This window comes from Lycium barbarum, chromosome 2, assembly GCF_019175385.1.
Source record: "Lycium barbarum isolate Lr01 chromosome 2, ASM1917538v2, whole genome shotgun sequence".
Classification (NCBI taxonomy): domain Eukaryota; kingdom Viridiplantae; phylum Streptophyta; class Magnoliopsida; order Solanales; family Solanaceae; genus Lycium; species Lycium barbarum.
In genome coordinates, this window is record NC_083338.1 from 121,276,520 (window position 1) to 121,348,608 (window position 72,089).

Genomic DNA, 72,089 nt, shown 5'->3' on the forward strand with positions numbered 1-72,089 from the left:
AATGTGCCATTTTGTTCTATTATTATGTGATTATTATCCCACCCTTAAAGTGGGATAAAAATAATACCACAATTGTGGTATAACTTATACTGAAAATGTTAATCTTGAAATCGAAAATCCAATCAAACATGAATAAATTAATCTTGAATTTAATTTCGGATCGTAATCCCTTATCTCTCAAACCAAATGACTCCTAGGTTATATAGATTGGCAATGTAAATTTTTTAGTGATAACATCAAATAACACAGTGGAGTCTTACTAAATTTGAATTCGTGTCGGGGACTCCCAAATTGGGGGGCAAAACTGCTCCCTAACAAAGGCGAATCCGTCCTAAGGAGACTCGAATCCGAGAAATTTGATTAAGGATGAAGGAGTACTTGTCACTCCACCGGAACCTTTGTTGTTGAATTTTTAAAAGCTAAATCAAAGTATTATTGTAATTGTAACACTATCACGCGGGCCCTTTTCCCGTTTATTTTCCAAATTTCCTATGGTGGGACTTGGTCTTTGGTCCTCAGTCCTCACTATATGCCATTTCTAAGCCGCGTTTGCTTTTACTACTTTGATTCTTCTTCCCAGCCCCATATCATAATACATCCTTAAAGCTCACAACATTATTCAAATCATTCACAAACTCCTTCTTTCCTTTCTCTAAAACACCATGAAAGCATCACCATTTCTATGGCCCAAAAAACTCACCTTTTCTTTTCTTTAGTTTTTTTCATGTCCCTCTGTTTTCCACTCATTTCTTGTCTTTCAACCATTGCCATTTCAAAAACATCTAACCAAACACTGGTTTGTGCATTGATTTCCAACTCATCATCTCCTCGAGAATCATCTCTCAATTGTACTAGCTTTCCTCAGGGAATTCAAATCCCTTTAAATCCTTCCATTTCCTTCACTGGTATTGTTGGTGGAAATGGTTTCCTTTGTGGTTTGAGTTCATCTGAGACTTCAATTATGGTGTGTTGGAGATTCTCAAACAATGGTACAAACTTGACTTACAAAAGGATTTATGTTGGTCCATTGCTGACAAATCTTGATTCCGGGAATTCCCACATTTGTGGAATTGTTAACGGAACCAGTAATCTTCAATGTTGGCAGTGGCATGAACTTAATTCATCAAACAATAGCAACATCACTTCAAATCTTGCTGTTGGACAAGATTTTGTTTGTGGTTTGAAGCCATTTGGTCAAATACAATGTCTAGGTAGCTTCATAAATGTCACTGATGCTAATGCTATTCCCTCAGGGAATTATAGAGAAATTGCAGCTGGTTCTCAACATGTTTGTGCCATTTCCAACAATGGTAGCTTGTCTTGTTGGGGAAATATAGTAGGAGAAAAACCTGTTGGCCTATTCAAGTCACTTGCTTTAGGTGATAACAGGAGTTGTGCTTTGAGGAATAATGGGGCAGTTGTTTGTTGGGGAGAAAATGGTTTTAGTCTCCCTTCATCTTTGAGTGAGACGTTTTTTGAAAGATTGGTGGCGAAACAGGATGTTTTCTGTGGCATTTTGACATCAAATTTTTCCTTGTTCTGTTGGGGCAATGGTATTTTCAATTCAAATCCAGCAGTGTTTGATGGTGTAGAAGTAGTTCCGGGACCATGTATACGTAACACTTCATGTCCTTGTTCACCTTTACCTAACTATGCTAGGTTTTGTGATCAAGGACTAATGATATGTTCACCTTGTTCCCCAATTGTTAACGGGTCGGGTCCTTCACCACCTCCGTTATCCCCACAGCCAATGCTACCACCCACGCCATCTCAGTCGACTGGAAGAAGTGATCTATGGAATAGGAGAAATGTGGCCTTTCTAGTGGTAGGTTGTGTTGGGTCCTTAATGACTTTGAGTGTCCTTATTATCTTGTTTCTCAAGTATTGCAAGATTAGAGGATGCAGAGTACATGACTCTGGCCGCCTTGATGAGTCTGGGGTGGGGACACCGCCCCAGCAAGGCAGCCAGACATCTCAAGTTCAAGATCAATTGGGTCCTCATCAGACACCAGTCTTGGAAAAAAGACTAAGTCAATTGTTTAGTATGGGAACTGGGGGTCACTTAGAAGAATTTTCCTTGCAAGTGTTGCTTCAAGCGACGAATAATTTCTCGGATGAGCACAAAGTTGGGACTGGAAGTTTCGGTTCTGTTTATTGTGCTACGTTAGAAGACGGACGCGAAGTAGCCATAAAAAGGGCAGAAGCATCAGCATCATCTTCCTATGCTGGTGGCACAAAGTATAGACAAGAGGACAAGGATAGTGCATTCCTCAATGAGTTAGAGTTCTTATCTCGCCTCAATCACAAAAACCTTGTTAGGCTATTAGGCTATTGTGAAGATAGCAATGAACGTGTCTTGATTTTTGAGTACATGAATAATGGCACTCTCCATGACCATCTCCACAGGCTTGAAACCTCACCACTAACGTCATGGACTGCTCGAATCAAGGTGGCATTGGATGCGGCCCGTGGGGTTGAGTACCTCCATGAGTACGCTGTGCCAGCTGTCATCCACCGAGACATCAAGTCGTCCAACGTATTGCTGGACACCAATTTGAACGCCAAGGTGTCCGACTTCGGACTATCCCTAATGGGCCCACAAGACGATGAAACACACCTTTCTTTGCGTGCAGCGGGTACGGTCGGTTACATGGACCCCGAGTACTACAGACTGCAACAATTGACGACGAAAAGTGATGTGTACAGTTTCGGAGTAATGATGCTAGAGTTGTTGTCAGGGTACAAGGCAATTCACAAGAACGAGAATGGTGTACCAAGAAATGTGGTTGATTTTGTTGTGCCATACATAGTACAAGATGAGATTCATAGGGTGTTGGATCGTAGAGTACCTCCACCAACACCATTTGAGATTGAGGCAGTGTCATATGTAGGTTATCTTGCAGCTGATTGTACTGCATTAGAAGGTAGAGATAGACCAAAAATGACAGAAATTGTAAATAGCCTAGAAAGAGCCTTGCAAGCATGTTTGGCCACTCCAAATTTTTCTAGGTCCAACACTGATTCATCAACATAGTCATCATTGCTTGGCTTGTGTATAATATTGTAATTACAAAATTTTCCCTCATTTTTTCTTGTTTTCCTATTTGTATTTAACCATTTTCAGATACGTAGGAGACCATTTCTTTTCTAAATTTATTGTTGTTTACTCTATTTAGTTTTAATTTGTGCCACTTTTCGCTTATCGTGAATCAATCTCTCCAATTCTTTAAACTAAACTGCATTAAATTAATTTATGTTTTAACCTGAAATTTTGATATTGAGAATTACACTTAAAACATGTGTTGTAATTTCCTCAATCAAAATGGTAAAACAGTACATTTTAGATACAAGTCAAAGTTTACATTACTTTGAATCCAGGGAAGTACAGAAAAATCAAACATTTCAACATAGAGGGAGTACAAATAATGCCTGCAAAAATTAGTGTATGGAATTAAATTAATAACTACCACAAGTGACTTAAGAAATGTGGATGACAGAGCTGGTTAATTCAAAATTTCCTTCCATTTGAATTTTTCTATTCATTTTTTTATAATTTCAAAGACGGAGTTGTCAATTAATAGCTAAAGTCAAAGAGGGAAACATTGAAAGACAAATAAAATAGAGTTTACCAACTATAGTTTGGTCTCTTTTTTGGTTTTGTGGAGTGATTAGGTCCCATAGTAGAGAAAATGTGCATAGAATTCAACAATCTTCCAATTGACCTATCTTTTCTACTTTTGTCTGCTTGAACCAGCCTTAAAGAATCTTGAAATAGCCTATTCAATTATTTTCTATTTTACTTGTCATTGAAGGTCTAAGCACTAGTGTGTACTTGAGAAATTTTCTAATACAATTTTCTAGAGCTTAAAAGAGCATGTAATTTGGTTCCAAATAATTGAAAAGTATTAGTGAAGAAAAGGTCAACTTGCTATGACAAACGCAGATAGTAAGGTCACCACCTTCTCTTGCTCTTTGCTTTTAGTTTAATGTTTTTTTTTTTTTTTTTTGGTTGAAAAGAATGGCCTTCGCCAAGTCAAGCCGCTATAATAGCAAATTCAATTATTTGATAACTCTTAAAGCAAAGAGTTTTTTCATCTTGTTGTTTCGATGGTTGTTACATATTGTATTATATCATTTTGTTTAAATATAATATTTGTTTTGATTGTTACTTAAGTATTATCATACTTCATCGTTGTATAACGATAAAAAGTCTCAACGATTTGATGTGATCGTGTCGTTATATTAAATTTTCTTCTCATTTTGACTTTGCTTATTAATAATCTTGTTCTCATTTACTCTTACCTTTTTTTATATATAATCTCTACCCTATGTACTACTTTTCTATATAATATTATAAGTTTATTTTTCTTAACGACGAAAAACGATACAATCTATTCAAACATTGTTTCATCAAAACAATATATAATAATGCCTTACAATTCAATACGATACATTAAACAGCAGGAACGGAGCTAATTAAGAACTCAGAGATTTATCCGATTCAAGTAATTTTTTGCTCCAACTGTGCATATGTGTTGAAAGAATCTATTAAACAAATATAAATAATAATTTTCAAACTCATAAAATCACAGGACTGTGATAAAATTAAAACTCAAATTTATAATGTTCAAATAAGGTAGGCAATGATATAATATGTTATCGTTTACAGCGAAATATTTTACTATTTGTATAAGGACGACTGTTTTGTTATAATTAATACCCCACATCCTTTTGCTGTAAAACCCTATACTTTCGACTCTTTTTTGGACAGCTTTTTTGTGAGACAAAAATAGTCACACAACTAGGCACGTAATACAATTTTTCTTTTATTTAGCTAAATGTTTAAAGTTATAAGGCTGATATTACTAAATTAGACTAACCCAGAGAGGTCCAAGTATTTGACAAAAAATAATGTTAAAGAAAGTACCATTTAATCAAAATGAGATACACGCCATATAATCAAAAATGAGATACACGCATACACTGTAAGGACCAAAATTCAACAAATGGATAAAAGAAAAGGAAAAAGTACACAATCTTTAAGACACAGATACATATTCTAATTCTATTAACTATTTAGAAGAGCGAGTTTCCTCACTTTTTCGTCCTCAGGTTTCGTCGTTCGTTTGTGGGCTTCAAAAACAATTATGAGCCCACATATTTTAAACAATTATTAATATTTAAAAAGAAATTATGGCCCACATATTTTAAATAACTACTAATATTAAAAAAAAAATTATAAGTCCCATATTAAACACCAACCAGTAATTAAAAAAAAAAAAAAGTGGAACCCACCACATCCAAACTCACAGGAAAAAAAATGAATCTCATATTAATAAAATCAAGCAATATTAAAAAAAAAAATCTAACTATTTAGAAGAGTGAGTTTCCTCACTTCTTCGTCGTTAGGTTTCGTCGTTCGTTTGTGGGCCCAAAACAAAATTGTGAGCCCACATATTTTAAACAACTACTAATATTTAAAAACAACTACTAATATTTTAAAAAAAAAATTATGGCCCACATATTTTAAACAACTACTAATATTTAAAAAATAATAATTGTGGCCCACATATTTTAAACAACTACTAATATTTAAAAAAAAATTATGAGTCCCATATTAAACACCAACCAGTAATAAAAAAAGAGAAGAAAAAAAAGTGGAACCCACCACATCCAAACTCACAGGAAAAAAAAATGGATCCCATATTAACAAAATCAAGCAATATTAAAAAAAAAAAAAAAAAGTGAATCCCATATTAAAAAAAAAATGTTAAAAAAAAGTGCTTAGAAAATCACACAATTAAATCAATAATGATGGATTCATTGCCACATGCGTATCAACCCATTAGAAGGAGCAAATGAAATTATTGTACAGCAACATACTTAAAAATATAAAAATACTTAGAAAATCAAACAATTAAATCAATAATGATGGATTTATTGCCACATGCGTATCAACCCATTAGTGGGAGAAAATGAAATTATTGTACAACAACATACTTAAAATACTTATATATATATCCGTTTTGCAATTTTTGAGAGGGAGCAAATGAAATTATTGTACAGCAACATACTTAAAATACAAAAATGCTTAGAAAATCAAACAATTAAATCAATAATGATGGATTTATTGCCACATGCGTATCAATTCATTAGTGGAGCAAATGAAATTATTGTACAAAAACATACTTAAAATACTTATATATGTATCCGTTTTCCAATTTTTGAAAAAAAAAATTATAGGCCCATATAGCCTGATGGAATCATTGCCACATGCGTATCAACCCATTAGAGGAAGCAAATGAAATTATTGTACAACAACATACTTAAAATACAAAAGTGCTTAGAAAATCAAACAATTAAATCAATAATGATGGATTTATTGCCATGTGTATCAACCCATCAGTGGAAGCAAATGAAATTATTGTACAGCAACATACTTAAAATACTTTTAAAAAAAATGTGGTCCCTATATTAAACACCAACCAATATTAAAAAATTCAAAAAAAACACCAACCAATTAAGCATTTAAAAAAAAGTGTGATCCCCATATTAAACACCAACCAATATTAAAAAATAAAAAAGTAAATAAAGTGGAACCCATCATCTCCAAACTCACGGGAAAAAAATAAAGGTGGACCTCGTATTAACAAAATCAAGCAATATATAAAAAAAATGAATCCCGTATTAAAAAAACAAACAATGTAAAAAAAAAAGTGCAGACTTTGTATTCATAGCAAACACTAACATAATAAAGTTTTAGATACGGAGCACGAACTATAATGCTATATTAATCGTGTTTTGAACATAGTATATATATATATATATATATATATATATGGTGCAAACTAATAATATCCAAAAGGGTGGGCCCCATACTAAACAACACCAAGCAATATAAAAAAAAAACTATATAAAGCATGGGTTTAGACCCATGCTTTGTCGTTCGTTGTCCCTTAAAAAAGGAGAGGGGGGGGGGGGGGGGGGGAGTTGGGCCCCATACTAAATAACACCGAGCAATAAAAAAAAAATGAAACTCACCATCTCCAAACTCATGGGAAAAAAAAAAAGTGAACCTCATATTATCAAAATCAAGCGATATAAAAAAAAAAGTGAACCTCATATTATCAAAATCAAGCGATATAAAAAAAAAAGTGAACCCCATATTAAAAAAATAGTATTAAAAAAAAGTGCAGACTTTATATTCGTAGCAAACACTAATATAATAAAATTTTAGATACGGAGCACAAATTACAATGTTATAGTAATCGTGTTTTGAACATAGTATATGTATATATATTATATGCATAAAAATATTACAAACTAATAATGTCAAAAAAAAAAGTGCACCCCATAAAGGGTGGACCCCATACTAAACGACATCAAGCAATATATATATAAAAAAAAAAAAAAAGTGAATCCCACTATCTCCAAACTCAAAGTAAAAAAAAAAGTGGACCCCATATTAATAAAAATAATGTCAAAAAAAAGTGCAGACTTTGTATTCATAGTAAACACTAATATAATAAAGTTTTAGATACGGAGTACAAACTATAATGTTATATTAATTGTGTTTTGAACATAGTATATATATATATATATATGCATAAGAATAGTGCAAATTAATAATGTCAAAAAAAAAAAGTGCACCCCCTATTAAAACATCAAACAATATCCATGTAATTTCCAATGTATCTCATTAAGTCAATAGTGATGAATTTATTACCACGTGCGTGTCAATCCATGAAATTGCTTTTCTTCAAAAGGTTAAGTAGTCAAACCATACAATTTTCTTTCTTTTTTTATATTAGCATGAGATCTAATCTAGATATTAAACTGTTGTATTTGCTATTACGCCATGTTATTTGTTATGTTTACTAAAATAAATGTACTTTATATTTTAAAATAAGATAGAATTTAATTACTTTTTTATTTTTATTCTTACTCTAATGAATGTGAAAAGAAATTAATGACGTAAAAAAAAATATCAAATGCAGATCAAATAATGAATAAGGTAAATTAGTCAAATTATAATTCTAATCGATGTTTTCTTAAAAAACCATGCAAAAGACAACATGACAAGTAAAATGAGCTAAACCGAGAACATTTACTAAAATTTAAAAAATAGTATTTCTTCGTTTAAATAAAAAATCAATTTCTACTTTGTTTCGTTTTAAACATGTAGAATTAATTTAATAATTTGAATCAGAATTGTGCAAATCAAAATTTAATAAAAAAATAATAAATATTTTACACCTTTAAATTAATCAAATTAAAATTGAAAGTATCAACTGATGCTTAAATATTGCTATTATTTTATCTCAAAGAGAAGAAAATAGTTTCCTTTTAAACAAGTCTTATCTTTTAAAAAATATTAATAAATTTGCTGATTTTGTATTCATAGCGAACATTAATATAATAAAATTTTAGATACGGAGCACAAACTACAATGTTATATTAATCGTGTTTTGAACATAATATATATATATATATATATATATATATATATATATTATCACTATTAAAAAACAACTACATACACATAAATGCACTATAATCTAAATTGTTAGCCCCGTCTAGTAGTTTTTAAAGAAATTAACAGCTCTAACCCTTAATTCATTTGAAAAATGGACTCTGTGCCCATGTGTACAAAATCAATGTGATTTTAGTGTTCACATTGATTGTATGACAGGAGAACACAATAAGCTTATACACAGAATCTATAGTTAAAACAATGAAGTTTTGTACCAACCTCCAATTATACAAAAGTCAAAAACCAACAAAGCTAAACCATGAATATACAATTAGATGCTGCCGCCAAAAGAATTACTTATTCTCGTGTATACAAGAATATTTCAGCATATATTAATATAAGTGAGATGGCAATAAACAATACATTCATGATAAATTCAAAATGCATCCCTATGATTTAGACTCTTTTCTTCACCTTAGATAATCCTCAGTCTTTACATGCAGATATCTTGTGTTCCTCTATGCTGCCACTGTTCCCAACTTTCCTTGCTTTTGATCTAGAAGCTGTGTCAATGCACCATCGATCTGAGCGAATACCTCCTGCTTGGAACCACTTCCTTTCACCTAAAAAAAAATGAGGAAATGAGATCTCTTACCCTCTTACAATTTGAATAGAAGAAAATGGTCTTGTGTGTAGAAAATAAAATGATGATCTCTTGTAAAAGGGTCATAAAACTAAAAAAAGTTTGTAAAGGGCTAAAAAAATCATTTCTCCCAAATGAGGAAATCAAAATAACTCAGAAGATAATGAAAGCAGATTGGCCTTTTAAGGTTATAAGATGACAACTCATGCACGCACCTGGTAATGTCTCGATCAAGTAAGGAATGAGAAAAGTGAGGGGAAGGACTATTCAGTATTCACTGATTTGCTTCTTCCCTTAATATTCAAATTGTTTGGTACAAATTGAGAGAGATTAGCTTCTTTCATCCAATATGAGAAGGATTCGAGAAGTTACTATCGAGGGGTACCCTAAAACTTCACAGTCGCCTTCTTCTTGTTATTTTTAATCTGTGAGGCCACAAGGTGGGGAAGAATGTCAGGGTAAAAGGTTCTGGATTGAAGCTTACTCCAACTTAGCACCTCCATACATTGCAAAATTCGAACCCGTAAGGTGTGTCTACCACACATCTCGTGTTATCTACTTTTATTGTTGAACCCTATGTTGCTCGGACTCGGGCGTAGGTATCCAATCCGGGTGTGGATCTAGAGGTCGGATTCTTCATCACACAAAATTTAGGATTCGGGGTATGGATCCCAGTGCGGATACGGGTGCTGATATACGACCAATTAAAGTATATTACGGCACATAAAGTATATATTTCGATTAGTTAAAGTAATTGAACTAGAACTAATAAAACTTCATTCTTTATAAAGACTAATATTTTATTCTCATCTTGAGTAAGAGATAAGCATTCTCATACTTTATATGACTATAACTATAACAATAACTATATATATATATATATATATATATATATATATATATATATATATGACATAAACCCAAAAATCAAACTAAATCAATCTATACTTTTCGGTCACAGAGTGGTCAAATTACCCAGGTAAGTTGACCAAATCCGGTATTGATCTCACATCCATGTCGTGTCGACACGGGTGTGGCAGGGATTTTGAAGAGTGCGCGCAACATAAGTTGAACCAAGCCCTGAGGGCATCCTACAAATTCAAAGTACCTAGAACAAGTTGTTCCAGCTACAGAAATAGGATTCATCTTTCTTTTTCTTTTGGTGGGCGACAGTGGGAGGAGTTTGGCTGTTTAAATCTTGCAAGGTATTGCTCTCGCTCCTCTTAGTCCTCTTATTGAGTGTAATGATGCCAATCAGGGTGCATATATTTGTTATACAGTATCATGCAGTTCCGTTCCCTTACCAATGATGTGACAAGAAGTGCATTACTGGAACTGGAGTGGAACTTAAGACCATAAACTCTAAATACATTCAGTTCATTAATATGTACTAGCAGCTTTGGAATTAGGACAACAAAAAACTCGAAGTGCTCCATTGTTGACATGTTAACTAACTCCTCTTACCATAGAGCTGATTATGATGTTGCAAGGTGTCAGTCAATGAACTATTCAAGGCTACATTCCAGACTTCACATATTAATAAGAAACTTGAATAGATTCTTCATTAAGCAAGGAGATACTTGAACAGATAAAGAATTGCAATGAGAAAGTAGAGGAACAAACAAGAACATCTAGGATAAAGGAAGGGCGGTGAAGAAGTGGTAGTTAAGACACTGTCATGCGGAAGAGGCAATGCTTTATCAAAGAAACTGAAAGAGCTTCTCATTTATCAATCAAATAGTCAGCAGAACAAAAAATCTACTGCAGAAGACAGCAGATTATGATCACAACAATATTAGTTACAAGCTTAGATGAATTTCTGTGCCTAACTACCAATTACTTGTCCAATATAAAACTGCAGCCTTTGGTTCTATTTTCCAATAACAACAACAAACCCACTGTAATCCCACAAGTGGGGTTTGGGGAGGATAGGATGTACGCGGACCTTACCCCTACCTTTGTGGGGTAGAGAGGCTATTTCCAATAGACCCTCAGCTCAAAAGAAAAGATTGGTTCTATATTCTAATCTAAGTCAATTAATGAACAGAAAGTACAGCTAGACAAGATTTTCACTATACTTGAATCGACATTGATTACTTTTTACCATTTCTTAGAGCAAATATTATACATGTATAATTGAGAATCCATATCTTATTCATGGACCATAATACCCTGTTTCTTTTTGGTGAAGTAACATCTAACCATAATTCTCAACAAAACTCAAGCAATAATTTGTTTGTTGCTTTCCTTAGCTATGTAAATTTCAGCAGTATCTAATATCCAGCAATTTTATTCTGCAGTTCAAGATGAAGCCACTTTTCCAGAAGAGGTGCAGCAAAAGGAGTACCTTGACTGTGATATCTTTATACATTGAGAGAACTGCTTCCACATTTTTATGGTGAGTTTGCAAACGCAATTTTACCTGAAAAGTTAAATATAAGAACAATTAGAGAAAACCAAGCTTATTACAACATACACTTTTGGCTTTACAGAAACATAAACTGAATCTAGAATAAGAAGAGGACATAACAAAATGGTTTAGTTAAAAGAAAAATTGCAGAGCAGCAGCAAAATTTTCAGGTCTAAACGGTCCTTTTAGGTGAAAGACTTGCCTATAGGATGTCTAATTATTTTTACTCCTTTTTTTTTTTTTTTTGGTTGTTGTGTGTGTGTGTGTGTAGGGGGGGGGGGGGGTAGCTCCATCCTACCATACCCCACTTGTGGGATTACACAGTGTATGTTGTTGTTTTGGGTCGGAGGGGGGAAGTAAACAAAGGTAGGGGTAAGTCTGCTACCAGACCCCACTTGTGGGATAACACTGTGTATGATGTTGTTGGGGCGGGGGGGGGGGGGGGGGGGGGGGGGGCGGTTGAGGAAAAGAGAAGGAGCTGAGAAGGGGGATAACTTTATTTAAAAGGTAAACTAATGAGTCAAAAGGGAGGCAACTATCAATTTAGAGTCAGATGAGTTCACATTAAAGAATTTGATGCAAAAGCTTCACATCAAACCCACTGCAAATAAGTACCAGGAAAGTTAAACAAAGAATCGTAATGTTTTCCGATAAGTAACCAAGCACCGCAATGTTGATTAATTCATGGACTATATACATGCCTTTTCTTCTGTGTCGTCAAAGCGCTCAGTAAGTCTAGCAGCAATTTCTTCCGTCTCTGGGGGAGAATACTTCAAATGGTAAATTTTCCCTGTTACTGGATCTAGCCTACGGCCAACCACTCTCTCAACAAGAATCTCTTCAGGTACCTATATGCACAATAAAACTTGTGACAGAATGAAGGTTATTTTATAGTGAAACTTACTTGGGTCAAAGTCTACTGCAGGAGATACAACGGAAAAGTCAAGGAATCTCAAATATTTTAAAGTATCACTCTAAGTTATGTAATGGCATAATTTTCCGTAGAGTCTAAAAAAAGGAACTTCACTAAAAAGAGAATGAAAGAACATGAGGCATATAGCAACAGCAGAACCTCACTTCCAGAAGAATAAAGAGGTCTGGTTGGAAGCCAAATTCTTTGAGTGCTATAGATTGAGAAGAGCTCCGAGGGTATCCATCTAAAAGCCAACCTTTCTCTTGAGAATCTGGACCATTTAACCGCTCTTTGACCATCTGCACCAGAAGGAGCAACTTATTTACCAATCAATAAGATAGTGTGAACTAATGCAGTTTCAAACCTATATAGCATACTAACTGAAGCAGGCAATGCATGAAGTAAACCTACCGTCACAACAATTTCATCTGGTACTAGTTGCCCTTTATCCATGTGTTCCTTTGCCTGCTTCCCATTTTCAGATCCTGCAGCAATTTCTGCCCTCAGTAAATCTCCAGCGGCTATATGCACCAAACCATACTGCACACACGACCAAAACTGGATTGACACAATTTCTCTTCGCAGACGAATACATACTGAGGGACACAGAGGGTATAGGATGCAACTAAAAGCAAAAACAGCACCACCGTACAATTATATCCCAATTGAGGAAAGCAACAACCAGCACATCGATCAAACAAAAGCTAAAATAGTCAAGACCCTTAAAGCATTTTATTTCAATGTGCTTCGATTCCATAGCAAATCGGACAGGAGAAGCTTATTCCATTCCCACTTTTGGTTGAGGAGGCCTTTTCAACCTACTGGTTAAGCCCTCAATGCAGATAAGACAACATCTCAAATTTTACAGAAATGTTGATAAGAATCACTATAGACAAAAATAAAGATGTCTTTTTTATAACCAAGAAATCCCCGAGGATTTGTTGGCAGACAGTTCAAAACTCGGTGAATAATGTGCCTACCATTTTACCCTTCTCTACTAAAATACCAAACATTTGTTAGTGGCAGGATTCAAACTCGTGACCTGCGCGTAATCCATACATCACACACCGTGCTCTTACCACTAACAAAGTCCTGAGGGTTAAGACGTAAATAAAGATTCTTAAGATAACTGAATAAGCATAGGAAAAGTTCTATTAGAGTATTAGTTTACAACACCAAGAATCTCCTTAAAAATGTAGTATGAGGCAGACAGCAAAGTCTTCCAAGCCCACTCTCGATCTGAGTAAGCCATTTCTGTGTTCCTATGTAGTTTAAAATATCTAGAGAACTCCAAAAATTCCAGGAGAAATCAAGAGCTGGAAATTTTGAGCAAGACTCTAGTACAAGAGGTTTTTGCAAGCAATTGCCAACGCATAGCTGAAGCAGGATTGGTCAAGTCCAAGAACATGGTTGTCCAGTAACATGATGCATGCAAATGATCACGCTGGTGATAATAATTAACAGGTGGTTCATGCTTGTGCATCAGCTTGATAATGATAATTGTGCACTTGTTAAGGGCACTCAGCTTCATCTAGCTGCCGGTTTTGCGAACATCAGAGAAGATACATTGACCAAATGAATAAAAGAGAAACAGAATATTAGTCTGAAAAATAAGGAGACCAGGCCACAGGCAACATGTATTCTCATTTTAATGTGATCATCATCTCTGAAATGAGCATCAACATTCTCGTCCCCAATTCATCTAACCAACCAGATTTACAGAAGATCCTAATTGCAGCACCACACATGCAAGTGCGGATAATAAGTTAAAACCATATTAATGGCACCTTACTGAGTGCCCCCGAATTGCTGGGGTGCATAGGTAGGTTTGCTTGCATGCATGGTCCCCCCCCCCCCCCCCCCCCCCCCCCCGCCGGTAATGCACAACGTTGGGATGTCCATCCCTAACAGATCGAGTCTGAGTGGGTATTGATCGGATGATGTGATGTACACACGATTAAATTCCAGTTTCTAGAAGAGAAATTCCTATAAAAGAATGTTAAGATTACAATATTTCATGGCTTTCGTGAGCAAAATATGATAATACTAAAGGTCTACAAGCATAGGTTATGTTTTAAATAAGTTTTCATATGATCTCTACATGTTTATGATTTGAAAATGGACATTGTATATGAGATGTTTTAGTTTCCTAAATTATGACATTTGATACAAGTGCATGCTTCCTCAAAAGGCCGTTTGTTCCAATGTCTAGAGGCGGTCTATGAGACTCGATGATTTTTATGCTCACTCCATTTACCTTTGATTTTCAAAAGGATCAAACATCGCACCAAAGACCACTGAGTTGAACACTACTATCATACTTTTGGTGCTGATCAATGGCAGCTTATTTTGTCATTTTCTTTCTTCAATCATTTGTTGGGCTACGTTCTATTTCAACTTTTTTTATAATGTACTCCATGAAATCCCCCATGGTTAGATATCCAACTTATGGAATAGAATTTGAACGTCTCTCGTTGAGGCTTATTTTGGCTATGTGATGCTTTCACGCTTATTTTTGGTGTTATTGCAGTTTTATACATATGTCGCATGATTATATGGAAACACGTGGTGTTCCATTTTGCATGTATCCCCAACTTTGTGCACAGTTAATAGATTTAACAGTGTTAAGGGTTTGCTCGGCGAGCGCTAGGCTTGTAAGGTTCTAGTCATATGCCCTCCAGTTTTGGATAGGGTAAGATATGGACCTTGGACCTAACTCAACCCCAAAAGCTAGCTCACCAGGGAAGCATTACCCAAGTACATAAGGAGACCACCCGTTCATTTTCCAATCAATGTAGGACTCTAACGCACTCTAACACCCCCGCCCCCCACATGCCTAGACCGCCACTGGAGTGTGGACAACATAACATGAGGGCCCAACCATGATTCCATGTAAGATATGGATCATGGGCCTAATTCAACCCGAAAAGCTAACTCATGAGGGGAGGATTGCCCAAGTCCATATAAGGAGACCACCAGTCCATTCCCCAACCAATGTAGGACTTTAACCCACTCTAACAAGTAGGGGCCCTTCCTTTAATTGCAAGTTGAAGTTCGTTTCACAAGTATTTGGAAATAATTTGGACATTATTTCAAGATGAAATAGTGGTCTGCAGGTGTATTTCAACTTGAATTTCATTTTCCCAACTTCCAATAACAAATCTTCAACTTTCACTAATTTTCTTTTTCGCCAAAAAGCTATTAGAACTATTCAAGAACAGTCTCAACTTCAGCAAGTTTCTTTCAAGTCCAACTTTAGATAATTCATTTTTCAGCTTCAGCTCAAATTATGTCCAAATACATACTAAAAATCCTAGACCAACTCATTGGGAAAAGAGAAAATCAGAACTTTTACACAGAGAATATAACTACTAATTCCTCCGTTTCAAGTTGTTTGTCTTACTTTCTTTTTTACTCCATTTCGAAAAGAATGCGTCTTTCCTTTTTATGACAACTTTTTAAATCTGAGGGAGTAGTACCTTTTTAGTAATGAGCTCGCATTGTGTTCCTTTCCCAGAAGCAGGAGCACCAGATATCATTATTCTCAGAGGCTCTATCTTTCTAGCACATCCCAAAACCTAAATTCACAACAAAAAACAACAACAACAACGACAAAAAAAAAAAAAAAAAAACCATCAATCATAACTCAAAACCCAAAATTAGCTCAAATAATTAAAAGGGTGTTTGTATTGAAGTTCAAAATACCAAGAAAGGGGCAGCATTTGGGTGGGAGAGTTTCTTGCAATGAGTTCCTGAAAGGGTATGATGTGAATAAAGAGAAGAAGAAGAAGATTTAGAAAATGATAAGTGGGAAGTGAAGGGAAGGGGAGATGAAGAGGATTGCTTTTGGGGGTTTGAGGAGATAGTAGCTGTGAAGTTTAGAGAGGAGCAACAAGCCATGGATGCTCTCTCTCTGCTATCCCCTTTCTATCTCCTCTTCTTGTGCCTGCCTGCCTAATGGCTTTTCACATTCTTGGATTAAAAGTGATTTTTATGTGTTTTTTTTTGCAATTTTGAGGGAATTTTTTTAGATATCTGTGGCTATAAGTTACAGGCACTTAGGGGTGGTTTGGTAGCGGTTAGGAACTTATTTATGAATGAGTCCTTATTTATGAATTAGTTTTTCTAATATAATATGTACTTATCTTTGTTTTATATCAATGAAATCACTTAACTTAAAGTAGTTTATCTTTAAAATTATTTACCTCCCTCAAATTTGATGTCGTTTAATTTTACCTCATTTTTTGTTATGCTTACTTCTCTTGTTTTATTTTTTTATAATAAACTTTTTAATCTAATTATTATTAATAATAGAAAATATGATTTGACTAGTTTGTCCTTTATGATATCTTCTTTTGGATGGTTGACATCAGTTGTGGCCACAACCTTTTAACAGTATATATATTTCTCAACCATTCCACTTCTTTTAGGTATACTTCTTCAAATATCCAACTAATAGACATTAATCGATATGAAAATCCAAGCTAATGTCGATTTTTATCATTATCATCAATTGGTTCTTCGATTTATAAACCAATGAATTTATACATTCAATGAACCATCTTGTCTTTTCAAAAAGTTGTCTTTCAACAGACACATTTTATCATGAAAACTCACAACTTTCAAGTGTCATCCGTTCACAAAATTAATGAACATGACCTAAATGAAATACATATGTTCAACCTCATCAAATTAGTAGTTCGATCAAGTAGTCCTTACCAAGACGGAACGAGTTATGTGAATATTTCACTAACTACCATATCAATACCACCAAGGGCATACCATGTCAATACCACCAATGACATATATCATGGGGTTCACATAATAGAATAGTGTCAATAAGTCAACATTTTCTGATTCTATCGAGATTTTCTGATTTGTGAACCAAAAATCAATATCATTTGCTATTGGTGGCATATCCTACGAAAACACAATGAACAATTTCGATCCTATTTTTACCTTATTAGGTTTAGGAACTTGCACTTTAGTCAAACACACCCCACACTTTGAAGTAATTCGATTTTTCATATGGAATAAATTGTGTTTTATGGGAAACAAGAACTTATTAACAAGGCATTCATTATGATCAATGACTAATTGAACATCTTATTTATCAAACAATAAACAACGGGTAGCCTTTCACCAACATCCATATCAATACAAATAGTTGTAATTTTAATAGGCACGTCTTTTCATGAAAGTCACGGCATTTCTAGTGACCCCCTTTCATGAAAGAACATAACACTTTTGAACAAGTATATAACCAATTATCAATTTGGTACTAGTTAATCTCAACGACCATCATATCAAAAATCCATGAAAGACTTTGTTGGTTTGGCGTAATATACAAGAATGCCATCAATTTTCATATCTCTTGTTATTTCAAATTAAACTAAGTCTAACATTGACTTTATCATAATCCAGGAAGCCCCTACATTTCAAATATCTAAGTACACTGTTCTTGGACAACTCAAAATTAAAGGGCATATGAAGAATTTCTCTCCATGACATCAAATCAAAATGCACATTAATGATCCCAAGTCAGCATGCACGTAAAAAAATGTCCTCAAACGTTTTGATGTTAGAATCTTATTAGTCAAACTTCATGCTAAGCAATCATTCTTTACTAGTGCCAAATATTTTTGCACAAAGCATCACAAAACACCCAACTTTTATTTCCATCAAGCCACTTCAGTTACCCTGCAATGATACGACACAAAATAATTTTCTTATTACAAAACGTGGCTTAGGGTTTTAGCAATTCCTTTAAAGTGTCTTTATCTCGTGATTGATTTCATTTGCTAGATGATATGCAAGAATAACGTGACAAAGTTCTCCAGTATCAAATGTCAAAACAACATCTTGTTAAATTGGAACAATGAAATCAGTTATTAAAGGCATCAAATAATTTTTTTTATGGTTCTGGTAATTAGGATTCAACCTTTCTACAACAACATACCCAGTATAATTCAACCTTTCTATTTTATCAAATAGATTCAAGAAAATTCTTGTATTAACAGGATAAAAGTAAGGCAGAAACTTGTTAGAAAGTCACCAAGTTTTGCTAAAAATTCCGTGATATATTTTTCATTCTACATGGTAAAAATATCCTTCACGCGAGACACATTTGGAATGGAAAAGAATACTACCCACTATCAGTATACTTAATTGTAACGACCCGATTGGTTGTTATAGTACTGTTGACCATTTTACTCCTGTTGACCCTTTCCCAAGGTCATCGGGTGGGTTTGGTTTGACTCTTGATATTTTGAGCCTTTAAGAAAGGTAGGTTTGACTCATAGTTGACTTTTGATAAAACAGATTTTTTTCAGAATTCCGATGTTTCCAAAAGGTCTGAATGACCGTTTATGACTTGCTAGTATGTTTGGTTCGATTCCCAATGCACTTAGGAGCGTTTTGGGACTTGGGTTGGAAACTTGGCTTAGAGCCATTGGGGGTTGACTTGGTCAAATAGACCCCGTTGGAAATTTTGAGGCCGCGAATAAATTCATAGTACGTTTTTATATGTGTATGCATGTTTGTTTTGTATCTGTGGGGCCTCGGGTGATAGTCAGATTTCGGGTTGAGGATTGTCAAAAACCAAAAAAAATCTAGTGTCTGGTGTTATACCCTATTTTAACCGAAGTCAAAATAGTTTACAACATTCTGATAATTCCGGGGTTAATTAAAGTTAGGGAGTCGCCACCTAATTATTTATGGTGAATTAGGACACCTAAAGTTCATTAAAGTTATTTTCTAAAGTTAACTCCGTTTAAGGTCTACAAAACATAAGATTCTAGGTAAGGGTTCAATTAGTCTAAAAGGAAGGTATTAGGCATCCTTTAAGACCCATTAATAATGGTTAACCGACCGAACTTATGTTAATTAATTAAAAAGGTCTTGTAAAGTATTGAGCGTTAACTTCTAAAGTACTAGCTGATTTCGCCATTTGAAGTAGAAAGAAAATAACATTGTATTTTGAATATATTTGAAAATAGTGTGGAGTTTTAATATAGTTCCCATCAGGACTCAAAATTCAGGAAGGATTCCAAAGCGATCGGTGCATTTGAAAACTGATTTGTATTCGGATATGGGGATAGATTCTTTTCCAATTAGTTTAAAAAAGATGGATTACCTAAAAACAGAATTAGCTAAACCATATGTCTTAGATCGAACTTAAAAAAAATGTTGACCTCTAGTGGATGATTTGAAAAAGAAAATAAGTTTAAAAACATCTTAAGGAATTAACTGTTGGTTTTCCTTAAATTAACTACCCATTACTAAAACTAAACCCCACTAATTTCGCTAAGGTTCACCTAAATTAACAAACAAAGTATTAGCCATACAGTACAAATTAAATGCACAAAAAAAAGATAGAGGAGTAAAATGATTTAAATGGGCTCAGCCCATTTTAGGACTGCTGCTGTCCGGTGCTGTTGGGCTTTGGCCCGGTAATTTCATATAGACTGCTGCGGATGGGCTGACTCGAGAAGAGAGTTTCGTTGGGCCTTAGCCCAACACCGAATGCGGAAGAAAACGAGTCCCTCGGACTCGTACGTGATGGTCATGCATAAAAACGAAAGAAAAAGATTAGTATATAATCAATAAATAAGACCAAACGTATATAATATAAATTCAAAACAGACCAGTGGATTATGCATATATTATGTATATTTAAGTATATCTCGTGTATACACATTCATAAGGATGTTTAGAAGGTTACTATGGGAAAGCTTTTGGACTCTATATAAGTATTTAGAAATAACAATCAATTATCACTTAGGGACACCACAAATGAAAAAGAGTTCAAGGCGATTTGTTGTTTTACTAAAAGAAACAGAGAAAGATAAGCAGTGAAGGCTACCTAATTACTCCTTTTAAGGATTAACATACTAAAAAATGAAGAGTAAGGCAGAGGCAAATAGATCTCGAAAAATGCTTAGTTCCCTATACTGGTTCCTAAAACAAAGTGCAGAATAGTGAAGGAGAAAGGAGGAAACAATTTGATGAGTTAAAAGAAACACATTCAGAGGGCAGAATCAGTTATGGATTAGCTGAGCATTTTTAATTACTAGGTAAGTCACCACTAGCTTACTTTCAGAGGAACATGTCACTCTTTAGCACACAGACCACACACCAATTTCAATGAAGGATTTTACAACAGATTGAGAGGTAGAATATCGTATTTACTTTAAAGGAGGTTTTCGATTCTTAACACGGCTAAAGTTATTTTTTGGTACCCAAAACATGTCCATAATAGTCCTTAAGAATCATTTTTGTGAGAATAAGTTAACTAGCCAGGGAAAGCTAACCCTCCAAGCCACATTTGATACCAACAAAGGGCATCAACCAGTAGTTTAGGCATACTAACTCTTCAGCCACACACTTTCCAAAATCCCGCAACAAAGGAAAAAAAAAAAGCTGGTTGGATTCAACAAGTTCCTATTTAAACTAACCAATGGCATTGTTTAAAGAAATATAGACAAATCAAAACCAAGTGATGGAAGAAAATATAATTAACCAACTCTTCAAGTCCTTAATTGAAACTTAAATCAACCCTGGAAGTGGAAAGAATTTACTATTAAGCTAGTGAAGATAGACAAGTTCAAACTAGGCTTTACTAGACAAAATAAGAGCATAAACTGACTTCCAAGTTCAAATTATCTTGCAACCTCTTTACTAAATCAAAAAAAGTATATTTTGTTACTCTTCTAGGTGAACAAAATTAAACATGTGAGCAGCAAATATTAGCTAGATCAAGATATAACCAACACTTGAGACAATTTCTCAGCGGCTAAAATAGGGACTGATGTAATCTAAAATTTCTTAACTGCTAACTAGGCATTTTTAAAAAATTAATCTTAGTTAGTCAAAACAACTAGCTAAAATTGAAAGAAACACAAATTTTGGAACGATGCATTATCCCAGCACAAGGGCAGATCTAACAGTCTTTTAAAGGGGAACAATTCAAATCAATCAGCACCTATAGGAAGCTATTTTAAGCTCAACCAGCAGCTATAACAAACAGTTCACAAACAACATCAAATATAGCACATATAATGTTCTTCTCTTCCAATATCAACATGTTGCATGATCATTTCATCGTATCTAAACCCAAGTAAATTAATTACATAATAGAGTAAATTATTCAGGACAAATAGAGCAAAAGAGGGACAGTGCCGACCTGTTTTGGGTATAGTGAACTGGGTGTGGGAGTCTCGGATCGATGCTCGAACACGACGAACCCGAACTCGAAAAAAGTCTTTCGAATCGAAAATTTCGATATCAACCGAAACAGTATATTCTTGTTGAAAAAAAAAGGAAACTCTGTTTTTCTCAAACAATTTTCAAAAATCAGTCCCCCCAAAAAAATAACCCGAAACTTCGACCGATCAAAAATATGATGATTTTCAATAATATATGGCTATTGTTTTTTAGACCCGAAAAAGAACTTCCTCCAATGAACTCTGAATGCTCGTATATATAGGACGAAAGTAGGGTTTTTGATTTTGGGCGGGATTTGGAGTGATATCCGTTTGAATTTTGAACCCCTCTGTTTGTATCCATGGATTTTCAGATAAAGGAAAAGTATTTTTTGTCATCTCATGTTGACTCGACCGTTGAACATAGGAGAAAGAGAAACCTTATATAGAAATGGCAAGACAAGAATCTGCCATGGCTGAAAGCACAATCGTTTCTTGTTTGGAAGAGGAAAGAGGTGAAATAGCGGAGAGTATTGTACGAAAATGGGGTGTCAAGGATCTGCCACGGTGAAAGAAGCATGGCCCTTTGTTTGAAAGGGGAAGGAGATGACGAAGTGAAGGGAAAGATGGTCATGTGCGGTGCTCTTTTTGTTGAAGAGATTAGGTTTCAACCGATTGGTAATAACAAAAGGTGGGCTGGTTGGGTCGGCTAAGGTGTTGGGCTGGATCGGAAGTTTTTAGGCGGGTAGTGGGCCAACGAATGGTGAGTGTGGGCTGATTATTGAAACGGTAGTGGAATTAACTGTTGGGCTCAAATTGGCCGAAAGTGTGGGCTGGTAGAGTTGGTGAATTTAAAGTGTGGGCTGGTGTGTTAAGACAAACAGACTGGTCACGAATTGGACTTGTAAAAATGGCTTCAAATAGCTGAAATTGTTGGGTATTTTCTTCTCCTAATTAATTCCTTTTGGACTTCTTAGTAATTAATTTCTACAACTTCTAAGTGACTAACTTGTACATATATAATGATGATAATTAGTGATTAATATGTAGAAAATAAAGATTTAATAAAGTGTTGACTTATAATTAATTTAACGAGTCCAAATCCGAAAATGAAATGATGACGAGCCATTAAAAATTGTGATAAAGTAATGCTCGTAATGTTGATAGTAAAAATAGTGAAAATGAAAGTAACGATATTAATAGTAGTAGCAATAAAAATAATAGTGAAAATAAAGTGTTTAGCTCGTCAATAAATTTAGAAGACCAAGGAAATAAATTGGAATAATGGAGGGACGAAATTGGGTGTCAACAGATGCCCCTCTTCGACCGGAGACGATGTAAGAGTTTTCGGGCGAAGAAGTTGACGTAATAGCCAATTTTGTTCCGACCAACAAATATGAACATGGAAGAACTTGAAAAAAATACGATTTAGTAGAATTGGTGGAAAATATTATGGGATGGAAAGAATTATGGCTAAACCCAGTCTCGAGTTGCCTACATATCTTGGGTTCTATGAGAATCAAGTTGTATGTGGTTCGAAAGAAGCGGGTCGATACTGACACTATGCTTTTGCCACAGTGTTGAATTATGGTGAGACAGGGATATAGAAAAGGATACAAGATTGTGAAAGGAGTTGATTGAGTAGAGTTTTAGCGGTGGATATGAAAGAAGAAATTTTGGATAACCCACGTATCACATGTTTGTGGACGTAGGCGGAGTCGAGTTCGAGAGTAGATCCCTGACCTTTTCTTCTGAGTTTGATAATCCTCTTCAGCATATTTGCCCCAGTTCACTGCATAAGATAAAGTTCCACGTTGCATTGTGCCTCTGTATGTAGATTGTACTTTCTGTCAAAACTAAAATTCATGTCAGAATCATTAATAAAGTCTGGGGTAAAGTCGAAAATATAAAACTTATAAAGAATGTAAAGATGATGATAAATATGAGTGTGAAAATGAGGATGAAGCTGTGTGGCTTATAATGAGGCCGTGTGTCCAAATGTTGTCTCTGGTTGTCTTTAGGGACTTGAATAAATGCGTGATGTTTCATGCAGATGAGGCCATATAGCAAAATAATGTCTCCGGTTGTTTTCGGGGACTTGATGGTAGATGATATGCCGATGAGGCCGTACAGCCAAACGATGTCTGTGAAATTTAAGGTAAAGTCATTAGAGTTGGCAAAGTGAATGATAAAATAATTGATAAAGTAGGGGGTAAAGTAAGTGTGCAGCCGTTTGGCTTATGAAAATGAGGCTGTATAGCCATATGATATCTCCGGTTGTCTTCGGAGACTTGATGAAGATTCCCGTAAAGTCCGGGGTAAAGTCGTTAAAGTAGGTAAAGTGAATGATGTCTCCGGTTGTCTTCGGAGACTTGATGAATATTCCCGTAAAGTCCGGGGTAAAGTCGTTAAAGTAGGTAAAGTGAATGATATCTCCAGTTGTCTTCGGAGACTTGATGTAGATTCCCGTAAAGTCCGGGGTAAAGTCGTTAAAGTAGGTAAAGTGAATGATGTCTCCGGTTGTCTTCGGAGACTTGATGAAAATTCCCGTAAAGTCCGGGGTAAAGTCATTAAAGTAGGTAAAGTAAATGATAAGAATGTAGCCATTTGGCTTATGCATATGAGGCTGTATAGCCAAATGATGCCCCCGGTTGTCTTCGGAGACTTAATGTTGATTCCTGCAAAGTTCAGGGTAAAGTGGTTAAAGTTGGTAAAGTAAACGATAATTGGTAAAGTAAAGTGATAGTGTAGCCGTTCGGCTAATGCAGAAGAGGCTGAATAACCGAATGATGCCTCCGGTTGTCTTCAGAGACTTAATGTTGATTCCTGTAAAGTTCAGGATAAAGTCGTTAAAGTTGGTAAAGCAAATGATAAAGTGATTGATAAAGTATAGAGTAAAGTGATAGCATAGCCGTTTGGCTGATAACGTTGATGATATCGCGACAGGCCAAATCAATGACACGTAACCCTGATTTAATTCGCCTTCGATCTCGACAACCTAAAAAACAGGTGTATCTGTTAATAAAGTCATAAAGTTATTGTGATAAAAATGAAATTAAAGATAAAGTTAGAAATAAAGCCGTTTGGCTTTTAAGGCGAGGCCATAATGGGCCAAATGATGCTTTTCGACCATGATTGATAGACTTGACTGTTGGTCTCGCGGCCTTTAATTCCTGCACTCAAAGAAAAATTCTTAGTTTGGGAGAGGGAAGTTGATTCGTGTTGACTCGAAGCTTGATGTTGTTGGCGCTCCATTTGTCTTGTTTGTTTGGATCTTGTGATCTCCGTTCAAGCCTCGGTAGATGAATAGTAGTAAAACGATTGAAAGAAAGTGTTTCATTTGAAAGATATATATGTAAGTATATGTATAAAGAAAGATATATACGTAAGTATATGTATATAAGGAAAGATATATATGTAAATATATGTATATAAGTTGTAAATATTTCTGCCAACTTTAGATTGTGACGCTTTCAAAACAATTGAAAAGTCATTTGTCTATAATACTTCCTGTCTAATAGCCTTAATATTATCGATGTCCAACTCTTCTCTTGTATAATCTTTCAAAATATGTCCTAGTTTTGAGAGTATACTAACTTATGTTGTGGTGTGACCGAACCTTATATAGGTTGCCTACATATCTCGTCAAGGAAATCAGGTCAGAACGTAGTTCGTAAGGTACATAAAATGGTTTGAAATTTTCTAATAAAGGGACCGAACCCGATATGGATTGCCTACGTATCCCACCAAGGAAATCAGGTCAGCATAGTTCTGTTATGTAAATGGTAAAAGGTTTGTTGGATTTCTACTTAAATATGACTGACCCGAATGTTGATAGTCTATGAATCCCGCCGAGGGAATCAGGCCACGTGTAGTTCTCCTTACATAAGGATTTTTGGATTTTCTGTTATAATGCAACCGAACCCTATGTGGGCTGCCTACATATCACCCCACGGGAATCAGGTCAACGTAGTTCGTAAGTGTATTAAAGGAAAGGTTGCAAACTAGGTTGTCTAACCTAATGTTGTCTTTTGATTTCTTCTTGACTTGATAGCTTTCATGCTTGTGTCATTATCCAATGGCTATTTCAAGTGGAATCTTGTCTTGTCCTCTAATTTCTTTGTTATTCTCTTGAGATGTATGTTATTCATTCGTTTATTTTATGTCACAATCATGAGATTGGCAGATTTGATAATTTATATGTTAAATAAAAATAAACAATAATCAGAAATCCTTCATATATTCGTCATGTTGAATAGTAGTTCTATGTTCGGAAGTCTCGGGGGGATCACTAGACATCACGATGTTTTCCAAACCAGTTGAAATAGATGCGGCTGGATCAGACATAATAATTTCCTTTCCTTGAACCACCCAACTACGTCGAGGTAACGATGACGTCTTTGACCTTGTGAGGTAAGGATGATCGGCCAGCTCGAGTGTCAACACGAATCAACTCTTTTGGGAATAAAAATAAAAGAAACATAAAATGCAAATGATGTCAGTCTCATTAACATATCTAGGTAAAGTCATGATCACGTAGAGTCAAGTAAGTCATGTACCAAATAATTCATCAAATAAAGTCAAACAAGTTGTCAAACAAATGTAAACAATAATGCGTCTTAATATGCATGTGACCTCTTTGTGTCAGAGGTAGGCCTAACGTTTGTTTGAAGGGTAAAGTGTGCCATAATACGCTATCCCATTGCTTTTGGCTAATTAAACAAGTTCTATTTCCCAAAAATAAAGTACAAAGTAATGTAATATTTATTACATATCAAATGAATACAACATAAAGTGTTTCCTGATCTAAATAAAGTAAATACATTTTCCTATGTCTAACTTCTAGCTCCAGTTTGTGATGTCCTTGATCTTCGTCATTTGTTGTACTCCAATGCAAATCCATACCTGTCATAGAAACGTTAGTCGTTCCCTCCCTCCTAAAGTTTAATTAGTTAGAGCAAATAGTCAATATTTAGGCACAATTATCCTTCAAACATGCACATAAAGTATGATTAGTGTCACTTGGGGTCGTGAACCCACTTGGACGTTTGGGTAAAGTCGTCTAATGGGCTTAATACACCAAGGGTATTAAACCTCCTAGGTCATGAGATGTACGCTCCTAATAAAGGGTGTTGGTTTAGCTCTACCCTAGGTTGACTAAGAGTTGGTTTCTTATGACACAAGGTTCTCCTAAGTGGACAACTTGGGAGTGGAAAGTCCGTGGCTGTCGACTGCACCGCCGATCGACTAAATCCACAAGATTGATCCAACTAAGGGTGATTTAGTAGTGCGCGGCCGCAAACCGCGAAACCGCTTTAAGTGTGTGAATTTGTGTGAATTTTTTCGGAGTGGAGGAAAATGATACGGGATGACAGTTTATCAAAGCAGTAACACTTAAACAATTTATATCAAACAAACAATTAATAACATGTACAAACAGTTAACAATAAATAAAGTAATTAAGACAAGCACACAAAGCCTAATTAAAACTAAGTCAGTTATGGTTAGAACCTAAGTATCCCTAGTGGAGTTGCCAAGCTGTTATACCCTATTTTAACCGAAGTCAAAATAGTTTACAACATTCCGATAATTCCGGGGTTAATTAAAGTTAGGGAGTCGCCACCTAATTATTTATGGTGAATTAGGACAACTGAAGTTCATTAAAGTTATTTTCTAAAGTTAACTCCGTTTAAGGTCTACAAAACATAAGATTCTAGGTAAAGGTTCAATTAGTCTAAAAGGAAGGTATTAGGCATCCTTTAAGACCCATTAATAATGGTTAACCGACCGGACTTATGTTAATTAATTAAAAAGGTCTTGTAAAGTATTGAGCGTTAACTTCTAAAGTACTAGCTGATTTCGCCATTTGAAGTAGAAAGAAAATAACATTGTATTTTGAATATATTTGAAAATAGTGTGGAGTTTTAATATAGTTCCCATCAGGACTCAAAATTCAGGAAGGATTCCAAAGCGATCGGTGCATTTGAAAACTGATTTGTATTCGGATATGGGGATAGATTCTTTTCCAATTAGTTTAAAAAATATGGATTACCTAAAAACAGAATCAGCTAAACCATATGTCTTAGATCGAACTTAAAACAAATGTTGACCTCTAGCGGATGATTTGAAAAAGAAAATAAGTTTAAAAACATCTTAAGGAATTAACTGTTGGTTTTCCTTAAATTAACTACCCATTACTAAAACTAAACCCCACTAATTTCGCTAAGGTTCACCTAAATTAACAAACAAAGTATTAGTCATAGAGTACACATTAAATGCACAAAAAAAAGATAGAGGAGTAAAATGATTTAAATGGGCTCAGCCCATTTTAGGACTGCTGCTGTCCGGTGCTGTTGGGCTTTGGCCCGGTAATTTCATATAGACTGTTGCGGATGGGCTGACTCGAGAAGAGAGTTTCGTTGGGCCTTAGCCCAACACCGAATGCGGAAGAAAACGAGTCCCTCGGACTCGTACGTGATGGTCATGCATAAAAATGAAAGAAAAAGATTAGTATATAATCAATAAATAAGACCAAACGTATATAATATAAATTCAAAACAGACCAGTGGATTATTCATATATTATGTATATTTAAGTATATCTCGTGTATACACATTCATAAGGATGTTTAGAAGGTTACTATGGGAAAGCTTTTGGACTCTATATAAGTATTTAGAAATAACAATCAATTATCACTTAGGGACACCACAAATGAAAAAGAGTTCAAGGCGATTTGTTGTTTTACTAAAAGAAACAGAGAAAGATAAGCAGTGAAGGCTACCTAATTACTCCTTTTAAGGATTAACATACTAAAAAATGAAGAGTAAGGCAGAGGCAAATAGATCTAGAAAAATGCTTAGTTCCCTATACTGGTTCCTAAAACAAAATGCAGAATAGTGAAGGAGAAAGGAGGAAACAATTTGATGAGTTAAAAGAAACACATTCAGAGGGCAGAATCAGTTATGGATTAGCTGAGCATTTTTAATTACTAGGTAAGTCACCACTAGCTTACTTTCAGAGGAACATGTCACTCTTTAGCACACAGACCACACACCAATTTCAATGAAGGATTTTACAACAGATTGAGAGGTAGAATATCGTATTTACTTTAAAGGAGGTTTTCGATTCTTAACACGGCTAAAGTTATTTTTTGGTACCCAAAACATGTCCATAATAGTCCTTAAGAATCATTTTTGTGAGAATAAGTTAACTAGCCAGGGAAAGCTAACCCTCCAAGCCACATTTGATACCAACAAAGGGCATCAACCAGTAGTTTAGGCATACTAACTCTTCAGCCACACACTTTCCAAAATCCCGCAACAAAGGAAAAAAAAAAAAGCTGGTTGGATTCAACAAGTTCCTATTTAAACTAACCAATGGCATTGTTTAAAGAAATATAGACAAATCAAAACCAAGTGATGGAAGAAAATATAATTAACCAACTCTTCAAGTCCTTAATTGAAACTTAAATCAACCCTGGAAGTGGAAAGAATTTACTATTAAGCTAGTGAAGATAGACAAGTTCAAACTAGGCTTTACTAGACAAAATAAGAGCATAAACTGACTTCCAAGTTCAAATTATCTTGCAACCTCTTTACTAAATCAAAAAAAGTATATTTTGTTACTCTTCTAGGTGAACAAAATTAAACATGTGAGCAGCAAATATTAGCTAGATCAAGATATAACCAACACTTGAGACAATTTCTCAGCGGCTAAAATAGGGACTGATGTAATCTAAAATTTCTTAACTGCTAACTAGGCATTTTTAAAAAATTAATCTTAGTTAGTCAAAACAACTAGCTAAAATTGAAAGAAACACAAATTTTGGAACGATGCATTATCCCAGCACAAGGGCAGATCTAACAGTCTTTTAAAGGGGAACAATTCAAATCAATCAGCACCTATAGGAAGCTATTTTAAGCTCAACCAGCAGCTATAACAAACAGTTCACAAACAACATCAAATATAGCACATATAATGTTCTTCTCTTCCAATATCAACATGTTGCATGATCATTTCATCGTATCTAAACCCAAGTAAATTAATTACATAATAGAGTAAATTATTCAGGACAAATAGAGCAAAAGAGGGACAGTGCCGACCTGTTTTGGGTATAGTGAACTGGGTGTGGGAGTCTCGGATCGATGCTCGAACACGACGAACCCGAACTCGAAAAAAGTCTTTCGAATCGAAAATTTCGATATCAACCGAAACAGTATATTCTTGTTGAAAAAAAAAGGAAACTCTGTTTTTCTCAAACAATTTTCAAAAATCAGTCCCCCCAAAAAAATAACCCGAAACTTCGACCGATCAAAAATATGATGATTTTCAATAATATATGGCTATTGCTCGTATATATAGGACGAAAGTAGGGTTTTTGATTTTGGGCGGGATTTGGAGTGATATCCGTTTGAATTTTGAACCCCTCTGTTTGTATCTATGGATTTTCAGATAAAGGAAAAGTATTTTTTGTCATCTCATGTTGACTCGACCGTTGAACATAGGAGAAAGAGAAAACTTATATAGAAATGGCAAGACAAGAATCTGCCATGGCTGAAAGCACAATCGTTTCTTGTTTGGAAGAGGAAAGAGGTTCAATAGCAGAGAGTGTTGCACGAAAATGGGGTGCCAAGGATCTGCCACGGTGAAAGAAACATGGCCCTTTGTTTGAAAGGGGAAGGAGATGACGAAGTAAAGGGAAAGATGGTCATGTGCGACACTCTTTTTGTTGAAGAGATTAGGTTTCAACCGATGGGTAATAACAAAAGGTGGGCCGGTCGGGTCGGGTAAGGTGTTGGGCTGGATCGGAAGTTTTTAGGCGGGTAATGGGTCAACGAATGGTGAGTGTAGGCTGATTATTGAAACGGTAGTGGAATTAACTGTTGGGCTCAAATTGGCCGAAAGTGTGGGCTGGTAGAGTTGGTCAATTTAAAGTGTGGGCTGGTGTGTTAAGACAAACGAACTGGTCACGAATTGGACTTGTAAAAATGGCTTCAAATAGCTGAAATTGTTGGGTATTTTCTTCTCCTAATTAATTCCTTTTGGACTTCTTAGTAATTAATTTCTACAACTTCTAAGTGACTAACTTGTACATATATAATGATGATAATTAGTGATTAATATGTAGAAAATAAAGATTTTACTAAAATGTTGACTTATAATTAATATAACGAGTCCAAATCCGAAAATGAAATGATGACGAGCCATTAAAAATTGTGATAAAGTAATGCTCGTAATGTTGATAGTAAAAATAGTGAAAATGAAAGTAACGATATTAATAGTTGTAGCAATAAAAATAATAGTGAAAATAAAGTGTTTAGCTCGTCAATAAATTTAGAAGCCCAAGGAAATAAATTGGAATAATGGAGGGACGAAATTGGGTGTCAACATGTGGTGTCCACTGCAGCGGCACTAGACCCGCCGCATCGGTCTTGCTGTAGCGAGGGAGAGACTGCTGTAGCAGATGAGGAGACTTCATGGTGAGTCGCCCCAGCGGACTAGTATCTGCTGAGGTGGACTCGCTGTAGTGAGAATGTTGCCGCCATAGCAGTGAGGTGAGATTTGGCGTGAAGCGCCACAGTGGGCTCTTGGCCGCCATGGCGAGTTCGCTGCAGCGGGTAACCTTACCGCTTCAATTAGTGACGAGCAGTGTTTCCATATTTTTCTTAAGTTAAAACCTTTGCCCTATCATTCCCTTCATCACTTTCTAAGCACACTTTGGAACAATGGAATAGCTTTTGGACTGATTCTTTTTGGAGGTAAGATCTTTGGCCCTGGACTTCATCATTTACCTCCTAGATCCTTAATCCATACTTAGAATCACTAGAATCAAAGTGGAGAAGATAAGTCTTATGATAAATTTCTTGAAATGGGTTTAGACTTCCTAAAATGGAAATTGATGGTGAAATTGTCTAGTATAATAACCATAGAATTTGATGAATTCAGTGTTTTTAAGCTTATTTCTTCCATTATTAGTGATTAATTTGAGGATTAAGGAATTAAGGTTCATACCCAAATTTGTGGATTTTACTTTAAATTCGAATTAGGCTTAATCTTGAGTTGTTTTAGCAATTGATTAGTGGGTTTGATCACCAAGAGCTTGAATTGCATGTTCCATCCTTTAATTTCCCGTTTTACCCTTGTGGGCCAGTTTTCCCAATTCCTTGGGTTAGAATTTGACCTAACTAGAAGTATAGCAATATGGGTGTTATGGGTGTTGTTATTCATGATTTTTAATATAGAACTCGATTATGAATAGACTTTGAGTACTTAGAGGTTCAACGAAAAGGCAAGGCCAAGGTTTGATTGTTCGAGGCTCCTGTTCGGCATTCCAGTTAGGTTACGACTTACTTTTTTTGTTAGACTTCGATTAGCGAATCATATGTAGATTTAGTGATTGTTGGAGAAAGCATGTAAACCTTCGGGTATGGAGTTCGGGCTGGAATACTTAGGTTGGTACTATTGTTGACTATGGCTTGTCGTCTTATTGTGCTCTATTGAGTTGTTGCTTTATTGTGAATTGTTGGCTTGTCGCCACATGATTGATTCTAGAATTGATGCTTACTGATTCCTTATGATTCTAAGAGCATATTTATGGGTGAGGTTGTTGGAAAGAAAAGTAAGGTTATGATATATAACGACCCGCTCGGCCGTTATAGTCTTTTCGATACTTTTGACCCTTCCCCGAGCTTGTTTAGCTCACATTTGACTCGAGGGAACCGTTGACACGTTTCTTGAGGTGTTTGGATTTGATTTGGGTGACTTTTTTTGGGAAAATTAGGCTTAAAGCGAAAAAGAGTTGACTCAAAGTTGACTTTTGGGTAAATTGACCTTTTTCGGGAATCCTTTAATTTCGAGAGGTCCGGATGGTCTTTTAGAACTTGTGCGTATATTTGGTTCAGGTCCCAATGCTCTCTGGTGCATTTCGGGACTTGGGTTGGGAAGTTGATATTGAGGTATTAGGGGTTGACTCGGTCAACGAGACCTCCGTTGGGAATTCCGAGGCCATGATTGCGTTCATAGCTTGTTTTCATGTATGTCTGCATATATGGTATGTGAGCAGGTGGCCTCAGGTGATAGTCAAGATTTCGGGTTGAGTTGTGAAAAACTTGGGAATTTCTGGTGTTTGGTGCCCGCTATGGCGGCACCAATACTGAATACCGCGGCAGCGGTACAGCTTTAGCGGTCACCCTGCCACTGAAGCGGCCTAAGCGATTTGGGCATGATCGCTGAAGCGATCATGGGACCGCCAAAGCGGTGCCACTGAAGCAGTATGTTGGACGCGAAAGCGTGTGACGGGCAGTTAATTTCATTAAACGAGTCTTAAAAGACCTAAGTCCCCCATTCTTTATTATCTCGACTTTAGAGTTATTGGGAGCTATTCAAGGTGATTCTTGGGGGGAAATCTTGGTGGTAAGTCCTTCTATCTTCTTTGCTATTCCATGATTTCATTATCACCTTACGATTCCATTATTATGCTAGTTCACTAAGAGTTTAAGAACTGAAGGAAGGTTCATTGGGTTCTTCATTCTAGGCTTTGTAATCTTGATTTATTGGTTGGGTTAGCTCTAGTAAGCATAGAATTGATGATTAGAACCTTTTATTGCATGAATTCTTCCTAATTAGTGACTAATTTATGGAATTGGAAGTTAGGGTTTATACCCAAATTTGGGGGTTTTCCTAGAATACGAATTTAAGTAAATTGTTAGTTCTTCTAGCTTGTAATTGATGGGAATTGATCACCCAGAGCTTTAATTTCATATCGGAACCTTTAGATCCCTAATTTCACCCTTCTAGTTCATAAACCCCTTTCCATAGGTTGGGGATTTGGGTCTTGAATAGAAGTAAGGTTTGATTGATGTTCTTCTTGATTCTAATTTCATGATTTGAATGCGCTTATACTTTCTTTATCTTGAGGCTCAAAGGAAAGGAAAGACTAAGGTATGATTGTGGAGACCTTATTGTTCGGCCTTCCAGGTAGGTTATAGTTTACCCTATGGTGAGACTTCGATTAGCGAAGCATATATTTAGACGATATTATCGGAGAATGCATGTAAACCTTCGGGTATGAAGTTGGGTTGGATATTGCCTTTGGTTGGGCCTTGTTATGTGATTTTGGATAGCCACTCTGTTGTGTTGTGACTTATCTTGTTTTATTTGTTGTTGGCTCGATGCTACGTGGAAATAGTAGATATTGGTGACTAGTGATATATTGTAGCACCTTACTTGGAAATAGTAGACATCTTAATGATGATATTGTAGCACCTTACTTGATATTGTTTTGAGACGAGGATTGTGATTCTATTATGACTTATTGTGTAGCCTTTCTATTGATGTTATTGGTGTACCCATGTGTGGTACTGTTGATATTGACTTGATTATTTACATTAAACTCATACATTGCACGTATTCTCATCCTTCATGATATACTGTTGATACATTGATGATATACAAAGAAATACTATTATGATCTGGGCTCAGTTGGATGAGAGTGACGTGAAGACCTATGTCTGGTGTTTATCTCGGGATTGAGGTATAAGTGCTGGTAGCAATTGCCGAGGTTGTTGCCGGAATCGTGAGAGTACATGGACTTCGCGGGTCCCCCATGGGTTGTGCTGCCGAGATGTGATGTTCCATCATCGGAGTACATGTGTACGGTGCATATGCATTGCATTCACACTTCATACATTATTGCATTGCATTGTACTATGGCTTCTATTGTGATATTCTTGTGATGTATTTGTGATTTACGGATTCAGATTGAATGTACCGAGACTTGGCACAGTTGGGTTTAGATGCTACAACTTAGGTGATGATTTGTACTTGATTACTGGCTCGTGTTGACTAATACTTTGTTGATTTACCTGTTTATCTTACTTTATTGCCTTGATATATGTTAGCTAATCTTAGTCAGTCTATGATACCTACCAATACTTGTTGTTTGTACTGACCTGCACTTGCTGCATTCTTTTATGAATGCAGAGTTCCAGGTGGGTTCGACCTCTACTCTTCGTGGCTGATAGTCGTTCGAGGGTTGCTGTTTAGAGTCTTACAGGGTGAGAACGAGGACGTTCGCCGCCTTGAAGATTCTTCTTTCATTTATGCCTTACTTGATATTCTGAGACATATTAAGACTATTGATGTATTATTATTACTTCCAGGCTTGTAGATTCTAGTTAGCTGCTCTTGTATGACTAGACCAGATACTGGGGTGTATTTCCTTAGTTCCGTATTTTTTTCTTATATCATTATCGTAAGACTTACGTATTTCTATCTCTTCCGCTTATTTATTTATTATTTCATATTTTTAAGATTATTGGGATAAGGGTTCGCTTACCGAGGTGAAAAAGATAGGTGCCCGCGCGACTTAGCGAAATTGGGTCGTGACATGATATCGATATTGTGATTGAGATATGTGTCCATGTGTGGCACCATTGATTCCTATATTCTTGTTGGCATTGTTACCATGCATTCACTCATTTATACATATATTAGGATCGGGTTGTGCGATGTAACACTTACTTGGATCGGGTTGCACGTACCGCAATACTGACTAAGATCAGGTTGCACGTTCCGCAACATTGACTATTGGGTCGGGCTGTGCGCCACAGCCGGTACATAGACTTAGCAGTTCCCCATGGGTCATGCTGTCGAGGCGACGAGATATTACGCTCGAAGCATGTGTGTATCACTGCATTTGCATTGCATTCATCTCATATTTGCATATGACATTGTATTGGACTTGTTGGTTGATCTTTTATGATACGTGTCCTTGATAGTGGTTCTTGAGATTGTACTTCGGATTTATAGTGGATTTGAGGTGATATGCTATACTTGGTAACTTGATACTGGATTTAATACTTTAGACTGTGTAAGTTATATCTGATTGTAAGTATGTCTACTTTTTCAGGCTCTTTCTTATGCATATGTTATCTAACTGTTTTCGGCCTATGATGCCTACTTAGTACGTGTTGTTGTACTGATTCTACCTTGCTGCATTCTTTTCTGAGTGTAGAGTTCGTGACTGGTCGACTTCTTCGCTTCGTGACTGAGTTCCGAGGCTATTTGACGAGCATTCTAGGGTGAGCACTTGGATGGATTCTCTGCCCGTATGACTCTTATCTATTCCTGTCTTTATATTCTACCATTTAGACAGTTATTTTATGGATATTTGAGACTTGTATTTCCTAGACATAATGTAGTAGCTCTTGTACTATTCAGACCAGATTTTTGGAAGTTGATGTATCTTCCGCTCTTATCATATTTATCTATTTATGTTGGACTTATTATATATTCCTGGGTGATCGGATTTTACTTCATTGTTGTTTGGTTATGAATAAGGAACAGGTTCGCCTACCGAGGTGGGAAATGGTAGGTGCCCCCACGTTCACCTAGTTGGGGCATGACATTAATTGAGATGGAAAATGAATTAGCCTTAACATAAGTATGGAACAAAAAACCTATTGTTCATTTCATTTTTAATTGTCTCTGCAATTTTGTCAGACAGATTCAACTTTCGTCCATCACTGCTCACTCGCTGTAAATGCGTGATTGAATACTCTGTCTATAGACATTTAACCCCAAAAATAATGACTATCTAGGGACCAAGAAAGATGTTTCATTCTTCTTCATCTTAAGAATAGTTCTTGACAGATTTCAAAAATTTGTCATACTCCTAAAAACAAAATAATTTGTTTTGCAAAAGTTTTTTAGGGAAATTCATTTAATTTTTGAGCCAAAATAATATATACATTACTTTCATTATCTCTAGAATAACTTTTCAAGTATTAACGTAAGCCTAATTCATGACTTACTACCTTGAAAATAATATTCCACATATTTCGTGCACAACCCACATTATATACCAGCTAATTAATTTATGCCACGAAAATAGAATATATTTTGAGATCATCAAATAATAAACGTCTACCCTAACATGAATAAAAACTGAATTTCATAAATCATTAAGAGTAAAAAATTAAAAGACCAGCAGAGTAAAGAAAGTAGATGTTACACCTCGGAAAAATCCCCGTACACGTACCATGAGGAGACCAATGAAGGGTATGAGTGTGCGATATTTTATTAAGTATGGAACGAAGACTCATGAATTTTGGAAACAAGAAAGTTGTAGGATTTCATCCAGCCCAGTGGTCGTAAAGTGATTTACGGACCGTAAATCACTATCGTCCTCCAGCCTTCCAAAATCTCAACTTTCTGTTGAGTGCGAAAATGGTTAAATACTACTTGGTATACGGCCCGTAAACTGGTTTACGGACCGTAAACCTTGATCGTAAACTACCATGATCAACAACCAACCTTTCTATTTTGGGACATGCTTAAATACGACCACACTATACGGCCCGTAAACTGGTATACGGTCCGTAAACTGTGGTTTACGACCACTGTTCACCCCGACGATTGTTCACTAAAAATCAGATTTTGTGATTAATAAAAGGGACCCAAGCCTCATTTTATTTCATTCTTCATCCATACAACTCAAGAATGCTCTAGAACTCTCCAAACACTTCCTCCATAAGAATTCAAAAGAATCAAAGGGAAACTAAGATCATCAACACCAAATCCAAGCAACAAAGTGTATGAAACCTTGTTGGAAGTCATCTTCTTCAAGAAATTCCAAAAGAGGTGAAGTAGGGTTTTGGTGCAAAAGGAAGAATTTCACTCTAAGCTTGTTCAACCATCCTCTAAGGTATGTTTCATGACTATACCATGTGATTCAAGGTATTGGAAGGCTTAGATACTTGAATTGTAGTAAGACATAGAAAATAGACCATTATTGAATGAAAAGTGCCATAGTTGGGTGATAGCTAGGTTGGATCATGAAAGTTGATATGTTGTGATTATAAATACGTTATAAATGACGTATAGACCATGGAATAGGTGTGAAGTAAGCAAAATTATGATGATAAGCAAAAACCATTAAATGTGGAGAAATTGGAGGAAATTGGTGGATTTTGCTTAAGGTATATAACTAAAGATTGTTGCTTGCAACATCATGAGTGTTGTTGTAAATGTTTAGGAGTTGAAATAGAATGGGGAAAAAGGTAGTAGAAACAAAGGAAATGCCACCTAATTTTCTCTAGAAATAACGACGCGTTCTTATGGTCGATTAACTAATGTTAATACGATTCTCTCGTGAAGGTAACGACGTGACTTCGAAGGAAGACAAGTGATCGATAATGTAGCTAAACGACCAGGTATGTGAGGCTAGTCCTTTCCTTCCAATGGCATGAATCCTATAGTATAAGTTCTTTTCCTCTTCATGAGTTCATGTATCCCGAGAAGCTAAAAGCCTATATTCCTACATGTCTATATAAGATAAGAGATATGATATGATGATGCCCTTTATTGCTTACACTCACCTTATGTACTAATTCCTTCAAGGTGAGGCAGAATGTCAATAATTTCTCCATAATGAAATCGGGGAATCACGACCTTACGTCACCCCGATAGAGTATAGATGATCTTGAGCGTTATGCATGTATTATGTTAAGATAAGCATATTTTGATAAACATATTATTATAAGTATTTTATAATGAGCATGTCATGATTGCATCACACCGCGCCTAGTTGGCCGGGCAGTCACCGCTACGGCGGGCAGCTATACGGATACACCACGACCTTCGGGCGTGGGCAGACACCACTAGTGGGCGGCATGAGATGGTACCCCAGACGCGGGAGGCCTGGACGCGGGCTTATATTATTGATTATCACACCGTTCCGGTAAGGACGGCAGCTTGCATGTCATGCATACACGATTTGATGATGAGTATGAGTAAGACAGCATGTATCACTTCTCTTATGATTATTGTTCAGATTCAGATGTTCATATTGATGTTCTCCTTATATTACTGTTGTCCTCCTTCATTGTTTATCCCTCTCATACTCAGTACAATATTCGTACTGACATCCTTTTCTTTGGACGCTGTGTTCATGCCCACAGGTAGACAGGGAGGCGAGCTCGATCCAGATTCTTAGTAGCCGTCAGCTGGTTGAGAGCACTCCATTGTTCGGAGGTGCTTATGGTTCCTCTTTTGGCATATATATATATATATATATATATATATATATATATATATATATATATATATATATATTGGGCACGACGGAGTCTTGTTCCGTCTATATGTATAGCATATCAGTAGAGGCTCGTAGATGCGCAGTGTGGGTAGTATGGTCTCACATTTTTTTCATGTGTATGTGCACTTATTATTTTGATATATTAAAGATCTATATATGTAAAAGTATTTTATGTTTTCATATAAACTATGATTTTTCCATGCTTTGAGATGATTGTAATAAAAAGAGCATTAATCGAGCAAAGCGAGTAATAGAACTAGTGGTGCTCGGTGGTTAGCCCCAGGTACCCGTCGCGGCCCCTAGCTGAGTCGTGACAGTAGAACCCGATTTTTCCTGCTTTCTTCTTGATTTGATTCATCCTTGAAGCAAAGCGCATGTTTCTATGACATGTGCTCCATTTGCACGAACTTTTAACCGGAGGGACGATAAATTTTCCAAACTTAATGATTTTTTTCACTACAAATTGATCTGTACTTTTATATTTATAATATATACGTGCCTTTTGAAAACACAAATTTGGTTCGACCAAATAACAACTCCCTTTCGTAACAAGTCAGAAAGACCCCTTATCACAATTAATTGATTCTCAATTTTCAAACCCTTAACTCCATGACCGACGAGTCCACATGACTCTCATTTTCTTTACTTTCCTCTTATGTAAAGAGTATTATTCTCTTCAAATGTGCAGTAAACGCACGAATGGCTTACATGATTACTCTATGTCAATTACCCACTTTAATGGTTAGATTGATCATGAAAAAACATAAAACAAAAGATACACTTCTGACATCCTTTTCTCAAATGACATAATCAGTTGCTGATTAAACCAGTGCCATCAACGTAAGTTGTTGATGCCGTCTATTGAAATCAAATTCCGATATTTATCTACCTGTTTTCTTAATCAGAGAATAAATGGTGAAGTTTTTATATCTTCAAGTTGAATAATCTCTAACACAAAAAAATTTAATAAAACGGTGAAGTTTTTATCTTCTTCAAATCGAATAAATAACCAACGAAGATTTTATGTCTTCAAGCCAATAAAAAGTTACTAAATCGGTAAAGTTTTTATATTCTTTGAACCGAATAGTAACTTGGAGTAAAAAATTACGTAGATTTTAATCTCCAAACAGGGGAGTAGAAAACTACAAATGTTTTATAGCCTGTTTGACCAAGCTTCTAAAATCAGCTTATTTTGAAAAATACTTTTTTTTTAAAATTACTTTTTGTGAGAAGCAGTTTGTGTTTAGCCAATTAATTTAAAAAGTACTTTTGAGCAGCAATTAGCGTTTGGCCAAGCTTTTAAAGTGCTTTTGAGTGTATTTTTCTCAAAAGAGCTTTTCAAAAAAGTGCTTCTGAAAAATTGCTATCTGCTACTCCCCAAAAATACTTATTTTCTCCCAAAAGCTTGGCCAAACACATCACTTTTTTAATTTAAGCACTTTTTGAAAAAAAAAAAAGTACTTTTGGAGAAAATTAAGCTTGGCAAAATAGGATATTATAGTTTCCAAAAAGAGTACTTTTATTTCTGAAAAAAATACATTTATTTCTGAAAAGTAACTTTCTTCTTTGTCAAAGTTTCTAGTAGATTAACATAATACAGAATATATAAAAGTAATAATTTCCTTAAGATTGTTGTCAATCTGTATTTGAAAAATAATCTAAAACAAAATCTGAAAAGAAAGGAAAATAAATTCGAGCCCACTAAATTCACAATGTTTCCTTAAGGAAATTATTTCCCTCAAGTACCCGAGGTTATGGAATATATTCTCTCAGGATAGAACGAATTAATTCACCAGCATAGTGGTAGATCAAACCCTGGTGAACGGCGAACACAACAGGCGGCAGAAATCACACAAAGAAAATATTTGAAGTATAGAAAAGAAGGAAGAAGAAGATCAGAATTTTCGTAAGTAAAATCTGAAGGGATGACTAGATATTTACAGCCAACAACAAGTGTTTGTTAAGAAATTAGGTGTGCCTTTCCTGAAAAGGCATGTGCCTTTTCGGCAATAAATTGTCTTTCCGAAAAAGGTGAAGAAAATAAAACTTTCATTTCCCATTCACACCAAAAATACCTAACAAAATATGTATTTCATTTGTTATATTGTTCTATTTTCTCAGACTGCTTTATCATGGCTTTTTTGCTTTCGTTAGTTTCATTTTCGTATGGATTTGAACTGTTTGTGCTTATCTGACCTTTTCACATCATGTTTTCTCTTGAGCCAAAGGTCTTCCGGAAACAGCCTCTCAATCTTCCGAGATGGGGGTAAGGTCTGCGTACATTTTACACTCCCTAGACCCCACATTGTGGGATTTCACTGGGTATGTTGTTGTATTTGTTATATTGTTCTAAGGATCCGTTTGGCCATGAGAATTTTTCACTTTTTTTCGATTTTTTTTCACTTTATTTGCCAATCAATGTTTGGCCATTCAAATTCCGAATACAACTTGAAGTTGTATTTGGAATTTGGAAAACACCTAAAACCATGTTGTCACTTTTTTTTTTCTTTTTGCAGTACATTCAAACAACCAAATAAGTTTTGGCGAAAACTATGACCAAACACAACTTTGTTTTCAACTCCAACTTCAAAATTTCAAATAAAGTGAAAAATATCTTATGTTCATGGCCAAACGCCTACTTAAAGAAAGTGTAAAATTTGTTATGTGTAAGTAAAAGTGAACGGAGGAAGTAAATAAAAGATACTTAGAGCCCGTTTGGATTGACTTATAAGTTGCTTATAAGCTGTTTTCAGCTTTTTTGAGTGTTTGGCTGGCCAGCTTAAAGTCATTTTGTGCTTAAAATAAACTCAAAAAAATAATTGGGCCCATTTGACTTAACTTATCTAAAGCAGCTTATAAGCCAAAAAAAAAAAGTTAGACTACCCCAACTTATTTTTTTTAGCTTATAAGTTGCAAACAGCTTATAGGCATAAGTCAATCCAACCAGGCTCTTATAACACAACTTATTTATTGGAAGTCAAAATTGGAAACGTTCAACCTTTTTTAAGGACAATAAAGATATAACACAACTTACTTTTTGGAAGTCAAACTTGGAAATGTTCAAACTTTTCTAGGACAATTCAAACAAGTTGTCCTTTTGTTAACCGACACTTTAAATTCCACACGGTCTGTTTTGTGATAAAAAGAGGAGAAAAAAGGGACAACAAAGTAAGAAAAACAACAAGCATTAGAATCAGAACCCGACAATGGCAAGAAGCACAAGACATTTACAGTTACCGGCGACCGGAACAACAACAACGTTAACTCTAAACCTAAACAACTCATCACAATCATCATCATCATCACAGCAGCAACAACCAACAGAAATCCTAACACTGAAACTCAAGCCTAAGAAGAAGAGTGTTTCATGGAAACCAGGTACAGTGGACAACGAATTCCTCATCAAGAAGAGCTCTAAGATTTGCTGTATATACCATAAGGATAAGCCTTTTGATGAGGATGGCAGCGATGATGATCAATCAAAGAAGAATCACCATTGTTGTAAATCGGATGATCGCGGTGAGGCCAGTACCAGCAATTGTTAAGATGATTGAGAGGTTGTAAGTATAGTTAAGTTTTCAGATGTTGTTCGTTTAGTACTTGAATTTTGAAGGATGTAATTGAAAATTTTGTTTTAATGTACTGTAATTCAATGTTAAGGGTCTGTTGGACGTATATTTTCTCTTTTTCATGTCCTTTTTAAATTGACTGGAAAAAGGAAAGATGGGTAGAGGACATGTAAGTCCATACGAATAGTTACAGTATTTCCTTTTTAGTTTCTTGTTCTTCAGTTTCTGTTAATATTTGTTATTATTTGCACTTTTATTATCATATTATTGTGTTGTAGTTAAGCTTTGTCACGTCTTCTTTAGTATTTTGCCATGGCCTCTTCACTGCCATTATTTTTTTTTCAAAATGCCTTTTCTTGAGTCGAGGTTCTGTTGGAAACAAGTGTAGCGAAATTTTGTTATGAAATGAAGAAGAAAGCTTGTTATTTCTCCATAATTCCCTAGTTTATCCAATTGGGTTCCGTTTAAATATAGAAATTTGGGATTTTGAGTGACGTGATTGAGATTTATAGCCTGTTTGGTCAAGTTTATTTCCCTCCCAAAAGTACTTATTTTTTTAATAAATGCTTATTTGAAAAAAAGTGAGGTATTTGACCAAGCTTTTGGGAGAAAATAAGTGTTTCTGGGGAGCAGCAGAAGCAGTTTTTCAGAAGCTAAAAAAAACAGCTTTTGGCCAAAAGTACTTTTTTGAAAAGTACTTTTTTGAAAAGTACTTTTGAGGAAATACAGATAGAAGTACTTTTTAAAAGCTTGGTCAAACACTAATGACTGCTCAAAGTACTTTTTTAATTAATTGGCCAAACACAAACTATTTTTCGCCAAAAGTATTTTTTTGAAAAGTACTTTTAAAAAAAAATAGTTTTTAAAATAAGCTGATTTTAGAAGCTTGGCCAAACAGACTATTAATTTAGGTTTCCACAAGTATGAAGTATTTATGTTCTGCATTTCATATCTGTGTTAGTAGCTTATTAGACGTTAAGGTTTCTTGAATGAATATTTATTTATGAACTTTTTTAATTGTTGGGAAAAGGAAAAATTGGGAGGAGGACAATTGAAGTATGGGGAATATTTTTCTTATGAAATGAAGAAGAAAATAAATTGTTGTTTTTTCGGGATTACTTCTCCAATTGGGTTGGATGGAAATGTATATTCTGGTGTAGAATTTGGGATTCTTAGAGGTGTGATTGAAATTTAGGTTTTGATAGATTGAAGAATTTATGTTCTAGAGTTAATAATTTCCCCCTAATTCCCTCTTAGAGATATTTTGGGCTGTGAATTGGAAGTTGCTCACTACATGATCTCATATCTGGGGCTGAATCCAGGGGCAAAACAAAGATAAAGAATTGTTTGGTAGAATGTAGTTGAGAATTTGAACATAGATTGGCTGCATGAAAATTTTCTAAATCTATAAGAGGAAGACGCCCTCTAGATAGTGGACCAGATTACCGGCCACACATTGTCTAACTAAATTCAATTATCTTTGGATACGTTCCTCATTATATCTGATTTCAGCCGATTCTTCCCTCAACTAACGAAGATCTTGACTGAATTGTCATATATGAAATTGAGCATAGTTTTACAAAAAAATAGTCTACTCATACAGTACTCATCATTGCGTCCAATCCATACCGATATGCTGAATGAATTGAACAAACGAAGAAGATCTTTCCTATGTGAACAAAATTCAGAAAGACATAGGACATAGTTAAAAAAAAAAAAATGAAAATATGTATCTGTGAGAGGAAGATGCCCTCTAGCTATTGACCAGATGGACTTATCATTACAGCCACTCCATTAGATATTGTAAATGGATTGAACAAACCAGGGGCTGCTCAATACTATCAGAAGCCTAAAGTTAAACTTCAATGAAACGCTTTAACTTTATTTATTTTTAATCACAGAAACAAGAATAGAAAAAAGAATTCATAATTATTTTTCATTTGAGGTCTACTTTTTGAGGATCTATGTCAGATATCTCACTTAAGGATCTATGTCAGATATCTCACTTATTTTTTCAAGAGCTCCTTTTTAAGATTGAACCAAAGATTCAACTCTTCCTTTTTGAGTTTTGAACAACCAGATTCATATTTTCTGTTGAAAAAATATTATAATATCTCAAAAAGATAATAGTCTCTAAATATTTCTAACGTCCAAATCATTCCTTGTAACTGGAATTTGATCTTGAACGGCCTTAATGCATGGCAATAGTGAATAGCCTTAATGACCAATTATGAGAAAATATTGTTTATCTCAAAAAAAATTATTTGATTCTAATTCTTGAATAACCATTAATTGGCCATTAGTCTTAATTGAAAACCATGTCAGACCGTTAACCAATTTTGAATTCGTATTCTCGTTGTAGCTGCTAACCTTGAATGAGTATTAATTAGCCTTAATGACATTTATCATCTTCAATATTGAGATGTTCCAATCAGAACATTATTAGACCCTCTATTTCTTGCCTACATAATCTTCTTTGGCTTCCCTTTGAAGAGTGTGAAAGATGATACATTTTCCTCCTCATTTTCTATTTTTGCTGGGTTTATTTTTTCTCAATCTTTGTTAGATTTTGACTCCTGTTATACCCTCATTTTAACCAGGGTCAAAATGGTTTACAACATTCCGGTAATTCCGGGGTTAATTAAAGGTAAAGAGTCGCTACCTAATTATTTATGGTGAATTAGGACACCTAAAGTTCATTAAAGTTATTTTCTAAAGTTAACTCCGTTTCAAAGTCTACTAACATAAGATTCTAGGTAAGGGTTCAATTAATCTAAAGGGAAGGTATTAAGTATCCTTTAAGATCCATTAATAATGGTTAACCGACCAGACTTAATTATTAAAAAAAAGGGCAAGTGTAAGTGAAAAACTTAAAGTACGCTCAAAACCAAACAATGGAAGGAAATGCTCAGCTAAGCTAATTTTGGAAAAAAATTGTTTTGTATTCCATAGATTGATTGAAATAATGGACACTTTAACAACTGACTGCTCTGAAAAGTAGGAAGAAGCTTCAGATTTAAGCGGGTCTGCGAATGCATTTTTTGTGTAAGCAAACAGTTAATGTTAAAAGTAAGCTAAAGCTAAAAACGTTGTTCTAAATTAAAAGGATCTACTATAATCCTTGTTATTTTTAAAAAGAAATAAGTACAATTTTTTAGTTTAAAACCAAAGTACCACTCACAAATGTTCAATATCCTAAAGTTATTGAGTTATTAGTCCTGAAAAATAATGTTATAAGGCAAAGACTTTAAATAGTTACTTAAGGCTTAGTCATTAATTAATTGTATAACAGTTCTACCTTCAACAGCAAGTACATAATTGAAAATAAAATCGTTCACCATCATAAGTAAGCAAAAACAAGCAGAAATAAATGAATGGCCGTGTTAGACTGTAACAGGAGGAAAAAAAATCTCTTTTGTAAATCGATGTTCGAACAGTGCAGAGGCGAGGAAGAGTAAGGACGTGTAGACTCCTTGCGAGGTGTCGTTGAGTTTCAAAGTGAAACTCTTCTGCTCCAGTGTTCATGTAAACAAAGAAAAGTAAGAGAAGATTAGAGTAACGATATGATTTTTTTTTATGAAAAATTATTAAACGAAGTAAAGTAGCACTATCATTCAATTCACAACGACTTGTAAGTTCAAGAAAGACACTGCAACTATATACATGAATAAAGACCTTGAATACGTGAACAAAAAATTAAGTTTCACACCAAATACAACACGTGAATAAACAAAGAAACATGCTCATACCCTTTGAGAGTCACTTTTGGTTTTAACAAACGAGGCTGTTCTCTTGTAAGAGGTCCAAAAGTGCACAACAGATAAGAAAGGACAGTTAAATGCACTACTGAGTACAAATTTATACTTCGAACCTAAACAAATTCAGCGGTCCAAAGAGATGCAAGTCAAATATCTATTTCCATGATATCTAGTACATGAAAGGGTTTATACTTTTAATTCCTAATATTAAAGCATAGAATACAATGGATGAATACATATTCTGTCATCTCAATCTATTTTACCAACGAGACATTCAAGCCCTCTGTATGACTAGACATTTAAGTAATACTTATCATTAGAAACTTTCTCATTATTCAATGCTTAAGTGAAGCAATACATCTAATCTTGATACATGCTCCCTAAGCTATACTCATATTAGTTAAGCAAGATGTGCACACTCAAATAAACTTCCAAAACCAGAACTTTTACATTTTTTCGAGCTGGATAAAAACCCCCTTTAATACACGATTTCCAGAACGGTGAGTTAAATCCAAACGGCACAAGAATCGACAAAAGGAATGCTTAATGTCTGTTCTCATGATACATCAACACATCAGAGGTAAAAACATGTTCACATGAGCATCAAACATGATCTTATCTAAAACAGAAACATTTCATTACAAACCAGCAGCGAAAGAAAAAACAGTGAAAAAAAATGAAGGTTCGAGATTCACTGACCTTTTGTTGGTGCAGTGAACGGGGACGCCGGGGCCTCGAATCTACCCTCCCGTTATGAACAGATCTGAACCTCACACAAATGAGTTCGAAAATCTCTGTCGCGGCTAAAGTCCGCCAAGACAGAATGAAGAGTTTAAACGATTTTAAGGTTTAGAGTGGTAGTCCAAATATGAAAAATCGTAAAAGAAAAAAAAATGCTAAGGATTTCCAGGTTGTTCAGGCGACGGCTAAAAATGTCTTTTTTTCTTTCCTAAAGATATAAGGCTATCTTTATAGGAGAAAGGAGCTAGAGTTTTCTAGGTTTAAAGTTCTTGGGCGGGAATTCTACATGAATTAGCCGTTTGAAATCAAAATCGAATCTCAAAAAGTTGATTTTTTCCAGAAACTTCATAAGTGTTTTGGACATTTGTGTTGACCACATCGTTGAAGACAGGAGAGAGAGGAACGTTTATAGGGCGCTGATATAGAGATATACGAAAGAGGTACAAGGTTTTCCTAAAATGGTGTGACAAAAACTACTAGGGTTGATAGAAAATAAAGCACTTTCATTGAAATGGGAAGGGAAAGAAGAGATGAGAGGGGCGGCTGCTATAGAAAAAAGAAATGAAACTCTACAAAATGACTTTAGGTTTCTGAAGGTTGGTCTAGCTATTGGGCTTAAGGTTTGAGTTTAATTTGAAGGGCTTTGACGAATTGGGCTGCAATATATGGACCTTTTCCTCCTTTAATTAATTTATTTGGACTTCTTCATCTTAATAATTTGGGCTAGAATTAACCACTTTCAAATATATTATATAAATGCTTATTAAAAATAAACAACCACGCAATAATAATATTTGAAAATATTAATATAGTGCTATGTTAAGTAAATTTGCTAATAAAAAAAAACTTGTCCAAATTATTAATGATCAAGAAGCGTAGATAGATTAATTGAAGGAAAAATGGGACAAAATTGAGTGTCAACAACTTTCCCCTCGTTGACCGGAGACGATGTAAGAGTTTTCGGGCTGCGAAGTTGACATATCGGCAATTTCGTCCCGACCGACAAATACGACCTTGGGTAAATTAGAAAAATATATGTATAAAAGGACTATGTGTATGAAATGTTTTGAAGATTATGAGCAGAAGGGATGTTAGAAAAAATATGGGTTGAAGGGATGTTGAAAGAGATTATGGCCAAACCCCGATTTCGAGTTGCCTACATATCTCGGGCTTCGTGAGAATCAGGCCATATGTAGTTCGATATTTATGTTGGGAGAATATTATTTACGGATTTATAACTTTGCGGGGTTGTAGACAGGTGACAAGAATGTTAGAGAAAGGAGCATATGTTTATAGCCTCCTAAGTATAAATGCGGCGCGCAACACACCCATAAGTAGCACTCTACTAGATACGATGCAGATTCTCAAAAATTGCCCCAGTGTTAAGTTATGGCGACACTGGGATATTGAAAGGGATACAAGATTGTGAAAAGAGTTGAGTGAGTAGAGTTTTAGCGGTGGATATGAAAGAAAATTTGGATACCCTACGTATTGCATATTTGTGGACGTAGGCGGAGTTGAGTTCGAGAGTAGATCCGTGACCTTTGCTTGTGAGTTTGATATTCCTCTTCAGCATATTTGCCCCAGTTCACTACATAAGATAAAGGTTCTCGTTGTACTACATCTATCGTAATCAATCTGGGTTGTATTTTCTGAAATTCTTGTTAAAGTCGTTAGTAAGGTTCGCTGTAAAGTCAAAAGAACAAAATAAACTAATACGATAATAATATGTGTATAAGGATGAGGATGAAACCGTGTGGCTTATGCAATGACGAGGTTGTGTGGCCAAATATTGTCTCTGCTCGTCTTTAGAATGATGAGCGATGTTTATGCAAACGACTTAATAATCCCTCCGGTTGTCTTCGGAGACTTTAATGATAAAAGGGGACTCCGGCCGTCTTCCAGACTCGATGATAAATGATGTCTGTAAAATATAAGGTAAATTCGTTCAAGTAGGTAAAGTGAATGATAAAGTAAGTGGTAAAGTAGAGAGTAAAGTAAAAGTGTAGCCGTTTGGCTTATGCAGACGAGGTTGTATAGCCAAATGACGTCTCCGGTTGTCTTTGGGGACTTGATGATGATTCCTGTAAAGTGCAGGGTAAAGTCATTAAAGTAGGTAAAGTGAATGATAAGAGTGTAGCCATTTGGCTTATGCACATGAGGCTGTATAGCCAAATGACGTCTCCGGTTGTCTTTGGGGACTTAATGTTGATTCCTATAAAGTTCAGGGTGAAAGTGGTTAAAGTAGGTAAAGCGACTGATAAGTTATTGATAAAGTATGGAGTAAAGTGATAGCGTAGCCGTTTGGCTAATGATGTTGATGAGATCGTGACAGGCCAAATTAATGACGTCTTCGATTTTCGACACATAATCCTGATTTAATTCGCCTTCAATCTCGACAACCTAGAAAAACAGGTGTATTTATTAATAAAGTCATAAAGTTATTGTGATAAAAATAAAATTAAAGCTAAAGTTAGAAATAAATCCGTTTGGCTTTTAAGGCGAGGCCATAATGAGCCAAATGATGTTTTTCGGCCATGATTGATAGACTTGACTGTTGGTCTCACGGTCTTTATTCCTGCACTCAAAGAAAAATTCTTAATTTGGGAGGGGGAAGTTGATTCGTGTTGACTCGAAGTTTGACGTTGTTGGCGCTCCATTCGTCTTATTTGTTTGGATCTTGTGATCTCCGTTCAAGCCTCGGTAGATGAATAGTAGTGAAAACAATTGAAGGAAAATGTTCCATTTGAAAGATATATATGTAAGTATATGTATATAAGGAAAGATATATATGTAACTATATGTATATAAGTTGTAAAATTTTTTTGCCAACTTTTAGATTGTGACACTTCTGAAACAATTGAAATGTCATTTGTCTATAATACTTCCTGTCTGGTAGCCTTAATCTTGTCGATGTCCAACCATTCTCTCGTCTATGTCTTTTCAAAATCTGCCCCAGTTTTGACTTCGGGAAGGTACACTAAACTTATGTTGTGGTGTGACCGAACCTTACAAGGTTGCCTACGTATCCCGCCAAGGGAATCAGGTCAGAACGTAGTTCATAGGATACATAAATATGGTTTGAAATTTTCTAATAAAGGGACCGAACCCGATGTGGATTGCCTACGTATCCTGCCATAGAAATCAGGTCAAGCGTAGTTCTGTTTACATACAAATAATAAGGATGATTGTTTTTTTGGATTTTCTGCTATAATGCAACCGAACCTTATGTGGGCTACCTAAGTATCCCGCCGAGGGAATCAGGTCAGCGTAGTTCGTAACTATGTTAAAGGAAAGGTTACACTAGGCAATCTAATCTAATGTCGTTCTTTGATTTCTTCTTGAATTGATAGCCTTCATGCTTGTGTCATTATCTATCGACTATTTCAATTTCCTCCAAGTGGAATCTTATCTTATCCTCGAACTTCTCTGTTATTTTCCCGAGATGTATGTTGTCTTCCGGTTCTTCCTAATCGTGTTCGATACGTAAACTTTATTCATTCGTTTTATTATATGTCACAATCATAAAATTGGCAGGTTTGATAATTTATATACTAAACAAAATAGAAAATAACAAATAATAAACAATTGAAAAAAAAATAAGAAATGCATTCATAGATTTTGCAATTAAGCTTCCAAAAGATGAGGCAAAGCAACAAAGTTTGGGGCACGATTCAGGCCTCAATTTTTTTATTTTTTTTTTAAATCGTGCTATTTCAAAAGTTCACTACATGTTCAATCTACAAAGACTCCCAGCGAACCAGGGACGGAGTACAAGTCAAATTCTTCAAATTCTCTTCTGGTTCGGCACCCCAGATGGTCGGTGTCTTGGTGTTGTGAGTAGTTGTAGAAGCAACCTTCATTGGTGCTTGTCTTTGGCCTGTTCCCAAGGGAGCAACAAAGGTTGATGACATGCCCTTTTCCACCTTTCCAATTGGCATAATGGTTCCTTTCAAATCCATATCTTCCTCAACAGTTATCATGTTTACGTTGGCATTTTCGTGAGTAGGTAAAGGGTTGTTGTCCACATTGGGCCGAGCTCCAGTACGTTGGATCGCTCCTTCCTTAATCAAGGCTTCGATTTTGTTTTTGAGACCATAACAATCCTCAGTGTCGTGCCTAGCAACTCCAAAATGATATGCATAACGCTTGGAACCATCAAACCATCTCGGAATAGGATCCGGAATTTTCCCTTCAATCGGTTGTATCACGCCTGCTATTTTCAATCTTTCAAATAATTGAGCCAAAGGTTCGGAGAATCGGGTGTAGTTGTGGGTATTTCTGATTTCAGGGTTTGAACGGGCTTTAGGTGTAGCATGTGGTCGATTTTGGTAAGTTAGACCTTGAACGGATTGATATGGACGTGGGTTTTGATAGGGAGGTACTCGGGGTTGGTAGTAGTTTGCTTGGGCGTTGTAGACAGGGTAAGGAGTTAGTGGAGCTTGGTAGGGTTCAACATATTGGTAAGGGTAGAAAGGTTGTTGTGGATGGTTAAGGTATGTAATGGCTTGGCTCGGCTTACGTCCTTGGATATTCATGACTGCAGCTACATCTTCTTTCTTCTTTTTGGTCCCGCTGATAGAACCAAATTGAATAGCTTTGCTTGCAGCTTGCAAAGCAGTAAGATCCTGAATTTTTCCCGATTTGATTCCTTTTTCTAAGGATTCTCCCATTCTGACAACTTCTGTGAATTTTTGTCCCATCATGCCTATCATTTTCTCATAGTATATGCCAACTTGACATTCAATGAAGGTAGCAGTCATTTCTCTATCACTCATCGGGGGTTGAACCCTAGCTACTTCTGACCTCCAACGTAGCGCATACTCGCGGAACAACTCAGTTGATTTCTTGGTTACCTTAGTCATGTAGACTCTATCTGGTGTGATATCAGTATTAAAACTTTATCGGTCTATGAATTCTTGTGTCATATCACAACAACCACGCCATTTACAGACGTCTTGTTGTGTATACCAAGTAAGAGCCTCGCCAAATAAGTTTCTTATGAATAACTTCATCCTTATATTCTGATCTCTACCTACTCCAACCAGTTTGTCAGAATAAGCCCTTAAATGTGTATGAGGGTCACCTGCTCCATTAAATGTATCAAATTTCGGTGGCTTGTAGCCTACGGGCAAATCAACGTCAGGCTGAACACACAGATCTTCATATTCTACACTCCTGCTTCCCCTAGCAACTTAAAGGTTTCTCATTGCCTCTTTGAGACTGTGGATCTCTTTTAACAATAGATCATCCGTCCTTGCTTTTGCGTCCTTTTCCATTTCCTCATATTGATCCATCTCGGATTGGAACCTGACCGTTACTGGGTTGGTAAAGGCTTGTGTTTCCGCTGCATATGCCGGAGGAACATATTGCGCATTAGGAGTGACAAAATGTGCCTCTTGTATATGTTGGGTTGGATAAGTTTAGATGGTGGGAGTGTTTTGGATTGGAGGTGGTTTGTTATAAGTGGTATTTATAGGTAGTTGTTTCGGTGGGTTTGAAGGAGTAGTTTTAGGTGGTGGATTAGTGTTAGTGGATAAAGGAACATAATGAGTGTGAACTAGCGATTGACTTGGTGGGTTGACGGGTGGTGGATTAGGAGTAGCATAGGTAGTGTAGGTGGGTAGTTGACTTTGCGGAGGAGTATAGACGGATGATGGATTTGGTGGATTTGCGGGGGTAATTGGAAGTAAGTTGTTGTTGGTAGGTGCATTATTTTGTGGAGGGAAATGTTCAGGAACTGGAGATTCAAGTGATGGAAAACGAGGTGGGTTTGGTGCGACATTTCTAGGTTCAGGAGGTGGACTTTGGAGTGTGATGGACAAATTGGTCAAGTCCCTAACCCGATTCAGTTCTCCACGTAGATCCTCAATCTCTTGAGTCAGACGGGCGATATGTTCATCATGTTGAATAGTAGTTCTATGTTCGGAAGTCTCGGGAGGATCACTAGAGATCACGATATTTTCCAAACCAGTTGAAATAGATGCGGCTAGATCAGACATAATAGTTTTCCTTCCTGGAACAACCCAACTACGTCGAGGTAATGCTGACGTCTTTGACCTTGTAAAGTAAGGATGGTCGGCCAGCTCGAATGTCAACACGAATCAACTCTCTTTTGAATTTAAAAAAATAAAAAGGAAGAAACATAAAATGCAAATGATGTTAGTCTCACATTAAATATCTAAGTGAAGTCATGATCACGTCGAGTCAAATAAGTCACGTACCAAATAATTCATCAAGTAAAGGCAAATAAATTGTTAAGAAAAATGTAAACAAGTATATCAAACAACAATAACGCGTCCTAATATGCATGTGACCTCTTTGTGCCAGAGGTAGGCCGAATGTTTGTTTGAAGGGTAAAATGTGCCATAATACGTCATCCCATTGCTCTTGGCTAATTAAACAAACTCTATTTTCCAAAATAAAGTACAAAAGTAATGTAATATTTATTACATATCAAATGAATACAACATAAAGTGTTTCCTAATCTAAGTAAAGTAAATACAATTTGTTATGTCTAAATTTCTAGCTCCATTTTGTGATGTCCTTGGTTCTCGTCAATTGTTGATCACAGATGTACTTCAATGTAAAATCCATACCTGTCATAGAAACGTTAGTCATTCTCTCCTTCCTAAAGTTTAATTAGTTAGAGCAAATGATCATTATTTAGGCACAATTATCCTTCAAACATGCACATAAAGTATGATTAGTGTCACTTGGGGTCGTGGACCCACTTGGACGTTTGGGTAAAGTCATCTAATGGGCTTAATACACCAAGGGTATTAAACCTCTTAGGTCATGAAATGTATGCTCCTAATAAAGGGTGTTGGTTTAACTATACTCTAGGTTGACTAAGAGTGGGTTCACTAGACGCAAGGTTCCCGAGCGGACAACTCGGGTGAGAAGGCTACGCGGTCACACAAAAAATCCGGACACCCCGCGCATATGCCAACCCTCCTAAAATTTGAGATTTTGGAAGAAATTTTCGGGTGCGCAAAACACACCTTGCGTGTACGTGTGATAGTGTGAATTTTCAGATGTGGAGAAAAGTGATACGGGATGACAATTTATATCAAAGCAGTAACACTTAAACAGTTTATATCGAACAAACAGTTAATAACATGTAAAAAGAGCTAACAATAAATAAAGTAATTAAAATAAGCACACAAAGCCTATTTAAACTAAATCCGTTATGGTTAGAACATAAGTATCCCCAGTAGAGTCGCCAAACTGTTATACCCCTATTTTAACCAGGGTCAAAATGGTTTACAACATTCCGGTAATTCCGGGGTTAATTAAAGGTAAAGAGTCGTCACCTAATTATTTATGGTGAATTAGGACACCTAAAGTTCATTAAAGTTATTTTCTAAAGTTAACTCCGTTTCAAGGTCTACTAACTTAAGATTCTAGGTAAGGGTTCAATTAATCTAAAGGGAAGGTATTAAGCATCCTTTAAGATCCATTAATAATGATTAACCGACCGGACCTAATTATTAAAAAAAAGGGCAAATATAAGTGAAAAACTTAAAGTACGCTCAAAACCAAACAATGGAAGGAAATGCTCAGCTAAGCTAATTTTGGAAAAACATTGTTTTGTATTCCATAGATTGATTGAAATAATGGACACTTTAACAATTGACTGCTCTGAAAAGTAGGAAGAAGCTTCAGATTTAAGCGGGTCTCCGAATGCATTTTTTGTGTAAGCAAACAGTTAATGTTAGAAGTAAGCTAAAGCTAAAAACGTTGTTCTAAATTAAAAGGATCTACTATAATCCTTGTTATTTTTTAAAATAAATAAGTACTACTTTTCAGTTTAAAACCAAAGTACCACTCAAAACAGTACGTCTTACAAATGTTAAATATCCTAAAGTTATTGAGTTATTAGTCCTGAAAAATAATGTTATAAGGCAAAGACTTTAAATAGTTACTTAAGGCTTAGTAATTAATTAATTGTATAACAGTTCTACCTTCAACAACAAGTACATAATTGAAAATAAAATCATTCACCATCATAATTAAGCAAAAACAAGCAGAAATAAATGAATGGCCGTGTTAGACTGTAACAGGAGGACAAAAAAAAATCTCTTCTGTAAATCGATGTTTGAACAGTGCAGAGGCGAGGAAGAGTAAGGACATGTAGACTCCTAGAGAGGTGTCGTTGAGTTTCAAAGTGAAACTCTTCGGCTCCGGTGTTCATGTAAACAAAGAAAAGTAAGAGAAGATTAGAGTAACGATATGATTTTTTTTTTTTTATGAAAAATAATTAAACGAAGTAAAGTAGCACTATCATTCAATTCACAACGACCTGTAAGGTCAAGAAAGACACTTCAACTATATACATGAATAAAGACCTTGAATACGTGAACAAAAAATTAAGTTTCACACCAAATACAACACGTGAATAAACAAAGAAACATGCTCATACCCTTTGAGAGTCACTTTTGGTTTTAACAAACGAGGTTGTTCTTTTGTAAGAGGTCCAAAAGTGCACAACAGATAAGAAAGGACAGTTAAACGCACTACTGAGTACAAATTTATACTTTGAACCTAAACAAATTCAGCGGTCCAAAGAGATACAAGTCAAATATCTATTTCCATGATATCTAGTACATGAAATAGTTTATACTTTTAATTCCTAATATTAAAGAATAGAATACAATGGATGAATACATATTCTGTCATCTCAAACTATTTTACCAACGAGACATTCAAGTCCTCTGTATGACTAGACATTTAAGTTATACTTATCATTAGAAACTTTCTCATTATTCAATGCTTAAGTGAAGCAGTACATCTAATCTTGATGCATGCTCCCTAAGCTATACTCATATTAGTTAAGCAAGATGCGCACACTCAAATAAACTTCCAAAACCAGAACTTTTACATTTGTTCGAGCTGGATAAAAACCCCCCTTAATACACGATTTCCAGAACGGTGAGTTAAATCCAAATGGCACAAGAATCGACAAAATGAATGCTTAATGTCTGTTCTCATGATACATCAACACATCAGAGGTAAAAACATGTTCACATGAGCATCAAACATGATCTTATCTAAAACAGAAACATTTCATTACAAACCAACAGCGAAAGAAAAAACAGTGAAAAAAAATGAAGGTTCGAGATTCATTGACCTTTTGTTGGTGCAGTGAACGGGGACGCTGGGGCCTCGAATCTACCCTCCCGTTATGAACAGATCTGAACCTCACACAAATGAGTTCGAAAATCTCTATCGCGGCTAAAGTCCACCAAGACAGAATGAAGAGTTTAAACGATTTTAAGGTTTAGAGTGGTAGTCCAAAGATGAAAAATCGTAAAAGAAAAAAGAAACGCTAAGGATTTCCAGGTTGTTCAGGCGGCGGCTAAAAATGTCTTTTTTTTCTTTCCTGAAGATATAGGGCTATCTTTATAGGAGAAAGGAGCTAGAGTTTTCTAGGTTTAAAGTTCTTGGGCGGGAATTCTACATGAATTAGTCGTTTGAAATAAAAATTGAATCTCTAAAAGTTGATTTTTTCCAAAAACTTCATAAGTGTTTTGGACATTTGTGTTGACCACATCGTTGAAGACAGGAGAGAGAGGAATGTTTATAGGGCGCTGATATAGAGATATACGAAAGAGGTACAAGGTTTTCCTAAAATGGTTTGGCAAAAACTGCTAGCGTTGATAGAAAATAAAGCACTTTCATTGAAATGGGAAGGGAAAGAAGAGATGAGAGGGGTGGCTGCTATAGAAAAAAGAAATGAAACTCTAAAAAATGACTTTAGGTTTCTGAAGGTTGGTCTAGCTATTGGCCTTAAGGTTTGGGTTTAATTTGAAGGGCTTTGACGAATTGGGCTGCAATATATGGACCTTTTCCTCCTTTAATTAATTTATTTGGACTTCTTCATCTTAATAATTTGGGCTAGAATTAACCACTTTCAAATATATTATATAACTGCTTATTAAAAATAAACAACCACACAATAATAATATTTGAAAATATTAATATAGTGCTATGTTAAGTAAATTTGCTAATAAAAAAAAAACTTGTCCAAATTATTAATGATCAAGAAGCGTAGATAGATTAATTGAAGGAAAAGTGGGACAAAATTGAGTGTCAACAACTCCTAGTTTTATACTAGATGAGCTTGTTGAATCCTGGGAGATACACTTATACCGGGTGAAATATCCTTAAGGACAGTGTCTTAATTGACATGCCTCATGCTACGAGATTGTTCAAGAATTTCTTATAATGTTCGTGATCGAGTATTTTCAGTAAGATTTCCAACAACTTAAGGATATCTACTATAATTTTACGGAGAATACGATTTACAATGTGAATAAAAAAGGTGAGATGATCAGCAAACAGTGTAGCAGGCATGGATGGAAATTAGAATACTAAGGTTGATGAAGTAACAACTTTTCAATTATGTTAATGAGGTATGTAACGATACTATAATCTCTATGTTTTAACAAATGAAAAAAAAAAAGACATCGTTATAAGTCCAAAGATAATAATAATCTTGGTGTTAGGGGAATTAGTATGCAAAGGGGTTAAGTTTTACAAACAAAGAAGCATTAGTTGTGCCTAGGAACCGTGTATGTGATGAAAGCAGTTTGTGTTGTTAAAAATAGTTTTGAGGACTCTTTATCTATTTTTTTGAAGAAATGTGTGCTAGCTAAATATATTTGATAATAGTTACATTATTGTTGAGGCAGTTAAAAAGTAACGAAGTGTTTATCATATTTTAGACCTTACAAATTTGAGATTTTTGTGGTAACAAATTATATTTGAAGACCATGGTATATTTTATTTTTGTGGAAGTACCTTATGAGGTAAAAGTAATCTCTGCATATCTCTTGGTCATTTGGGTGAATGCTGAATAGTGATTGATTTTTCTTCGTATAACTATGAGCCATTTATTTGAGATTAAATTTTAATGGATTTGTGTGTGGAAAGTTAAGCCAGCCTAGCCCTCAATGTAGAAGAAGCATTGGAGAAATGAAATCCCGCTAAGTAAAATAAATTTGACAAAGCAAAACAAATTTGACTAAGCAGATGATATAGTTATTGTGGTCATTTCTCAAACGAATTTTGTGGCTAATGTGAGAGATTGGGTGTTAGACTTCGGTGCTACAAAGCATATTTGTGCTAACATATAATTTTGTGTTCTACACCCAAGTTGAAAAAGAAGAATGATTTATTTATGTTGACGATTCTAGAACTACTCAACTTCTTAGAATGAAAAAAGTTCTTCTTAAAATCTTAAAACATTAGTGTTAATTAAGGTGGTAAATGTTCCTAATGTTCGAACTAATTTGATTTCTGTGAGATTATTAGAAAAAGTGGGGGTGAAAGTTTCATTTGAATTTGATAATGTTGTGTTAACAAAAAAATATGACGGTTTTGTTGGCAATAAGTGTTGTAACCATGATGTATCAGTGTCTAATATGTTCCAAGATGAAAATGCCAATACTTTGTATACTTGACTGATTCATATGATTTATCACATGTTAGATTTGAATATGTTAATTTTTCTTATATTAAGGAAATACAATTTTAAGGTTTTCTTATGTGAAAAAAAAATTGGATTTGTTATTTTAATATTATATTAATGAATCTTTGATATATTAGTTATGTTGGAATATGTTTCTAATGTTAGTCTTTGGACAGACCATTGAATGATTTTCTAAGTACAATTTATTTTCTAATCGTAATTATTATAGACTTGATTTCAAAGATAAGAAGAATATGCTTCTGTTCATATTGAACTATTCTGTCTTGGAAACGAGATTAATTTTATTAGCTGTTATGGTACTTATTAATTATGGGGAAAAAAAGGTGACTATTGCAAGTTATTTTGACAAATTAAATCACCATTTGGTGAGTCTTTATGGTCTTCATTAGATTCAAATATTGTCAGGTGTTTTCAGATGATAAGAGCTTCACTTCTTTTTATTTGTATATAATAACTTATATTTAGACTGAAATATTTAAATGCGTGGAAGTTCTTGCTAAGGTTATAACATGATCCTAAGAAACCAAGCAACTAGGGGTGTACAAAGCAAACCGACAAACCGCACCAAACCGATAAACCGAGAAAAAAACCCGACTAGTGGTTTGGTTTGACTTGGTTTGGTCTTGGAAAAAAAAACCCGACCATAATTAGTTTGGTTTGGTTTTAACGAAAAAAAGTCAAACCGAACCAAACCAACCCGACATTACATGTATTCAATTTTAAAAATATTTTATACATAAAAATATTTATTTATAAAGTAATTTATAAATATTTCTTAAATGTTTTCGTAATTATTTATCTATTATCGTATTATTCAAGCTTGAACTTAGAATTTTGAATGTTAATAAGTTTTATATCCTATGGATGTTAGTAACTCAAATAAAGCTCAAACCAAAACCAACTCAATACTAATCCTAACAAAAGAAATTTAATTTACCACTAGAAATGACAATAATGTTGGATATCTATTCTTTAGTTTTGCATAATTGATTTAGAGAGTAAAAATACATAACTTAAGTTTTTTTTCTTTGTCATATAATTAATACTTATTTTAGCACGACTTAGTATTTTTAGATTATGGTCATTTTCTTTTATGGCTTGTTAATTAGCAATATTTATTTTAACCGATTATATTAGCTTTTGTTGAATATTTTAATACAATGTCATCATTCTTCTCACATTTTATGTTATTTTCTTAAGAAACACCTTAATTATATAATTGTATCTTACTAGGACTAAAGAAATATTTAAAGTAAAACTTATATGTTTTGTATCAAGACTATTCCGGGAAAAAAAAACCCCGAAAAATCCGAGAAACCTGAGGTTGAAAAACCCGAATTTTATTGGTTTGGTTTGGTGTATAAATTTTAAAACCCGACGCAGTTGGTTTGATTTGGTGTTTAAAAAATCCGAACCAACCCGGTTCATGTACACCCCTACAAGCAACTATTGAAAAGTGTTAGTGAATTAAGATTTGTTGTATAGAGGGGTACAATGATGCTAAAATGGATCTCAAAATTAGTGGTTATGTGTTTATCCTTTGTGGGGGTGTAATAATATGAAAACCAGTCAAATAGACAATAATGAAATTTGAGTTTGTGGTTTAGAGTTGACTGGTAATGAGGCTAAGATACTTCTTAGTGACTAATGAGGTTGAGATAAAATCAACTTGTCTATATATTGCGGTTGTCAAGCAGTGTTAGTTGTAGCGCAAAAAAAAAAAAATCAATGGCAATAAAACACGTGATTGAGACATAATGTGGTAAAACAGCTGTTAAGGATGGAATTATATCCATAAATTATGTGAAGTCAGGGTGAACTTGATCAATTCACAGAGTAAAACAAACATCGAAGTGAGTGAGACTTTTGTCAACTTGAAAAGATCAACAATGATGGTAACCCAACCTATATGATTGGAGATCCCATGAATTAGGTTCATATGAGTAATAAAAAGTCATTATTGATTACCAAAAAAAAAAAAATTAAAAAAAAAGTCATTAGTTGATCAAGTATGCACTATTAAAATTATGTCCCTTGCAAGGCAAAGTGAGGCTGAGTTGCAAACTCATAATCCAATTCATATCCTTAATAGGTGGTGTATTGCTCTGCAGAATACACTTGATGATTGGACCTATGAGTGTGGAGTGGTGCCACTTCTATGAAATCGTGACGGATGTCTAGAGCACTCATGAATACCAGGACACGCGCATGGCCTCTTAGCGCAAAATCGCGATAACGACAAAGATTGTGCGAGTATAATGTGATAAAATAAGACTCTGGACTTACAAAAGAATTTTTAATTCATAAAAGTTCTAAACTTCACCAATTGTTCGGTAGGTTTATTCTTGTTTTATCTATGTCTGGTTCATAGTCTACGAGACACCAGATTCGACGCATTGTACTCATATGTGAAAATCTAGCAAAACTTCTCATTTTATTCTATTATGAAACTCTTATTTCATTATGTTCATTATTATTCTTTTTGAGATATGTGGGGGATTGTTGAAAAAATATTATAATATCTGAAAAAGATAATAGTCTCTAAATATTTCTAACGTCCAAATCATTCCTTGTAACTGAAATTTGATCTTGAACAACCTTTGCATGGCAATAGTGAATAGCCTTAATGACCAATTATGAGAAAATAGTGTTTATCTCAAAAAGAATTATTTGATTCTAATTCTTGAATAGCCGTTAATTCGCCATTAGTCTTAATTCAAAACCATGTCAGACCGTTAACCAACTTTGAATTCCTATTCTCATTTGATAGAAATTAGTAACAGGAACGAGAATCATGTACCTGTTAACAACAGTGGAAAATTCACATAACTTTTGTTGAAGAATTGCTCCAAGCCAATTCTACTTCACTAGGAAATAGAACACTGATATCCACGAACTAAATGCCCTACTATTGTATGTTTATGATATTGTTAGAAGTTTTTAGAGAAGAGAATTCTCTGTCATAGATGGAAGAAGAGCATTGTTCAGTATTTTTGAAGGAAAAGAAGAAGAGGAACTGTTATCCCACAATCCACGTTAATAACCGTAGAGGTTATTTAGTGTGGGGTAACTTCTTTACATGTATTTTTTACCTTTTAACCTCTTTACCCTATCTCTTCTAACCGGGTTGGGTCAGCCTACATGGAGCGACCCACGACCCAGACAAAAAATTCAACATCTCCCACTTCGCTCATGGTGGGATAGACCCAAAAAACAATATCATGTCGATAACACACGTAATTGATGCAGACAAATAGTTCGTGCGACTTGCGAGCATCAAGAGATATAAAATTCAAACCTATTAAGGTTGTAGAAGAGATCCACGTAGAAATCCAATCACATACGGAAGGGATTCACTACTAACAAGAGGATCTTATTACTCGCAATACCCCATATATCATCCCTACACCAGTAGCTAGTTATCTGATCCCTTGTCCTCTAAAGAGGAGAACTCAAGTTCATGTATAACTTTATATCCACAATTACAGTTGACGCCCTTACGGTAAGTGTAATGGCCGGCCTATGAATACAAGTTAAATTAATAATTTTAATTATCTTCCCTTTCTACTCGAATCTATCTGTTCCAAATCAATTTCTTTCCTAGACATGCATTGCATTGCCGAAACACTCATGGCTATTAGTAATATACTAAAGTAGCAACACTGATTGAAACTTCAAGAAACAGTCAAAGGTCGAAGGGTAGTCTATTGAAAAGTTAATGTAACTTTTTGGGGTCTCACACAATGAAGAAGTAGGGATCCATTCTTCCATTAACCGATTGGTCGCTTAGCACACGTGGTACGAAACATGAGCTACGGTGTTCTCACCTTATAGTGGATCATGTGTCTCATTCATTTACTTATTCAACAACACCGTACATATCTTGATCTAGACACCTCTAGATGTCTAACCCGAGCTTCTCTCTTCAATGATCCGCAAATCCATCTTCTTAGGGAAACTCATATCTGGCTTACAAAACAAGTCATAATATGGTGGTGGAACTCATCTCTTCACGTTACTCAACGTAAGAGGCGATTGCTCGTGTGAGAGAGCCAATCTCGCGACTTGTTCGACACACTTTATCTATAAAATTACACCATCACATGCATATAAGATATGAACATAAATTCAAGAGTCAAATGTTGATGAAAATATTGTAACAACCAAGTCATTTTACAATACAAAAAATATAATCATATCCTATACAAACCTAGAGCCATAACATGTTTCTCAAACAGGTCTCTAGATATCGCCTTTGTAAAAGGATCAGCTATCATTTCTCGTGTAGATATGTATTGTAAAGTTACTTCTCCACTTGCTATTGTGTCTCTTACAAAGTTATACTCGATGTCAATGTGTTTGGTTTTGCTATGATACTTAGGATCCTTTATGTATGCAATAGCCACTTGACTATCACAATGTAAAATTATTGATCCTTGGGAATTCTTTGCTACTCCCAAATGCTCAAAGAATATTGTTAAACAAATAGCTTCTTGTACTGCAGATGCACAAGCCACAAACTCAGCTTCCACAGTTGAACGAGTCGTGCAAGTTTGTTTCTCACCTTTCCATGAAAAAGCACCACCATTAAGTAAGAAAGCATTACCGGATGTCGATTTTCCATCATTCCGGTCACCACCCTAATCAACATCTGTATACCCTATCAAGTGTAAGTCATTTTCACTCTAACATAGTGAATAATCAATAGTTCTTTTCAGGTATCGAAAGATCCTCTTCACAAATTTCTAATGATCTGTTCCAGGGTTGGACTGATACCTGCTAACCAGACCTACGGCATAACAAATGTCCGGACGAGTACATATCAAAGCATACATCAAACTCCTGATAACACTTGAATATGGAACTTGAGACGTGTCTTCTTTTTCTTTTTCTGTCTCTGGACACATTTCAAGGCTTAAAGTCTCACCTCTTTCTATAGGAGTATCCATGGGTTTGCAACTATTTATTTAGAAGTGTTCCAAAATTTTCTTTATATACGTTTCTTGAGAGAGACTCAAAACTTTCTTGGAATGATCCCTTTGGATATTAACACCAAATATATAGTCTGCTTCACCCATGTCTTTCATGTCAAATGACTTTGAAAGCCATGACTTGATAGTTTTGACATACTTCAAATTATTTCTGGCTAATAAAATATCATCCACATAAAGGGAAAGAATTACGAACATTCCATTGAACTTCTTCACATAAATGCAATGGTCTTCATCGATCATGGCGAAATCATATGAAATCATCTCTTTGAGAAATCTCAAATACCACTACCTTGAAGACTGCTTCAGGCCATAAATAGATCTTTTTAATTTGCAGACTTTCTTGGCCTTTAACAACGAAATCTACAGGTTGTTCAATGTAAATTTCCTCATTTAGTTCTCCATTGAGAAAAGCTGTTTTCAAGTCCATTTGGTGTAACTCTAGATCCAAACGTGCAACAATAGTCAAAAGTAAGCAAATTGAGGTAAACTTCACAACTGGTGAAAAGGTTTCATCATAATCTATTCCAACTTGTTGGGTAAAAACTTTTGCGACAAATCGTGCCTTGCATCTTTCTATTGACCCGTCTGCTTTATGTTTAACCTTGATAACCCATTTGTTCCTAATAGCTCTATGCCCAGAAGGAAGGTCAATCAAATCCTAGACTTTGTTGGTTTTCATGGACTCCAATTCTTCTTTCATTGCTTTCATCCATTCATATTTTCCAAGACTACTCAAAGCCTCAGTCACAGAATTAGGCTCATCCAATTCTGTGGGAGACACCAGGAAAATGTAATCTTCAGCCTTATAAGATCGTTTAGGTACACTTTTTCTGGTACTCTTACGTTGTTGAAATTCAGATTCCTCTAAAGGATTTTTGGGATTCAAAACTCCCACTTGGACCAGGAACCAATCCTTGATCTATTTGACTATCGAATATGTCCAAAGACATTGTTTGATCATCTGAATTCAACATTTCGTAAAGACGCTCTCCTTCTTTTATTTCGCCCTTTTTGGGAAAATCATTTTCTAAAAATGTGATTTCTCGTGATTCAATTTAAGCATCTTCTAATTCACCAATGAACACATACCCTTTGGAGTGTTCTGAGTATCTTATGAGGATACATTTCTTCCCTTTTAGACTCAGTTTTCCAAACTTACCAAAACGATCTTTTACATATGCTGCACAACCCTAAGATCGTAAATCATTCAAGTTCGGTTTATGACCAATCCATAGCTCATAGGGGGTGGAAGTAACTGATTTAGAAGGCGCTTTATTTAGTATGTAGGTTGCAGTCAATAACGCATCTCCCCAGAAGGAGATAGGTAAATTTGCCTGTGCCATCATGGATCTTATCATGTCTAATAATGTTCTATTTGTCCTTCCTGCTACACCATTCTGTTGAGGTGTGTAAGGAGTAGTTAACTGTCTTGTAATGCCTTTTTCATTACATAATTCTTCAAACTGTTTTGATAAATATTCACAGCCTCTATCGGTTCTTAAAGTCTTTATACTTTTATCTAAATGATTCTCAACTTCATTCATATATCTTCTAAAGCATTCAAGTACTTCAGGTTTATGAGAAATCAAATAGACATAACCAAAGCGCCTGAAATCATCAATAAATGTAAAGAAATACAAAGCACCAGACCTTTCCCTCACATTCATTGGACTACAGATAACAGAATGGATTAATTGCAGTTGGGAATATGCTCTTTTATCTTTCCCAAATGGTTTACGTGTAATCTTTCCGGCAAGACAATTTTCACAAGTTGGCATTTCAATTTTGGAGAAAGGACCTAAATGCCCTTCTTTTGCCAATGTATTCATCCGGTCTTGCCTTATGTGACCTAATCTTGCATGCCATGTAAGAACATCAACTTCAGTGTTACTAGAATAACATGTCATTACACAACGGTCAACATAATAGTTATAAGTTGAAGGATTACAATCTAAAACGATAAAACCATCATAATGAAGTCCAAAACCTTAAAAAACATTGTCTTGAGTAATTCTAACACCATTGTGACTAAACTTTAAATCGAAACCTAGATCTAGGAGAACAGCCACAGATACTAAGTTACGTCGGATCTCTGGAGCATATAGGACGTCATGCAACATCAAAGATCGGTCACCACGCAAGTCCATTTTGCAAGTGCCTATTCCTTTGACTTCAAGCTTTGCTTTATTCCCTACATATATCCACCTTGATCCAGGTGAGACTCAACGAAACTCCACAAACGTTTCTCGATCATGACTCACATGGTCAGTGGCCCCTGAGTCTACAATCCATACAGGATAAGATTCAGTTAGTAAAATAGTGCTAGAAACATATGTAGCACTTAGAGATTCATTTTGAAATGCAACCTGTTTTGGCTCGGGACACTCATGAGCAAAATGCCCTGGAACATGGCAGTTGTAGCATTTCATCTTACTTTTGTCTTTCTTCTTGAAAAAACATTTTCCCTTCTTGGGATTTGGCTTGTTCCTTTTCTTGGAAGGCCCTTCTCCGGTCTCCTTACCCTTTTCATCATTTTTCCAGTTCTTCTTGCGCTTGAAACCAGAAGACTTCGTGCCACTTGATTTTGCCACATAGGCATTAGATACAGTTTTGGCTGCACCAAGCCGCTCGTCTTGAAGCTCTACATGACAGGCAACATCATAAAACGTTTTGATGCTATAACTATGGGTTAAGTTAACCTTCAAGTGTTTCCAATTATTAGGAAGAGACCGAATCACTGCCTGAACCTGCTGCTCATCAGAGAGAACATGGCCAACACTTTTGAGTTGAGCAATCATGTTAGACATCACCCTAAGGTGTTGCTTGACATTATGATCATGACGCTTCTTGTAAGTGTCAAATTTGATAGTCAGCTGTTTAAGGAGGGTCACAGTGGTACCCCCATAAGTCTCTCGTAAGTGTGCCCACATAGCATGAGCAATAGAGTATTCTTCACATTCGTGAATGAGATCATCAACAACCAAACTCACAATAATTCCATATGCAGTAGAATCTTTCTTTTTCCACGTATTGTAAGTTTCCAGATCTCTTTTGTGTTGGGCAGTGTTACCCTCTTCTGGGTGAACCAAAACATGGTTAATACCTTCCAGAGCATTTGCTCTTCTAGTATATACCACATTTTACGACTCCAGATGTCGTAATTTTCACCGTTCAGTTTCTCACCCTTGTTTAGATCAGCAATGATGCTCTTAGATGTCATATCTGTTAAATGAGACATTTAAGCAATGTTTTTTTAACTCATCAATATTTATTTTAACAAAATTATACTTGTGATATTCATACTCAAGCAAATTAATTTCCATAAATGACTTACATTAATCAAAAATGAAAAAAAAATCTTAGTGTGAATATTATTTTAATGACTTTCAATTAAGTCTCAACCCATTTAAAAAATAAATAAATAAAACGGGATATATAAGAAAGTTGAATAACATAATTCCATATATTGAAAAGAAATTCACAATGCAAATTACAAGTTCATAAGGACATGTCTCTCCCACTTGGTTTCAAGTATTCGAACATACAACTCAAAAGATTGACTTGGCCAAACCTCGTGATAAATTTTAATTAAAAAACTACCCCAAGGTTCTCGGAGGGAATCTACTAAAATTGGAAAAACATCCCAATCCGTGATTTTCATAAAATTAGCAAGTTCATCTCGGTCACGTCCACAGAATTGTGTCCTGCGGTGATGTACTCTTCTACATTGTTCCCTTGCTCGATTTCGGGAACTCCCGCTTGAAGTACTTCGAGCTTGTCCCTGTCCAGCCATGTTTGAAATAGGAACAATGAACAATAAGAATGGACATACCATTCAATATGACAACATATGCCACAATACTCGTAGAAGACAAAATTACGTTTAAGGATCATATACCATGGTAATGGTATGGCTATTAGGAGGTTAAATTTTTTATTTTTATTTTTTATTAGTTAACAAAATTTCAACACATCATAACTCACTCGTTTTTAATCCGTTTAACATCCATAATATATCAACGGAAAGCTTGTGATGAGTAGATTCTAAAAATATGTTCCACACATTGTAATTCTTAACAATTAATTTCCAGATTTTAAATTTCAGAAGCAGTTTTTCATAAAATGACAAGTGTATAAGTTAACCAATTTTAACTTAATTTTCACCTCTCACATGCCTTCAAGAGAGTGAGCACACTCTCCTTACGACCTCAACACCTAAGAGTATGTTTTCAGTTTTAAAAAAGTTTAGGGAGATACTAGGACCCTCAAAAAGGAAAAGTGTTTCATAGGAACTTCGTTCATAGATTGAGGGGGTACTTATGCCTTATCGCTTGCAAAAAATTGTTTACTCAACGTAATTTATAAAAAGAGAGGTGTAAATGTTATGGAAGACATTTGCCTCCTAAGAGCAGTATGTTTTGGGTGGTACAAGGCACCGTTGCTTCGAGGCATAAAACGCACTTTTGGAGTCTTATGCGATAAATCAAGAAACAAAATGACCGCATAGACCAGATATCGGAGGCTCTACCCATCTTCAAAGGTGTTGACATGGAATAATACGCCCAACAACCTTGGAAACCAAGCGCTTCTTCCCTACCTATACCAAAGAAATTAAGTTGTTGAATCTCCAAAAATATGATGGAACCATGGGTTCCCGGGCTTACCCAATCGGGATTTAGGAGAATAACCTTACGAAGCTAGACACAGAGTCTGTGTTGGTTACAAAGTTCAGAGAAACGCTCATAAAAGTGGTCCTCATATGTTATTCTCTTTTACCTGAAAATTCAATTAGTTTATTTGCAGAACATGCAGATGCTTTCATTAGGCACATACATAACTCTTTTGTTAAAAATTGTACAAGCAACTCTTGAAAGAGTTAACAATTTTAGCACAAACAAAATTGAAGTCAATTTTGATGTTACTCGTATAAATATAATCTTGGACCACTAATTTTTATTTATCATGGAAGCATAAAAGAGAAGAGACATAAAAACATATTAGTCTTGGTAAAAAAAAAAAAGTTATGTTTTTATTTTGCTATCTATCTTTTTACTAATATCCAATTTTGTCACTTTATGTTATTTGCATTGGACCACTCTTTATTGCTGTAAATGATAATAAAAAAATAGATAATAACTGGTAGTAACCATTATAATTTTAAAAAAGAAAAATATGATATTATATGAATGCCCTCAAAATATTTAATAAAACAACAAAGGGAAACTGTTCTTACTGCTTCTAAAAATGATTCAAACTGAATAAAAAATGTGAATAACCTTGAAATTTGATTCATTTTAGGACTTAAATTTGCTTATTATCTTGAGAAAAAAAAAACAAGAAGAATCTAGAAGTATTACCATAATTTTGCTTTATATTTAATTATATATGTTATATTAAAAGCATGAACTCCTTAACTTAAAAGTTAAATTACCTTTTTAGCCTTCTTAAAATCCTAACTAAAATTACCTAAATAACCGTCTACAATTTAACTTGCTAACCGTATGTACTAACATAAGAGCCTAAGAGGCAACGCTTCAAAAAGAAAAATCCCCAATGTGTCACACGCTCACTTTGCTGAAAACGTAGCCAACCTTCAACAAAAGAATACCAATGCTTCATATGCTCTTTTGCAGAATAGTTTCTCTCTGGGGGAACAAAAAACGCCTGCCAACATGCCTAAAGTACTGCTTCATACTACTTCATCAACAATCCGGCATATATTTTTTACGGGTATGGTGATTTTTTTTGGTTGTCGCAAATTTTACATCATTTCACATGTATTCGTTACTCTACGCTATTTGATATTTATTTCGCTAATATATGACACTAATTTTTAAGGCTACATTCTATAGCACTCATCATTGTAAATCCCATTTCGGTTATTAATTTATTTCTCTTAAATTTTTGTTCTTGACAACTCTTATGTTATTGGTTTATTTTTCGTATGTATTTGACATTGATGAAAGCTTCCGGTGGTGTTATGTGTGGGTGTTACAACATATATCGTATATATTGGTTGTCAATTAATGTAGTATCTTTGAGTTTTGTTTCTTTATTTATTTGAAACAAACAGGTTTGAGAATTTTATTTCACGTGAATATAAACGTATGACTATACTTGAAACAAGTTTTTTAGGCACACACTATGTATATAGGTATGTTGCTTTTTTATCCTTTTAAGAGTTATTTAAGAAGTGGTCATCCAATGCTTAATTTTGCTATATGTGAAAGATTATAGTGTCTATTTTGTATGTATTTGCGTTATATGCTATGACATACTAATGATAACAGATGTTCTAATTCTCTGCTTGTAGATGTATAGCTTGATTAGTTTTTTGCCGGTTGAAAGTCTACTTTTTGCTACTATCAAGAGTAAGTATCTTCAAAGGTCATTCAACTATGAATAATTATATAACAAAGTCATTGAACTTATTTTTGTATACATAAAGTCACTCAATTTAGGGCTTGTCTCTCATAAAATCAATCAACCAACTTTGTCATCACAAAAACTTGACATGAGAAAATAAAATAATTTTATGTCATAAGGACATGAACCCACTAACAAATAAAACAAAAGAAACCAAAACTCCTATACCCGAATACATCATAGGCATCAAGAGTACGAATGAACTAAAATCCTTCTGTTCTTTATGTTAGGAGAAGTAGATCTGAGATTAGCTCAATGTCTTCCTAAATAACCGGTGCTTGAAACGATTTGAGTTTTTTCCCATTGAATTAATAAACTAAGTAATAGTGATGCTCACAATTAAAAATGAAATATCTGTAATATTCTAAAGTAGGTATTGAGAAAGCTGGTATGGTTTTCATTGTGTGCTCTTTATATAGTTTGTGATGATTAGTGCTAGCCATAATGTTCACACAAATTAGGAAAATTAGGGGTTATAGATGAAGAGCCATTTCAATTTTTGGGCGGGTGATCAGTCGGGTCTATGATATGGGTCTTCTTTAATTTTATTTTATGTGGGGTCCATGTTCACATGGCATAGAAGATTAATTTATTTTGCCATGTCACATTTTTTTAATGACAAAGTGGTTTAGTGATTTTATAAGAAAAAATCCTAAGTTAAGTGACTTTATTGATATAAAATTAAGTTCAATGACGTTGCTACATAGTTTCTCATAGATTTTGCTATTGATAGATAGCGCAAGGCACAAATGAAGCGGCCATTTTCTTAAAGACACAGTTAAAGGAAAGACAACAGTTTAAAAATAAATCCAAACAACTAATCAATAGCCAAAAATTGAAAAGTATACAATTAGGTAGAATATTTATTCTTTAGTGTGCGTACATGAGCAGCGGAATAGCATTATTTCTTTAAAAAAAAAAAAAAAAAAAAAAAAACTAACTCTTTTAGTTAACATCTTGTACATGAGAATGTTTTACTCGGTAATGAAATTATTATTTGACTTAAGTTAATCGTTTACTTGCATAGTTTGATATTCTTTTAAAGGACGGACTTCCAATATTTGGTGTCAATTTGGAACAAACTTTCATTTGAATGTTGATATTCTTTTCCTGGCAGATTTAATATTTTATCCAATATTAATTTTCTTTGTATTCTTCTAACAGGTTACTTGAGTTGCGCGTCATAATTGGTAATGCTTCTTCTTTTTACTAATTAGAATTATTTAAATATATTAACTAGAAAGCTTGTGTCGACAAGCTTAAAAATTCTGCCCATTAAGCTACAATTAGCTGAAAATTTTGGACTTCTGCGCTTTTGCTATGAACATTCTGCCGGTGCAAACATAATCCATAAGTTAAATGAGACTAATGATTTTCTGCTTATTTATCTTTTAAAATTTGTGATGAAGAAATTGTTGATTGTGCCATTCATTGATACTTCTAGACAACACTTCCAGAGGTAGATTCTAGGAATGTTGGTATTGTATTGATCGCTTCACCTGCTGTAGCCCGTAGGAGTTGAACCAGTTAAAAAGTGGGCTTAATACCTAGATGGACCCTTAAACATGATATGTTTTGTAAGATAGGCATATAAACTTATAAGGTGACCAGATAGACACTTAAACTTACTCAAAGTGTATTTTTCAAGTTTTTCAGTTGTTTTGAAAACAAAAACTATATTTTTCAAACACTCACAATATTCATGGCCAAACAAGCCCTAAATATATCACAAAATATTTTTTTTAAAATGCAAAAATAAGGCAAACGCATATACATGAGACTATAAATGTGCACTTAAACCAATAAATACTCGCTAATCGCAATTTTGCAGCTTTCAATTAACTCGGATTTTTTTTTTACACTTGAATAATTAAAAAACAATAACTTTAATCAATAAAAATCCTTAAAAAAAGAAATTTCAAATTAAGAAATTTCTAAGTTCAGTATTTCAAGTGTAAAAGAAATTTCAAATTAAGAAAACTGTAAAGCCGAGAAGAAAATCCTTAAAAAAAAAGAAATTTCTTTTTATTGGTTAAAGTTATTGTTTTTTAATTATTCAAGTGTAAAAAAAAAACTGAGTTAATTGAAAGCTGCAAAATTGCGATTAGCGAGTATTTATTGGTTTAAGTGCAGATTTATAGTCTCATGTATATGCGTTTGCCTTATTTTTGCATTTTAAAAAAAATATTTTGTGATATATTTAGGGCTTGTTTGGCCATGAAAATTATGAGTGTTTGAAAAATATAGTTTTTGTTTTCAAAACAACTGAAAAACTTGAAAAATACACTTTGAGTAAGTTTAAGTGTCTATCTGGTCACCTTATAAGTTTATATGCCTATCTTACAAAACATGTCAAGTTTAAGG

At 35.0% G+C, this 72,089-nt stretch overlaps 3 protein-coding genes across 3 annotated transcripts; 2 read left to right on the forward strand and 1 right to left on the reverse strand.

Annotated features, from left to right (window-relative positions):
* The first annotated feature begins 609 nt into the window (after positions 1-609).
* Positions 610-3,085, forward strand: LOC132626969 (serine/threonine-protein kinase-like protein CCR4). Its single transcript, XM_060342007.1, has one exon. The coding sequence runs from the start codon at positions 683-685 to the stop codon at positions 3,032-3,034; it is 2,352 nt and encodes a 783-aa protein (XP_060197990.1). The 5' UTR covers positions 610-682; the 3' UTR covers positions 3,035-3,085.
* A 5,697-nt stretch (positions 3,086-8,782) lies between these two features.
* On the reverse strand, positions 8,783-16,434 carry LOC132626970 (adenylate kinase, chloroplastic). Its single transcript, XM_060342008.1, has 7 exons — positions 16,145-16,434; positions 15,919-16,017; positions 12,851-12,979; positions 12,604-12,738; positions 12,228-12,374; positions 11,464-11,538; positions 8,783-9,096 (listed from the first exon to the last, which is right to left on the reverse strand). Exons 1-7 carry the CDS (start codon positions 16,337-16,339, stop codon positions 8,992-8,994), a joined length of 885 nt encoding a protein of 294 aa, XP_060197991.1. The 5' UTR covers positions 16,340-16,434; the 3' UTR covers positions 8,783-8,991.
* A 25,512-nt stretch (positions 16,435-41,946) lies between these two features.
* LOC132628831 (protein phosphatase 1 regulatory subunit INH3-like) lies at positions 41,947-42,285 on the forward strand. The gene has a single exon (XM_060344595.1). It carries the CDS (start codon positions 41,947-41,949, stop codon positions 42,283-42,285), a length of 339 nt encoding a protein of 112 aa, XP_060200578.1.
* The last annotated feature ends 29,804 nt before the right edge of the window (positions 42,286-72,089 follow it).

Coding starts and splice junctions, on each gene's coding strand:
- LOC132628831 (XM_060344595.1), top strand. CDS start 41,947: ATGGCAAGAAGCACAAGACATTTACAGTTACCGGCGACCGGAACAACA.
- LOC132626970 (XM_060342008.1), bottom strand. CDS start 16,339: ATGGCTTGTTGCTCCTCTCTAAACTTCACAGCTACTATCTCCTCAAAC. Junction 12,375..12,603: donor ACCTCTTTATTCTTCTGGAA/GTGAGGTTCTGC, acceptor TTGTGCATATAG/GTACCTGAAGAGATTCTTGT. Junction 9,097..11,463: donor ATAAAGATATCACAGTCAAG/GTACTCCTTTTG, acceptor ATTTTTTTTTAG/GTGAAAGGAAGTGGTTCCAA.
- LOC132626969 (XM_060342007.1), top strand. CDS start 683: ATGGCCCAAAAAACTCACCTTTTCTTTTCTTTAGTTTTTTTCATGTCC.